Below are 72089 nucleotides of genomic sequence, written 5' to 3' on the forward strand. Positions count from 1 at the left end.
CTCACATCATTACCTAATCTATTTGACCTTTTGGATAAATTCTCTAAGGTCTCTGGGTTTAAGATAAACCAATCCAAATCTGAGGCTCTGAATATCAATCTCCCCGGACATATAGAGAAACTACTGAAATTGAATTTTAATTGGCAAAAGAATTCACTCAAATATTTAGGGATTCATATCACCAAAGATGCAAAAAACATCTATAAAGCAAATTATCCCAAACTAATTCGGACTCTAAAACAAGACCTAATCAGATGGTCCTCCAAGAAGATTTCTTGGATAGGAAGGATACACAGCGTGAAGATGAATTTACTTCCACGTATCCTATACCTCTTCCAGACATTGCCTGTGCCACTCAAACTGAAGGATATACTCTCACTTCAGTCTGAAATATCTAACTTTATCTGGGGAGGTAAAAAACCGAGAGTAAATAAATTAAACATGAAGAGACCTACTTTAGCAGGGGGCTTAGCGGTACCCTGCCTGTTGTCATATTTTAAAGCAGCTCAATTAAGCCAGATCATTCAATGGCATTCCGACCCTAAATTAAAAAGATGGGTAGAGCTAGAAACTGCTGCTTGCTCCCCATTAGAGCTTAATAATTTGATTTGGCTACCTAAATCGTCAAGAAAAAACACTTTGTTCCCACTCACCTCTACGACTAACTCTTTATCTGTCTGGGAAATATCAAAACTGAAAAACTCACTCACATCAGCAAACTCGCTGATGACACCTATTTGGAACAACCCTAAATTTGCGCCGGGTGTTATTGGTCATAATCACTCAATCTGGAGACACAAAGGATATAATAGACTCAAAGATCTGGGGGGCTTCGATCTAAAAATTAAATCATTTGACCAACTCAGATCAGAAAATGATATTCCCCATGCTGAATTCTACAAATTCCTTCAGATCAGAGCATTTTATAATAAATTCGCCCCATACCCCCCATTGACGAATTTCGAAAAGCTCTGTCGGGCAGAAACCGACACAAAGGGACTCATATCTACAATATACGGAGAGGTAGTCGAGCCTGCAACTTCAAAACAACAAATACCCTCATTTCGTACCCAATGGGAGAGAGACCTTGGGGAGCCCTTAGAGGACGAGGAATGGAACACTATATTTATAGGAGCTGCAAAAAGCTCGATGTGCACCACACTGAAGGAGAACGCATATAAAGTCCTCATGAGATGGTACCTCACCCCACTCAAATTATCTAAGTTCATACCAGGGTCCTCTCCATTGTGCCCTAAACAATGTGGAGGAACAGCTGACCTGTTACATATGCTGTGGTCCTGCCCGCGGATATCCCCGATATGGAAAAAGATCAGAAATTGGATCCAGAGAATATTTGATCTCACAATCCCCCCAGACCCGTGGTTGTTTCTCCTAAACAGACCTCTAAAGGGCCTATAAAAATCCAACAACAAACTAATTGCACACTTTGCAATCGCCACGCGGTGCGAGATCGCAGCATTATGGAAACGCCCCGAAATTCCAATTATCCCAAAGATTCGGAACCGTATTTGGTATATTTGCCAGATGGAAAAACTAACAAGCCTAGTTAATGATACTGGTGATAACTACTTAAAAGTTTGGGCCCCATGGCTAGCTCAGACAGACATCCCAGGGGTAGAGCGTGACACAATTTGGCTATAATAGTAATAGATGCGTTCTCCTTGGGTGGAGTGGAAATTAAGTTTACAGCTGGATCACCATTCCCACTCATTATTGACCTCTTATACTGTCACACGATCTTCTACAAGGTTCTATAGTTCATGATCCGTCTTAGTAAACTCCTGAAACCACTACATCCTCACCCTATACGCTCCCTTTCCTCCTTCCACCCCCCTCTTACCTACCTCCTCCCCTTTTTTTTTTTTTATATATATATTATTTATTTATTTTTCCTTGTTTGTAACAAATATTATTTTACCATGGATACACATCACCTAAAATAAGATCTTTACCTACGCGGCGGAGTAGGGCTCGAAAAACCGCGTGGGCTCATTAAATATGTTATACCTACATCATTATGTAATATATGCTACCCTGTTCACCATGTATTGGATATGTTTTTCATGTATATCATGTATTTACACACCAATAAAATACAAGTTATAAAAAAAAAAAATCCTCCACAGGTCTGAGGTGACAAATTCCAGCAGGAGACAGATCTGAGTGATTACAAAGTGTCTTTATTAAATGCAGCCGCATCTACAGACAGAATAATATGCGCAGAACAGATACCAATCCCCAAGCAATGACCCCACAGGCTGAGAAACAAACCAAAATAATATCCAGGAAGTAATGTAACACAAGGATACTCCCATTTCCTGCACGAGGGGCCTGCAATGCGCTGCGTTACACTGTGTCACAGGCCTCTCTGACAGGGAAAGGGGGTTACTTGTATTCCCTGCTGGGGTTTCCCACCGCCGCTATCAGATTCCATCAGGGACTCCGACCTTCGGAGGCTTCCGCTAATTACGTCACTTCCATGGGAACGGGCTGCGTTGTGTAGGATGTTCCTCACTTCCCTCTGACAGCGGCTTCGGCAGGTTTTATACCTAGAAATGTAGAAAATATTGTGTTATTTTGCGTAATGAAATTCAGGCTTAACTTGCATTGCAGATAACACAGGATCGTACCCCGATACCCCTTATCAGAGCTTAGTGAATCTCCCCCATATTGGGGTATTTCCCTTTATATTATTTGCATCTTGCAAATCTTCCCTAACGACTCCCTCTGAAAAACTACAATATTTGGCACATAGAGACACAATTGGACTAAAGACCATGAACCATTTTGGCACAAAGTGATGCAGGATACAAAATAATGTTATTTGCCCTGAAACTGCCCTATATCTCACTCATATTAATTTCTAACCACAATCTGACTAGAATTGGCACATTTTCTTCATATACACTTTATTTTCTTATATAGCATTGTCAGTGTACTCTATGCAAAGATTTAGCTTGAATACGTTGAGGTCCCAATATTAAACCGACAGTTTTCTATATATTTTCTATCATCTTTAAATAATGATATGAGGTCCAAAGTGTAGATTTGCTAGAACACATGACCACTAATTGATCACTGACTTACAGCTTCTTTTAGTAACATATACTAGAAATGCAATAAAACACAATACATGTTCATGTTTGGCCTCTTTGTATTAGAGCATAAGACGTGATAGTACCCAACGTTTCAGAAACGTGTTCTTTATGACTTATAATTGCTTTGTCCTTGCAGTGTCCGTGTGTTATTAATGCATTGACCGCTCCAGCCTTAACGTACTTCCGCTGACAGCCATAGGGGCCTATTCACTAAACTTCCACAAGTGACTCATCGAGCATTTTGAGCACTTCTCCAACGAGTTTGCATATGTAGCTCTTCACAAAGCTCCGATATCGTGCCAAACTCGCTCGGGAAGTGCCCGTCCCCGATCGGCATCTCCCCCGCTTAGACAAACCGTGCGGGAGCTCAACAAATGCTCAAACTCGCATTTTTGGATATATCAAGCAATTCAGGTATCTCCGATAACCACATTGCGGCTGTAACTCGCGGGTTCTCATCTCGCCACCGCAAGAGAGACAGGGAAGAGTGGGCAAGAGAGAAGTGTGTGATGTGGGAGAGAAAAGACCAAGGGGCCTATGCAGAGAGCAGCGAATTTTAAAATTGGCGAGTTTATTAAAAAGTAGCTTTTTTGGATAGTTTTATTCTCCATATGCAGAAATGTGCGAATTCTGCTATGTTTAACATGAATGCGTGTGGCGAGTTTAAATTGGCGAGATGCGCGCTTCAGAAATGTGTAAAAAAAAAATCGCGCCTTTTTTTTCCCTTTGCAATGGCCGCGAGCGGCAGCTTCTTGCCAATTTTTTCTGGCGAGGCAAAAAGGAGACAATCGCGCCATTTTATTGGCGCGAACAGCCGCTAGATGCCGTTCGCGCCTCTCTGCATTAGGATATTTTTAAAACTGGCGAGATGGAGGTTCTCGCCAGCCGCGAGGCGAGTTTTAGAAATAGAAAAGAAAAATTGGCGCGTTTTTCGTAACTCGCCATTTTCTGCTGTTTTCTGCGCGATTTTCTCCAAAAAATGGCGAATTTCGAAATAGCGCTGCTCTCTGCATAGGCCCCCTTGTCTATAAAGGGACAATGAGGAACAGAGGCAGAAAGAAAGAGGGGGCTTTGGAGAAGTAGCCCCAGATTCAATACGCTTCATTAAATCAGGGCAAATAACATAGGGCTGCCTAACATAGTAACAGGCGTTATATTCTGTGATTTCAATGCATTTCCACAGAGCTAATTATACGCAGAAATAACGACCATTGTTTATCTCATTTGCATAGGCTGAACGTCAGGATAATTTAGCACTTTCATTGCGTTCGCTTCAAATAACCCAATGTTAATCCATGTCTTACCTAAAGCTGGCGTTACTCCCGCACCCTGAAATATAGGGTCTGCAGGAAGGAATCCTATTTTACTAAAGTACCAAGTGACATATATACTGCTAAAACACATGTATACAATACATGGAGAGATGGCAAACTCAACGCATCAGAGATATCCGGGAGATATGCTCATTTGGATATGATAAGTATATTTAAATGACTAAAATTAGCATTAGACTCTCATACACTCCCACCAAGCACACCTAGTACACCTAGTACACCTAGCACACCTAGTACACCTAGCACACCTAGCACACCTAGTACACCTAGCACACCTAGTACACCTAGCACACCTAGTACACCTAGTACACCTAGCACACCTAGTAAACCTAGCACACCTAGCACACCTAGCACACCTAGTACACCTAGAACACCTAGTACACCTAGTACACCTAGCACACCTAGCACACCTAGCACACCTAGTACACTTAGCACACCTAGTACACCTAGCACACCTAGCAAACCTAGTACACCTAGTACACCTAGCACACCTAGTACACCTAGTAAACCTAGTACACCTAGCAAACCTAGTACACCTAGCACACCTAGCACACCTAGCGCACCTAGCGCACCTAGCACACCTAGCACACCTAGTACACCTAGTAAACCTAGCACACCTAGCACACCTAGTACACCTAGCACACCTAGCACACCTAGCACACCTAGTACACCTAGCACACCTAGCACACCTAGTACACCTAGCACACCTAGCACACATAGTACACCTAGCACACCTAGCACACCTAGTACACCTAGCACACCTAGCACACCTAGTACACCTAGTACACCACCAGTTGACTACAACTGGCACATGTTCTTCATATACACTTTTTGTTCTTATTTAGCAGTCAGTGTAGGCAAAGATATCTCTTGAAAGCAAGTTGAGGTCCAAATATTAAACCTGTCCATGAATATCCTATCCCCTTGTTATTCCTTTCCTGAGGTCCGAAGTTTAGAACATAGCACCACCACTTTTTAAGGCACTTTGATCCCTGACTTGCAACTTTTCTTATTAACACGTGCGGTGCGTACGAGGCATGTTCATATTTTGCCTCTTTGTATGACAGCATAAGACAGGTTAGTGCACAAAGTCCCAGAAACGTGTTCCTGGTGAGTTATAATTACTTTGTTGCTGTGTTATCCGTGTGTCACGGGGTCAACGCACATCCATATACAGCCATAGTCGCAGCATTTCTGTTGGTGAGGACATTGGCTGTCATGGTGGCACTGCGCAGGAGGATATGGTTGAGCACATGGTGCAAAGGTATTCACCACCGGGCACATGCCAGGTTTCTCTGCAACACAAAATGTTGAAAAATTGAGATATTTATCAGCACTAAAGTATGTCAGAATAAGGCCCCTTCTATCTCACCCCGCCATAAGCTCTTTCACACCAGGTAATAAGCGGCGCTAGCAGTTATATAAGAAAACTAATAGGCTAATTGTGACCTTTCACATATTTATCCGATATTCCTATGTAAGTGAGTGCTGTGGGTACTGTTAAAGAATAATACATATCACTAATGTGAATCTAACGATAGGTAAAGCAGCAGACGGATTCTCAGGTAACTTGAGAGTGTTTTTCATACAGTAGGTTATTATTATCTCACATAAATACTACAAAGAAACGATCACCTGGAAACCGTATCTTATTGCATTGTTACTCTGAGAATACAGGTGTAGCGGGGTACCCCCTGGCTACTAATTTTACCTGATGGGCTGGCAGTAAACCCTGGTATTCACAGGTCTGCCAGTAGTTATTTGGGGATTTTACCCTTCACCTAGGTAAGGCGTTTGAGTGACAGCTGTAGGTGGTACATGCGTTGTAGCTGCCCGCCCCCTGGCTGTACTTAAGGGCAGGACCGCCCTAAAGTTCGTGCGTTCGTCCTTCCCTCTGAGGAAGGCAGGTCACGACTGGGAGCCTGAGATTGGGGCCTTCCCATGTGCTCTTCCCTCCGGGGGGAGTAGAGTGACTATACCTCTGCCTCCGCAAGGGAGGTGGGGAAGAGCTAGGACGGCTGCGGGGGCCCAAAGCCTATAGTGACTGTCCAGGGACTATCTCCGGTGATACCGGGAAAGATAAGACTGTGATCCGGCAGACGACTGTCGAGTACCTGTAACTACCGAGAGAAGAGTGATAATAAACCCGTTCCTGTTTTGCAATATACCTCCGGCCTGATGTGTGAGCTTATCAGGGGGGGTGTTATAGTTCTACGTGGGAGATCGCCTCCATATCCCTGGGGCCCAAGGCAGACGAAGGCGCTGCACTGCTAAGTATAATGTGGGGTATGAACCCCAGAAGCCTGTTCCAGCAAGTCCCAGCGTTACCGCGGACGCTCGGCCCTCCTGTTGCCAGCAGGTATGCACCACATACACCCAGTAATGGCCCCAATATGCGATTGGGGGGGAAACACCTTTACACATAGAACACAGTGTTGTGAATGTGGAGATAATTGAGGGACAATAATGTCTGTTACCATTTTTCACAATGTATTGGGCGTGACCAAATGTTTACAACAAAATAGAAAAATACGCAATGCTAAAAAATACAGAGTTAAATACTTAAATGTCTGTATTCTCATGAGAAAGGGTCATTTAGTTAAACCCTTTGGCCAAAGCGTTATCAGCCACGACATGACCACTATGCAGCCACGCCACGACATGACCACTATGCAGCCACGCCACGACATGACCACTATGCAGCCACGCCACGACATGACCACTATGCATCCACGCCACGACATGACCACTATGCAGCCACGCCATGACCACTATGCAGCCACGCCATGACATGACCACTATGCAGCCACGCCACGACATGACCACTATGCAGCCACGCCACGACATGACCACTATGCAGGTCCTGTAGCATGGGGTATTTCTGTATTGTGTTGTACACTATGGGGACTCCTGTTTTTAACTGCCCCACTTCTGATTTATTGTTCCGTCTCTGTGAGCATAGGCCATGGGGGTGTTAGAGAGGGTGGGGAGTGGTGGGGGTGTAAGAGAGAGAGGGGAGAGGTGGGGGTAAGAGAGGGAGGTGGAGAGGTGGGGGTAAGAGAAGAAGTGGGAGAGGTAGGGGTAAGAGAGGAAGGGGGAGAGGTAGGGGAAAGAGAGGAAGGTCGCTGATGGGGTGTATGTCACTGAGAGGGAGGACGAGAGGAGGGGTAAGAGAGGGAGGGGAAAGGTGGGATTGGGAGAGGGAGGAAAAGTGGTGGAGTGTTAAAAGAGGGAGGGGGAGAGGTGGGGGTAAGAAAAAGAGGGGGTGAATGGGAGGGAGAAGGAGAGGTGGAGGTAAGAGAAGGAGGGGGAGAGGTGGGGGTAAGAGAGGGAGGGGGAGAGGTGGGGGTAAGAGGGGGAGAGGTGGGGGTAAGAGAGGGAGGGGGAGAGGTGGGGGTAAGAATGGGAGGAGGATAGGTGGGACAAGAGAGGGAGGGGGAGAGATGAGGGTACGAGAGGGAGGGGAAGAGGTGGGGGTAAGAGAGGGAGGACGAGAGGTGGGGGTAAGAATGGGAGAAGGATAGGTGGGACAAGAGAGGGAGGGGGAGAGGTGGGACAAGAGAGGGAGGGGGAGAGGTGGGGTTTAAGAGAGGGACAAGAGGTGGGGTGAAAGAGGGAGAGGTGGAGTGTAAGAGAGGAAGGTCACTGAAAGAGTGCGACAATGAAGTGAGTGGGTGTCACTATAATTTGGGATGAGAGTCTCAGTGACTGGGGGTTTGAGTGGGAGTTATTAGTGTCTGGGTGTTGGAGTGGGAGTGTCAGTGACTAGTGGTTGGAGTGGGAGTGTCAGTGACTGGGGGTGGGAGTGTCAGTGACTGGGGGTTGAAGTGGGAGTGTCAGTGACTGGGGGTTGGTGTGGGAGTGTCAGTGACTGAGGGTTGGAGTTGGAGTGTAAGTGACTGGGGGTTGAAGTGTGAGTCTCAGTAACTCGGGGTTGGAGTGGGATGTTTCATTGACTGGGGTTGCAGTGGGAGTCTCAGTTACTGGGGGATGGGGAGAAGTATCAGTAACTAGGAGTTGAGGTGGGAGTCTCAGTAACTGGAGGTTAGAGTGGGGGTCTCAGTGACTGGGGGTTACAGTGGGAGTGTCAGTGACTGGAGGTTAGAGTGGGAGTGTCAGTGACTGGAGGTTAGAGTGGGAGTGTCAGTGACTGGGGGTTAGAGTGGGAGTCTCAGTGACTGGGGGTTAGAGTGGGAGTTTCAGTGACTGGGGGTTGGGTGAAGTATCAGTTACATAGTTACATAGTAGATGAGGTTGAAAAAAGACGTAGGTCCATCAAGTTCAACCTATGCTAAATTTAGACAACATATACTTTATCCTAAATCTATACTTACTTATTGATCCAGAGGAAGGCAAACAAAAAACCCTCAGAGTCATATCATCCCATGCTATCTCATAAGGGGAAAATAAATTCCTTCCTGACTCCAAGCAGTGACATTCAGATTAATCCCTGGATCAACATTCTTCCCATGTTTACTTATTTGGTATATCCCTGTATACCTTTCCTTTTTAAAAAGATGTCCAACCTTTATTTGAACAAATCTATTGTATCTGCCATCACAGTCTCCATGGTTAATGAATTCCACATTCTAACTGCCCTTACTGTAAAGAACCCTTTTCTTTGTTGCTGGTGAAATCTCCTTTTCTCCAACCTAAAGGGATGCCCGGAGTCCTTTGTACTGCCCGTGGGATGAATAGTTCATTTGAAAGCTCCTTGTATTGTCCCTGAATAAATTTGTATATAGATATCATATCCCCTCTTAGACACTTATTTTCTAATGTAAATAAATCTAATTTAGCTAGCCTCTCCTCATAAGTTAGATTGTCCATCCCCTTTATAAATTTGGTGGCTCTTCTCTGCACTCTCTCTAGTTCCATAATGTATTTTCTAAGAAGTGGTGCCCAAAATTGAACTCCATATTCAAGGTGTAGTCTTACTAATGCTTTGTAAAGGAGCATAATTATGTTTACTTCCCTTCCATCCATTGCCCGTTTGATGCAAGATAAGATCTTGCTTGCGTTTGCAGCTACTGCATGACTTTGGGCACTATTGCTAAGCCTGCTGTCTACAAGCACTTCTAAATTCTTCTCCATCAAGGATTCCCCCAATTTATCCCCATTTAATTTGTAAGTTGCCTTTTTATTCTTGCATCCCAAATGCATAACCTTACATTTATCTGTATTAAACATCATCTGGAAATAGGGACTATTTGAGCTAGGAAAGGTTAGTTTTTAGCCCAGAACCCCAGTACGTGTGTTTTCTCTTGTGTATTGTAACATCGACTGTGTGTACGTCTGTTTCTATGGAATAAATGACAATTTATTTTACCTCCTTGCTTTGCTCAATGTTATGATCCCGGTTAAAAGGTATAAATACCAGGTCTCCCGTGACATTACTCCCCTCCCTCCCATATCTTCCTGAAGTGTTAGTCACCCCCCTCCCTCCTTTATCTTCCTGCTGTGTTACTTACTTGCATTAACTGCTTCCCAGGTGCCCACAGAGCACAGAACGAGCACCAGAAGAAGGGAGCCAGTGGTTGGAGTCATGTTGATCTCTGGAGCTGCGTCTGAGTCACCAGGACTGTCAAATACTGGTATTTATACCTTGAGCTCGGAGACGGGAGGGGACAGGACAAGGAAGAGGGAAGTGAGTGGGACAGGACAAGGGCGAGGGAAGGGAGGGGACCGGACAAGGGCGAGGGAAGGGAGTGGACCGGACAAGGGCGAGGGAAGGGAGGAGACACAGAGGGAACAGAATTGGGGCTATTTAATGCAATATGTCACAATAACCATCCTACTGAGACCTGAGCATCATTTAGAAATGAATTAACCCCATCACTGTCAGGGACCAGAGAGCGACTGAGAAATGTGTTAACCACCATGGCTAGAGACCTGCAGAGCAGCTCTAAGTAATGTATATTACCCCTGCATAATACCAGGATGGTTTAGGGAATGGCCCATTGGTGCACAAGGGCTGAACTCACATGTGATCTTGTGAGGAGGGGACACCAAAGTGCGTCCCTGTCTCACATATATTGGGAACATTCCTTTAGTTTATGGAGAGCTTGTGTGAATGGGGTGTGTCAGCAGCTCTGGGGTCTACATTTGAAGATTTGTTATTGGAGATGATTGGGGGGTGTTGGACATATGATGTTAAAAGGACTGTGATCCTATACATACATTACACATGTCTGTGTGATATTATAGATACCGTACACTACACATGTCTGTGTGATATTATACATACACTACACATGTCTGTGTGATATTATACATACACTACACATGTCTGTGTGATCCTATACTGTACATACATTACACATGTCTGTGTGATATTATAGATACCGTACACTACACATGTCTGTGTGATATTATACATACACTACACATGTCTGTGTCATATTATACATACACTACACATGTCTGTGTGATATTATACATACACTACACATGTCTGTGTGATATTATACATACACTACACATGTCTGTGTGATATTATACATACACTACACATGTCTGTGTGATATTATACATACACTACACATGTCTGTGTGATATTATACATACACTACACATGTCTGTGTAATATTATACATACACTACACAAGTCTGTGTGATATTATACATACACTACACATGTCTGTGTGATATTATACATACACTACACATGTCTGTGTGATATTATACATACACTACACACGAGGAGCTTACAATCTAATTGGTAGGTAGGGAGAACGTACAGAGACAGTAGGAGGGAGTTCTGGTAAGTGCTTCTGCAGGGGGCCAAGCTTTATGTATCATGTGTTCAGAATGTTCACAGTGCTATTCGTATGCTTCTTTAAGCAAATGTGTCTTAAGGTGGGTCTTAAAGGTGGATAGAGAGGGTGCTAGTCGGGTATTGAGGGGAAGGGCATTCCAGAAGTGTGGGGCAGTCAGTGAAAAAGGTTTAAGGCGGGAGAGGGCTTTAGATAAAAAGGGGGTAGAAAGAAGACATCCTTGAGCAGAACGCAAGAGTCGGGGTGGTGCATAGCGAGAAATTAGGGCTGAGATGTAAGGAGGGGCAGAAGAGTGTAAAACTTTAAAATTGAGGAGAAGAATGGAGTGTGAGAAGCGGGATTTGATTGGAATACATACACTACACATGTCTGTGTGATATTATACATACACTACACATGTCTGTGTGATATTATACATACACTACACATGTATGTGTGATACTATACATACATAACACATGATGAAGGAAAAACTAAGGCCCTCTCTGATAAAGTGAAAAAAATGGGTTATATTACGTAAAAGAGGAGCCTTACATGTACCCACATATAAGTGCAGTATGATGGAGTCAATTTCCGCTGCTCAACCCAATAGGATCTTCATGGAAGTGGGTGAAAAGGAAGTAAGGGGAGCGCATAATCAGATAGAAAATAGATAATGATCAATTGAATAAAAACAAAGGTATAAGTATACATACATTCAGTCATACAATCCCAGGGTGTGAGAAATTACACAGATGCTAATGGGCAACGGTGATAATAAAAGGCAATGGTGATAACAATAGTGATATTACTTACACAGCCATATTTCTTTAATTGATTGGCTAGTGGTTTTATTTCTTTAATTTAATTTTATAACAGGAATGGTACCGCAGGCCAGCGGGGACCCACGGGGACCACCCGAGGCCCTCCGGTCGCCAACGGGGACCACAGGAGGACCCACAGATGCCCATTGGGACCACTTGAAGACCCCTGAACACCCACAGGGACCACTTGAGGACCTACGGACACCTGCGGGGACCACCTGGGGACCCCTGTGGGACCCCCGGACACCCACAGGGACCACACGAGGGCCACAGACACACATGGGGCCAACCCATGGACCCCCAGAAACCCACAAGGACCACCCAGGGTCCTCTTGTGGGGCCCCTGGACCCCCATGATGACCACCTGTACTCCTATTCTTTCACCTTGACCACCTGGAGGCCTATGGACACTCGCATGGACAACTCAAGGGCCCACAGACACCCTCGGGGACCACCTGAGGGCCCCCAGAGACCCATGGAGCAAACCCAGACACTCACAGGGACTACCTGAGGACCCCCGGACACCTATGGGGACCACTCACCGGCCGATGTTATTAACTGTGTGTTAAAATAAATAAATAATGTTTTTATGTAGGGGAATGGGGGTTGGGCTGTGTATTGGTGCTTACTACATATTTTAATTGTAATTTGATTACTAGTGTACGTGAGCAAGGGGTGTCCGGAGCAGAAACGCATTGATTTCTGGTCCGGGGACTCTCCTGCTTCCCGAGATACAGGCCACGTTATGGATGCCGGTATCTCCTATGCATGTAAATGTCCCGCATCATGTGACCGGACGTTTAGTGCCACCAGGCGAAGATGGACAGACGGTCAGGTTGGTACCAGACCTGGGACCGTCCCAGAATCGTAACCCGTTTGAAGGATATGGACTACCGACAACGGTCGGGCAAAGACTAAGCTGGAGGAGGATCTCGAGCGACATTCAGCGGGCATAACTTCAACTGCTGATGCAGGGGCAACCCATGTAGGGGCATCGAGAAAATAAGTCTGGCTGTATCTGTATGATCCTTAATAGTAGTATTACTTTCCAACATCACACAGAGGGATTGTGGCTGGTTAAACTACTCCCAGGTTTGTGAATTTAAGACTCATATCTTAACCACTTTCCCACAACAACTTCATAAGAGCTCAACTGCTGGTTCTGCCCTCACCACTCCTGTATAAGGGACTTATGGACTGATTCATGAAGCTCCAAAGTGACTGATTGCCCAGAAATCTACAGAAAAATACCATTGACTTGAATTATACAGATTACATGAATTATGGTGGATACAATGATTCTCTTGGCTGACACCTGTACAAAATTCTGTAGTAAAATATTCTGGAGCTCATGGATCACATGGGATATTCACATTACAAATAAAAAGGGTGGCAAGATTATTATAATATAGTGCAGTTTTATACTGTAGCACCTTTTATTCCCCTGCAATGTTTTACATTTATACATCGGGGATCAGAGGAGTAGTCTAAGGCTTTATAGAAGCTAAACTCAGATTAACCCCTTTGTGGACAGAAGGATCAGCAATGCATTGTTTTACTACAACCATATTGTGCATGTTTGGATGCTCGAGTCTCTGTGATATAAATGTGTTGTTCTTATATTCTGTAAGAACCTGTGAGTTACACAATAAACTCCTTTATTTGTGCTTCACAATCTATAATTATAAACTGTGAAAATTATGGTAATGCTTTCCCAGCACTGTTGTTTAAGACTAATTGATTTCAGCTTTTTGATATAAATTTCTGATAATAACATAATTACTGTAAATGTAAATCTCTCTCTCTCTCTCTCTCTCTCTCTCTCTCTCTCTCTCTCTCTCTCTCTCTATCTCTATCTCTATCTCTCTCTTTCTATGTAAATCTCTCTCTCTTTCTTTCTATGTAAATCTCTCTCTCTCTCTCTTTCTATGTAAATCTCTCTCTCTCTCTCTCTCTCTCTCTCTCTCTTTCTATGTAAATCTCTCTCTCTCTCTCTTTCTATTTAAATCTCTCTCTCTCTCTCTCTTTCTATGTAAATCTCTCTCTCTCTTTCTATGTAAATCTCTCTCTCTTTCTATGTAAATCTCTCTCTCTCTCTTTCTATGTAAATCTCTCTCTCTCTTTCTATTTAAATCTCTCTCTCTCTTTCTATGTAAACCTCTCTCTCTCTTTCTATTTAAATCTCTCTCTCTCTCTTTCTATGTAAATCTCTCTCTCTTTCTATGTAAATCTCTCTCTCTTTCTATGTAAATCTCTCTCTCTCTCTTTCTATGTAAATCTCTCTCTCTCTTTCTATTTAAATCTCTCTCTCTCTTTCTATGTAAATCTCTCTCTCTCTTTCTATGTAAATCTCTCTCTCTCTTTCTATGTAAATCTCTCTCTCTCTTGGTATGTAAATCTCTCTCTCTTTCTATGTAAATCTCTCTCTCTCTTTCTATGTAAATCTCTCTCTCTTTCTATGTAAATCTCTCTCTCTTTCTATGTAAATCTCTCTCTCTCTTTCTATGTAAATCTCTCTCTCTCTTTCTATGTAAATCTCTCTCTCTTTCTATGTAAATCTCTCTTTCTATGTAAATCTCTCTCTCTTTCTATGTAAATCTCTCTCTTTCTATGTAAATCTCTCTCTCTCTTTCTATGTAAATCTCTGTCTCTCTTTCTATATAAATTGATGTCTCTCTATGTAAATCTCTGTCTCTCTTTCTATGTAAATCTCTCTCTCTCTTTCTATTTAAATCTCTCTCTCTCTCTTTCTATGTAAATCTCTCTCTCTCTCTTTCTATGTAAATCTCTCTCTCTCTTTCTATGTAAATCTCTCTCTCTCTTTCTATGTAAATCTCTCTCTCTCTTTCTATGTAAATCTCTCTCTCTCTTTCTATGTAAATCTCTCTCTCTCTTTCTATATAAATTTCTGTCTCTCTATGTAAATCTCTCTCTCTTTCTATGTAAATCTCTCTCTCTTTCTATGTAAATCTCTCTCTCTCTTTCTATGTAAATCTCTCTCTCTTTCTATGTAAATCTCTCTCTCTTTCTATGTAAATCTCTCTCTCTTTCTATGTAAATCTCTCTCTCTCTCTCTCTCTCTCTCTCTCTCTCTCTCTTTCTATGTAAATCTCTCTCTCTCTTTCTGTGTACATCTCTGTCTCTCTTTCTATGTAAATCTCTGTCTCTCTTTCTATGTAAATCTCTCTCTCTCTCTCTCTTTCTATGTAAATCTCTCTCTCTTTCTGTGTACATCTCTGTCTCTCTTTCTATGTAAATCTCTCTCTCTCTCTCTCTCTTTCTATGTAAATCTCTCTCTCTCTTTCTATGTAAATCTCTCTCTCTTTCTATGTAAATCTCTCTCTCTCTCTCTCTCTCTCTCTCTCTCTCTCTCTCTCTCTCTTTCTATGTAAATCTCTGTCTCTCTTTCTATGTAAATCTCTCTCTCTCTCTCTCTCTCTCTCTCTCTCTTTCTATGTAAACCTCTCTCTCTTTCTATGTAAATCTCTCTCTCTCTTTCTATGTAAATCTCTCTCTTTCTATGTAAATCTCTCTCTCTCTTTCTATGTAAATCTCTCTCTCTTTCTATGTAAATCTCTCTCTCTCTCTCTCTCTCTCTCTCTCTCTCTCTCTCTTTCTATGTAAATCTCTGTCTCTCTTTCTATGTAAATCTCTCTCTCTCTTTCTGTGTACATCTCTGTCTCTCTTTCTATGTAAATCTCTCTCTCTCTTTCTATGTAAATCTCTGTCTCTCTTTCTATGTAAATCTCTCTCTCTCTTTCTGTGTACATCTCTGTCTCTCTTTCTATGTAAATCTCTGTCTCTCTTTCTATGTAAATCTCTCTCTCTCTCTCTTTCTATGTAAATCTCTCTCTCTCTTTCTATGTAAATCTCTCTCTCTTTCTATGTAAATCTCTCTCTCTCTCTCTCTCTCTCTCTCTCTCTCTCTCTCTCTCTCTCTCTTCTATGTAAATCTCTCTCTCTCTTTCTATGTAAATCTCTCTCTGTCTTTCTATGTAAATCTCTCTCTCTCTTTCTATGTAAATCTCTCTCTCTCTGTCTTTGTATGTAAATCTCTCTCTCTCTCTTTCTATGTAAATCTCTCTCTCTCTCTTTCTACCTAAATCTCTGTCTAGCGGGTTAGACAGAGTCTGGACAGGTAGAAGATGGCTAGTGGTACCCGGGGAGTGTAGGCAGCAAGTATTGCAGAGAGCCCACTCCATTACACTAGCGGGGCATCGGGGTGTCACTCAGTCGAGAACCAAGCTGTTGCAGCCTTTCTTCTTGCCAGAGGCATCAGGGGCTGGGGCAGATTTCTGCCACCCCGGTGATGCCTGCCAGCCAGAGGGTAAAGCGGATGATTGTGTGAGGATACTTCTGAACTTGTTATCGGTTATGGGGAAAAAGATCGGAGTATCTTCGTCAGAGAAAAAGTGATTGCGAGCGGCGTCACTAGCCAAAGACTATTTCGCGGCTCTGTTTGCGCACCAACCCCGCTCCTGGGAATTGGTGCCAAGAGACTTTATTTCTGGGAATTCTATTCCGGGAACATTTTATTTCGTTTTGCCCCTTCCCAGTAAGTGTTAATTTGTATTATTTCATTAATCAAGCTGTGCATGTTCCTCGTGTAAATAAGTGAAAGGTTTAGTCTTGCACACATTAAATGTTGTAATATCAGCAATATACTTGCGTTTGAGGGACTGGTGCTCCGTGGTTCAGGGAAATAACCTGTCTGGTGTTATTTCTGAGTATATCAAAGTTAATAGAAGATCCAGGGCACCTCGGATTTGCAGAAAATAATTTTATTCTTTTAATGGCACACTACACCTTGTGCAAATAAACCACAATTTATTTTATCTCTCGCTTTGCCCAATCAAATGATCTGAATTTTAAGATGTTAAAAGTTCTGATATCCTATGACACTGGGTACCCCCCTTAGCCTAGGGACCCCTTATTGTTACAGGGACACTTTGCATCCCTTCTCAGCATTTATGTATGGTGGAGTCAAGTGAAGTGTTTCCTCAATCCTTATCCCAACATGTCCTTACAAATAGAGAGATGGGAGGGAGAGAGATAGGAAGTGAGATCAAGACGAGAGGGAAAGAGGTGGGGGTGAAAGAGGAAGAGAGTTGTGGGTGAGGGAGATAGAGGGAGATAGAGAGGGAGGGAAAGAGGTGGGATCAAGAGAGAGATGGGGGCGAGAGAGGGAGAGAGAGGAGGGAGAGAGAGGTTAGGGCGGGAGAGAGGGAGAGAGGTGGGGGTGATGGAGAGGGAGAGATAGGGCAAGAAGTTGGGGCAAAGGAGAGAGAGGAAGAGAGATGGGGATGAGAGAGAGGTAGAGAGGTGGGGGTGAGAAAGGGAGAGAGAAGGCAAGAGGTTGGGGAAAATGAGAGAGAGGAAGATAGGTGGGGGCGAGAGAGAGAGGTAGAGAGGTGGGGGCGAGATATGAGGATGTGAGAGATCGGAGTCATGCATGGCTGCCAACACTGTGGGGTTTGCCCAGTGGAAACTCTAGACCTGGGCTCTGGAAAAGCTGCCTGTGGCCCTGCAGATGCGAACACTGCAGAGCAAACACTGGGACATAACAATGAGATTAAGAAGAGTGTGATGAACTCTGTGACTTCCCCCAGGTGTAGGAGAATTTACAGCAGCAAAGTATCACCCGGCACATCCCACTGTATCTGCTAATGCTGCTTTCCTGTTACCACAATAACAGGATTGTGTCTCTTGGTGGATACAATGTTTCCTGTGGCCGGCGCCTGTACAATGTTCTGTAGTAAAATACTCTGGAACACACGGATCACATGTGATATTGGTATTTATAAGGCAGGTAGGGAGAAATAATAATAATATCTTGCAGGTTTTTTAGCACTTTTTATTCCCCGCAATCTTTTATATTTATACATCAGGGATCAGAGGAGCAGTCTAAGGCGTGTAATATAGTCCTCGCGCATGCGCTACCGTGCGCATGCGCATCAATTATAATTGCGGGGTATGAGTCTGCAGTTGCTATACTTCAGGCGTGCGTACGCACGGCCGACCAGGAAAAATACAATAAAATTGTATGTTCGCGCTGCTGCCACGCAGCGAACCAATTACAGCGCGGCCTAACGCTGTGACGTCAGAGTAACGCCCCTAAACCGTGCGCGTCACCGCTTGACCCTAGCAACTAAACGTGTGCCCGCACAGCAGCGAGGACTATATTACACGCCTAAGGCTTTATAGAAGTTAAACTCAGATTAACCCCTTTGTGGACAGAAGGATCAGCAATGCATTGTTTTGCTACAACCATATTGTGCATGTTATGATGCACGAGTCTCTGCGATATAAATGTGTTGTTCTTATATTCTGGAAGAACCTGTGAGTTACACAATAAACTCTTTTATTGGAACTTTACAAACTATAATTATAAACGGGAACATTATGGTAATGCTTTCCCAGCAATGTTGTTTAATTGATTTCCCGTTTCTGACATAACTTCCTGATACAGTACCAGCATAATTACTTGTAACGGGGTACTCCCTGGTTACTAAATATACCCAATGGGCTGGCAGTAAACCCTGGTATTTACAGGTCTGCCTGTAGTTATCATGGGGTTTTCCTCTTCATCCTTTGGTACTGCACTTGAGGGACAGCAGGGCATGGCATATCCTGTTGTGGCTGGGCCAATGGGATGCCCGCCCCCTGGCTGTACTTAAGGGCAGGACCACCCTAAAGTTAGTGGTTAATGCCCATTCCCTGAGGAAGGCAGGTCACGACTGGGAGCCTGAGATTGGGGCCTACCCATGTGCTCTTCCCTCCGGGGAGGAGTAGAGTGAGAATACCTCTGCTTCTGCTATGGTGGTGGGGAAGAGCTTGGATGGCTGCAGGGCCCTAGGCTTTACTATGACCCATAGTGACTGTCCAGGGACTATCTCTGGTGATAGCGGGAAAGAGAGAGACTGTGATATGGCAGGTGACTCTCGAGTAATAAACCCGTTCCTGCTTTGCAATATACCTCCGGCCTGTGTGTTATCTTATCAGGGGGAGTGTGGCAGGATGGTGAGGTCAGACAATAGTCCACATGTGAGTTTCAGGTTAAAGCAAATTTTAAGTGGTTTTATTTCTCCACAGCAGAACTAAACATTTGGGCACACTGTCCCTTTAAGGCAACACATAACCTAGGAAAATAACATCTACTCCACATTGGGAGAACCTACTAACAATCCAAGCCCTATCTATCAGGCCGGCTGGCTATCTCCAGTTCCCAACCCATTAACATACACAATATCAGTCAGGAAACCATACTAAATTTCTTACGGTGTTTTAGAGAGAGGGTTGGCAATCCATCTGGCTAGCAGCTTGCATAGGACAGTCTGAGACAGCCACCTTCCAAAAGCATTACATTCCTTATCAAGGGTGGCTGTCAGCTGTCTCCACTTACTTCCCGATTGCCCAACCATTCTTCCTGTGTTAACCTGAGTGCTGGATGAAGGACTCAGATGTATGTTTCCCAGGCATAACTATCAGTACCTGACTTCACCCTGTCACATACCTCCCCTGTTTGTGTGTGGCTAGGGCCCCACACGGCTGAAGCCCGACCCTCCACTCCTTCTCCCACTCAAATCGGCATTTCCATGATCCTTCCCAGGCCTAGGCTGTATATCAAAAGAGAAGGGCTGGAGGGCCATATACAACCAGGTCAACCTCTAGATTGTGTACTTCATGGTGTTTAACCATTTCAAGGGTGCATGGTCAGTGACTAGGGTGAAGTGTACCCCAGTGACATAATGCCTCAAGGCCTCAATTGCCCATTCTACAGCGAGACACTCCTTCTCAATAACAGAATACCTCACTTCCCTTGGGAACAGTTTACGGCTGATGAACAATAGTGTTCAACACCATCAAATTGTTGGGACAGAACTGCTCCCATTCCTACCTTAGAGGCATCCGTCTGAATTATGAAGGGCTCATAAAACACTTGGTCTCCAAAAAGCGGGGCCCTCTGACAGGCACTTCTTTAACATATCAAATGCATTTTGGCACTCTCAAGAACATCTAGCATGGTTCGGGGCACTCATTTTTGTTAGATCTGTTAGGGGTGCAGTAATCTCTGTGAGATTTGTTATAAACCACCTGTAATACCCTTCTAACCCCAAAAGGGAGCGGACCTGCGTCTTTGTCTGTGGGGTTGGGACTTCCTTTATGGCGGCCACCTTGCTGGCAAGTGGCTTTACTATCCCTCCCTCAACAGCATAGCTCAAATACTTTGGAGTGGCTATTCCCAGGGCAAATATTTTTGGATTGGCAGTGAGCCCTGCTTCTCTTAAGGACGTTAGGACTGCCCTTATACTTTTTATATGGGACTGCCAGTGCCTACTATAGATGACAATGTCATCTATGTAGGCAGCGGCATATGAACTATGGGGTCATAGCACTTTGTCCATTAATCTTTGGATCCCGGTCCCAGCACCCCAGGAAAGGCAAAACACAGAAAAATTTTAATGTCGCATTATTTGCACACATTCATGGTAATGCATTTCTGACATCTAGGTCCAAGAGCTGACACTCTAGGACCTCAACACATGGTTCAGGGGTAACCAAGTGGGCTTAACCTTTAATAGTGAGTCTGGTTAACCCCTTTACCGTCACACCCTCTGAAAAGCACAAGTTGATACACATGTGAGAAACAGCCATAAGTAGCATAATATTGTGATGCAAACATACTGGGTATGTTATTATAATATTTAATAATATTTATGCTTTAGCACATTATTTTCTTCTTTATTCTGCATTAAAAAACCTCCACAGGTCTGAGGTGACAAATTCCAGCAGGAGACAGGTCTGAGTGATTACAAAGTGTCTTTATTAAATGCAGCCGCATCTACAGACAGAATAATATGCGCAGAACAGATACCAATCCCCAAGCAATGACCCCACAGGCTGAGAAACAAACCAAAATAAAATCCAGGAAGAAATGTAACACAAGGATACTCCCATTTCCTGCACGAGGGGCCTGCAATGCGCTGCGTTACACTGTGTCACAGGCCTCTCTGACAGGGAAAGGGGGTTACTTGTATTCCCTGCTGTGGTTTCCCACCGCCGCTATCAGATCCCATCAGGGACTCCGACCTTCAGAGGCTTCCGCTAATTACGTCACTTCCATGGGAACGGGCTGCGTTGTGTAGCATGTTCCTCACTTCCCTCTGGCACCTCTGGCATCAGAAAACCCACCAAAGATGGCGCAGCTGAGATGTCACCTAGACCTGATAGATAAAGAATAACCAGCCCTGCTTGCACTATCATATCAGATCCCGCACTCCCATATCCTCGTCCTGCACCGGAGGAGACGTAGTACCACAAGGATGACGCCCCGACAAAGACCAGCCTTACCTGGATGTCTCCTGGTTGAAAGAAATCATTTCCCGCTCAGAGCAGACACACACCCAACTTTAACAACGCAGCCATCTTGCCAGGCTCCTTCCTGGTCTCACGCGGGAAGCAGAATAGCTTTTGCGCGATTTGGAAGAAGACGTCATCGCCGGGCGCTCTCTTTTCGCGAGAGCTCGGATGCCCCCAGATGACGTAGGCTTGGAACACATCAGGACCTAAGATGGAGGTCGTGAGTTGTCCGGGGCGGTCGCGAGGGGGCCGGAGAGGTGCTGAAACCATGGAACACCCCTCCGACCGCCCTAGTCAACCCTGAAGTTCAACGCAAAACCCACAGTAGTCTAATTTGCCCTGCTTAGGACACATAGTTATATGTATAATTATTTACAAGATGCCACATCGAATAAAGAGTTCCTCCTGCCCGCCCCTTATTTCCCAAACACCTATCAAACTGTGCCTCATGCTTAATAATTCTCCCCCCCCCAATGTATATGATTGACATGGTATATGTAATTAATTGTTTTATGTAATATACTATATTTATAGATTGTATATTGCTTATATTATATATTATATTATATGGATTTTATATGATTATATATAATCAATTAATATGGTTAATGGTATAATTAAATGTAATATACTATCTATAATATATACATTCCTGGGATGAGATACAGGTATTAAGCACGGTTGTTATATTATAAATATGATGTATAAGGGATTTATAGTATAGTTGTTGTAGATATATAATACAATATACATAAGTAAGGGCATAATGCTGACGTATAAGCTATATATGTTATCATATATGATATATAGGCAGTTATATGTATTTTTAGGACTATGGTTATAGGTATATGTATGTATGTATGTATGTATGTAGGTAGGTACGGATGTGTATATGTGTGTATATAAGGGTGCATGTCTATGTGCGTGTATATATGCATATGTATACGGGTGTATGTAGATATGTATACGTGTATAGATATATATGTATGTGTGTATATGTAGTGACAGTTATTCAAATGACAAGTTATATAAAGTATATATTAAGAGACAGTGGACGGTCTAAACAAATCTGAAAGCTGACGGGTGGAACAAACAATAAAGTTGACAAGTTGGACGAGTATGGAACATTGACGGGTCTGACAAGGTTGTTGTTAAGTTAGTTCGTTAAATTAGACAAGATATATAAGTTACATATGAGTTGTATATATGTGACACCAGTTTTACAAGTTTTACAAGTTGTACAATATTAATATTAATATAGTGCCGGGGGAGCTTCTCCCCTTCGTGCATGTACCCCTTTTCTCGGTCCTCAGTTTGGAAGGACCGTTACCAGGGTGGTTGATCTCCACTTTAGGAGACTGTCCCATCATGAAATTGGAGCCAGACAATCCACCCTCGGGGCGCAGGAGCTACTCTCGGGGGCTCCCGAGATACGCTCTTGTATTCTATGTTTTTCTTTATTATTATTTATTTTTCTCCCACCTTTTATTTTCCCTCCCCACCCTTCCCTGCCGCAATCCCATCGTTGTTTTCCATGTATGGTCTACCTATCCCCACCTTTTCCCTCACCCCTCCCTTCCCAGGATGTACAATATCCAGCCACCACATCAAACCGACATAGCAGGTATGAATATTACTATAAGAAACCCCAGGAAAAACATCAAGAATAAGTACAATGCTCACTTTACATATTTTCTCTTACACATGAAAAATGGCGCTTACATGTATTTCACATAATGTAAAGGGCTTTAATAGCCCGACCAAAAGAAAGCTGGCTTTCACAGATTATAAGAGAAAAAAGACGGAAGTGTTATTCTTGCAGGAGACACACTTCAGCAAGAATAACTCACCTGGGTTTTTAGACAAAGGCTTCACTCAATTTTACATGGCTTCAGCATCTGTCAAGAAAAGAGGAGTGGCCATTTTATTCCATAATACCATACCCTTTGTACTCCAGACAATTAAGAAAGACGCAGAAGGTCGCTATCTCATTCTCACTGGAACAATCCATGAACAACCCATCACATTGGCCTCCATATATGCTCCTTGTGTACAAGAGGCATCTTTCTTTGACAGATTCTTTCGCCTATTGAGTTCAGTAGCTAAAGGATATATCATAATCGGAGGAGATTTCAACATTACGATGCAATTTTCCCTGGACAGGTCAGGAGGAGGCGACTCTGATAATAAAAGAGCTCAAGACACCCTACGCAGTGCATTGAAAGACATCCAATTAGTAGATATATGGAGGGAGTTGCATCCAACATCTAGGGACTACACCTTCTACTCTCATCCACATACCTCGTACAGTAGAATCGATTATCTCTTCGTTTCGTGTCACATGGTTCCGAAGGTCACTAATGCAATGATCCATGATATTTCATGGTCTGACCATGCGCCAATCGAGCTTAGGTGCAACAATATTGTGACCAGTCGACCAGGCGCAAATTGGAAACTCAACGAATCTATCCTTAAAATACCCGAAATTTGTACTACAATAGCTCAGGAGATAACTCAATTTTTTGAAGTTAACACAGGCTCTGTGGAATCCCATACGGTCTTATGGGAGGCTCATAAAGCAACTTTAAGGGGCATAATAATCAGTATTACCGCCAAAAGAAAACGAGTCAGAGACTCCAAAATTCGGACGCTCCAATCCAAATTACATTCCCTGCTACCAAATCATAAAACCAACTCAGATCCAATTACAGCAAAGGAACTGAAAGACACAAAAATCGAACTAAATATGCTACTGACTTCCTGAGCAGATAACTCCTTATGTTGGTCTAAGAGAAAGTTTTATGAAAAAGCTAACAGGCCGGATACGATGGCAAGTGGATCATCAGGAAGCGCATACCATGTGGGAACATATAAAAAGAAAAATGCTTTTGGTGCAATATTGTGCAGACAGTGGTGGAGTAAAGTTGCTAGCACAGAATGTGTACACAGAATACTCACAAACGTGAGGTAGGATGAAGGCACATAAAGGTATCTTTAAGAGCTGGTGTCAGTCTGTGGAGTATGGTGTTGCCAGAATAGTGTGGTTCTCAGCTGACATGTTGCAAGATAAAAAACAGCATTTTAGATCTCAATGATCTCTGCAAGTATCGCTCGATGCTGCCACCGGATGGGGCCTCTCTCTCTGGTCTCCCTCCTTCTCTGCTATGCGGGTCACGAGTGCGTGTCAGCAACCGGAGGTGACGTCACGGCATCCAAGGGTTCCAGTGGGTAGAGACAGCGTCACTCTATGCATTTCACCTTTCTTGGCGTCCTCAGGAGTGACGTTGTAAGAGGTATAACTGATATATATACACCCTCCAATTGGTAGTTAATTGATTAACTGAAAGATGCTGGTAGACAATTATCTCTAGGATTACAATAGCCTAGATAGCTGCTCTGGTGTATAGCAGGGGTAATTGGGCACAGAATCTTGCAGGGCAGTCAGTAAGACTTAACCACTGAATGCCTGTCCAATGATGTATTTGACATATGTATTCTGCAGACAGTGATTGCCCAACGGCACCCGCCATATCTGACATGTAGATGTGTTACTTGCATAATAAATAGAGCCATATTATTAAACACCAGAGTGTGTAAGGGATAGCCAGATCACTTATAAATGCATAGACATTTACATACATCTGATCTCCAAATACATCCTAACCAAATAGTCTGATTTATCCTACTGATACAAAATCCATTTTTAATATTAGTAGTAAAGTTCTTACAGCAAGCCAAAATAAAGTTATTAGCAAGGGACTAACATTTGCTCCCACCATTGGACCAAATAAATTTGGTCTTTATGTAGACGCACACACATTTCTTAGATCTCTCACCCTAAAGAGATTTTTCTTAAGCAAGGATGCAGAAACCAGAAATTGGACTGAAACACAAAACAATAGAATAGACAGTCCCAACACCTCAGATTCCAGAAGCTCTGAATATGTTCATTCAAAACTTAAACCAAAATCCCAATTTTTTCCCAAATTTGCAAAGGGAAATCATTTGGATGTCTTCTTCCAATTAGTGACCAAAGATCTGGAAGCTCTCCCATATAGGAAAAGTGGCCAACATACGAACCTAACAAAAGAGGAAAAAATAGCGTTAGAAGAGCTCTCATTGGATAAAACAATTATAATAAAGCCAGCAGACAAAGGAGGGGGTGTGGTCATCATGGATCATAATTATTACATTAGGGAGGCCAACAGGATCCTAGGGGACAATAGCACATACCGCAAACTCAGCAGCAATCCTACAGCTGAATTTAAAAAAGAATTGCAGTCCCTCCTGGAGGATGGTAGAGGACGGGGAATATTGGAGGAACACGAATTCCTGTTTCTTAATGTACAGGATCCGATGTTCCCCGTCTTCTATTTCCTACCAAAGATCCATAAGAACCTTATGCAACCCCCAGGGAGACCAATAATCTCCGGTATAGGATCCCTAACAGCAAACCTATCGGAGTACATAGATCACTATTTACAAGAGATTGTAAAAAAACAAAAATCTTATTTGAAAGATACTACCGATGTGATCCTACTCCTGAGGGATATCCAATGGGAAAAGAACTTCATATTGGTCACAACAGACGTGACGGCTCTGTACACATCCATTAGACACAGGGATGGGTGCAGAGCCGCTAAGCTGTTTTTGGAAAAAGAGGGAAATTTTCCCACTACTCAAATAGAATTTCTAATCAAATGCATTGAATTTGTCCTCAGTAGGAACTTTTTCTGGTTCTGCGATGAATTTTTCCTCCAATTATGTGGAACCGCCATGGGGACCAAATTTGCGCCCAGCTACGCGAACCTCCTCATGGCCATGTGGGAAGATCAACACATATGGTCATGGGCAGGTCTGGGCGCGAATTTGGTCACATGGCGCAGATATATAGATGACATTCTCTTCGTGTGGAAGGGTCCACAGGGAGATCTAGACACATTCCTTAAAAATCTGGATAATAATGATTTTAATTTAAAATTTACCTCCATTTCAAGTGTCTCCTCGGTGAACTTCCTCGACCTCACCATTTATTTAGAAAACAACACCATTAAAACAAAAAATTATTTTAAGGATGTTGACGCAAACAACTATATCTTACGGTCAAGCTGCCATCTAAATAGATGGATTACCAACATCCCATATGGACAATATAGACGTTTGAAGCGCAATTGTTCTGATAACAATGTATTTCAGGAACAATCAGTGGTCCTGTCGAGGAAGTTCAGAGAAAGGAAATATAGAGAGGATGTCATCCATAATGCTTTAGAAAGAACTGCCAATACACCAAGAGAATCCATGTTAGTACCCAAACCAAAAGATCATCCCTGTACGAGCATTCACGTGCCATTTATCACACAATATAACAAGGACGCATTTAAAGTTAACAATATTATCAATTCACATTGGTCCATATTAAAAAATGATCCAATCATAGGGAAACATCTACCGGACAAAGTGAAAATGATTTATAGGAAAGCCCCGAACATTAAAAACATTGTGGCCCCTAGCGCCCTCAGGGAAAAAAACATTGCTAAATATTCTGGCTGGCTGAATCCGACACAAGGTTTTTACGGCTGCAAAATGTGTACAGCTTGCAATTTTAGTTCTAAAGTTACCAACAGTTTCACGTCCTATGCTACCAAGAAAGTGTATAATATAAAACAGCATCTCAATTGTAGATCACATTTTGTAATATATCTCATTGAGTGCAGTTGCGGTCTTCAATACATTGGAAAAACGATTCGTCCTCTGAAGACACGCATACTAGAACATATCGGAAACATTAGGAAAAAACTCACTACTCATAGTGTTTCCAATCATTTCTTGTTAATGCATAACTCGGACCCAATAGGGTTAACTTTTAAGGCCATAGAACAAGTGATGCCACATTGGAGGGGTGGCAACAGACATTCAGCTCTTCTAAAGAGAGAATCTTTCTGGATGTTTGAACTCAGTACTATGTCCCCCTCGGGCCTTAACTTAGAATTTGACATTAAACCTTTTTTATAAGTTTTTATAAGATTTTGATATGACTTTTATAAGAATTTTTATAAGTTTTTCTTATGTTTCCTGTAATAACTTTTCGTTTCTCTTCCCCCCAGGACATTTTATATTATAGGTTATTTTATTAATTTCTATTTAGTTAGATCATGAGATCACTATAGATTAGTTTTAACATTTTTTGAACTCTGCATATGTATGATACAGAGGAACAGTTAATTGTATGTATTTTGCCTATAAGACTGCCCATTGCATGTGGCAACTTATTATCCTCATTCTGTTACCAGCAAAGGCTAACAATATATATCATCCTGCTATTTTGCACATTGGATTTTGTATCAGTAGGATAAATCAGACTATTTGGTTAGGATGTATTTGGAGATCAGATGTATGTAAATGTCTATGCATTTATAAGTGATCTGGCTATCCCTTACACACTCTGGTGTTTAATAATATGGCTCTATTTATTATGCAAGTAACACATCTACATGTCAGATATGGCGGGTGCCGTTGGGCAATCACTGTCTGCAGAATACATATGTCAAATACATCATTGGACAGGCATTCAGTGGTTAAGTCTTATTGACTGCCCTGCAAGATTGCGTGCCCAATTACCCCTGCTATACACCAGAGCAGCTATCTAGGCTATTGTAATCCTAGAGATAATTGTCTACCAGCATCTTTCAGTTAATCAATTAACTACCAATTGGAGGGTGTATATATATCAGTTATACCTCTCACAACGTCACTCCTGAGGACGCCAAGAAAGGTGAAATGCATAGAGTGACGCTGTCTCTACCCACTGGAACCCTTGGATGCCGTGACGTCACCTCCGGTTGCTGACACGCACTCGTGACACGCATAGCAGAGAAGGAGGGAGACCAGAGAGAGAGGCCCCATCCGGTGGCAGCATCGAGCGATACTTGCAGAGATCATTGAGATCTAAAATGCTGTTTTTTATCTTGCAACATGTCAGCTGAGAACCACACTATTCTGGCAACACCATACTCCACAGACTGACACCAGCTCTTAAAGATACCTTTATGTGCCTTCATCCTACCTCACGTTTGTGAGTATTCTGTGTACACATTCTGTGCTAGCAACTTTACTCCACCACTGTCTGCACAATATTGCACCAAAAGCATTTTTCTTTTTATATGTTCCCACATGGTATGCGCTTCCTGATGATCCACTTGCCATTTTCTATGAGGATTGAGAAAGAAATCCTACACCAGGTCACAGCTGCAATCAACCATTGTGTTTGTCTAAGTATCACTATTATCACTATTGTATTGATTATATCACTGTTACTGTAAATGTATATGAGCGCCAAATTTGGTTAAACACTTCACACACAGGCCGGATACGATGCTAGCTCGAGCACTAAAAGTTAGGCAATCTAAGTTTAACATCCAAGCTATACGCTTAAAATCAGGTATTCCCACGGCCAACCCTAAAAAAATAGTAGAAGAATTTGGTTCATTCTATGGTTCCCTATACGACGGAAAGAAAGTAGCACACAATAAAAACACGAGCAGTGCACTGAGAGATTTCTTAGCCAGCTCAAAACTGGAGAGATTGACAGAGCGTGACAGAGAAGCTTTGGGCGCTGACTTCACATTAGAAGAAGTGTCGCAGGCCATCAAGGAACTGAAACCATCAAAAGCACCAGGTCCTGATGGCTTTTCGGGGCTGTATTACAAGAAGTTTTCTGAATCACTCGCCCCACAGCTGCTCCATATGTTTAACGCTATTTTAGCAGGAGCCCCTATTCCCGGGGACATGCTACGAGCGTCTATATCACTAATACATAAACCTGGCAAGGATCCGCTCAATTGTAAAAGCTACAGACCAATTTCTCTAATCAATACCGATATAAAAATATATGCCAAACTTCTGGCCAATAGATTGAGTCTAATCCTACCCAGACTAATACATCCAGATCAAGTTGGGTTTGTTAAGGGGAGGCAGGCAGCGGATAACACCCGACGATTCATTGATCTGTTAGAATTGGCAAACAAAAATAACACAAAAAGCATGTTATTAAGTCTGGATGCAGAAGAAGCTTTTGATAGGATAGACTGGCCATATCTACGAGAGACGCTCGCGGCATTTGGCTTCGGAAATGGGGTGAGTGGAGCGATTATGTCGCTGTACTCAGGCCCATCTGCCAGAGTCATACATCAGAGCTTCCCCTCAGACCCTTTCCCTATCCAAAGTGGCACGAGACAGGGGTGCCCATTATCTCCCCTCCTGTTTGCCCTATGTATTGAACCTCTGGCGGCACATATTCGTGAAAATCCGGATATCTCAGGGTTAAACGCATACTCCCAATCACACAAAGCGGCCCTGTATGCAGATGATATCCTATTAATCATCTCAAAACCCCTCACATTATTACATAATCTATTTGACCTTTTGGATAAATTCTCTAAGGTCTCTGGGTTTAAGATAAACCAATCCAAATCTGAGGCTCTGAATATCAATCTCCCCGGACATATAGAGAAACTACTGAAATTGAATTTTAATTGGCAAAAGAATTCACTCAAATATTTAGGGATTCATATCACCAAAGATGCAAAAAACATCTATAAAGCAAATTATCCCAAACTAATTCGGACTCTAAAACAAGACCTAATCAGATGGTCCTCCAAGAAGATTTCTTGGATAGGAAGGATACACAGCGTGAAGATGAATTTACTTCCACGTATCCTATACCTCTTCCAGACATTGCCTGTGCCACTCAAACTGAAGGATATACTCTCACTTCAGTCTGAAATATCTAACTTTATCTGGGGAGGTAAAAAACCGAGAGTAATTAAATTAAACATGAAGAGACCTACTTTAGCAGGGGGCTTAGCGGTACCCTGCCTGTTGTCATATTTTAAAGCAGCTCAATTAAGCCAGATCATTCAATGGCATTCCGACCCTAAATTAAAAAGATGGGTAGAGCTAGAAACTGCTGCTTGCTCCCCATTAGAGCTTAATAATTTGATTTGGCTACCTAAATCGTCAAGAAAAAACACTTTGTTCCCACTCACCTCTACGACTAACTCTTTATCTGTCTGGGAAATATCAAAACTGAAAAACTCACTCACATCAGCAAACTCGCTGATGACACCTATTTGGAACAACCCTAAATTTGCGCCGGGTGTTATTGGTCATAATCACTCAATCTGGAGACACAAAGGATATAATAGACTCAAAGATCTGGGGGGCTTCGATCTAAAAATTAAATCATTTGACCAACTCAGATCAGAAAATGATATTCCTCATGCTGAATTCTACAAATTCCTTCAGATCAGAGCATTTTATAATAAATTCGCCCCATACCCCCCATTGACGAATTTCGAAAAGCTCTGTCGGGCAGAAACCGACACAAAGGGACTCATATCTACAATATACGGAGAGGTAGTCGAGCCTGCAACTTCAAAACAACAAATACCCTCATTTCGTACCCAATGGGAGAGAGACCTTGGGGAGCCCTTAGAGGACGAGGAATGGAACACTATATTTATAGGAGCTGCAAAAAGCTCGATGTGCACCACACTGAAGGAGAACGCATATAAAGTCCTCATGAGATGGTACCTCACCCCACTCAAATTATCTAAGTTCATACCAGGGTCCTCTCCATTGTGCCCTAAACAATGTGGAGGAACAGCTGACCTGTTACATATGCTGTGGTCCTGCCCGCGGATATCCCCGATATGGGAAAAGATCAGAAATTGGATCCAGAGAATATTTGATCTCACAATCCCCCCAGACCCGTGGTTGTTTCTCCTAAACAGACCTCTAAAGGGCCTATCAAAATCCAACAACAAACTAATTGCACACTTTGCAATCGCCACGCGGTGCGAGATTGCAGCATTATGGAAACGCCCCGAAATTCCAATTATCCCAAAGATTCGGAACCGTATTTGGTATATTTGCCAGATGGAAAAACTAACAAGCTGTAAGGATTATGGAGACACGCCGTTCACGGCGTGCCTCCCACTTACCTGCTGCCTCGCCTGACATCATCCTGACTCGCAGGGACGCCGGAGAGAGGCGCGCGAGCCCCTGCACTGTGCGCGCGCGCACACGTTCTTCTCTCTCTTCTGCCCTCGGATCAGGGTGTGTGGGTGCGCACGCAGCCGCAGGCGCTGCTACACAGAGGCGCGGCCACACGGAGGCGCAACCGCCTCTTAAAGGTACAGGTCCCAAGACTGTTGCTGCTATTGAATGCAGCCAGATTGCTGCCCTTTATGCCTCATCTCCTGGGACTCATAAGGGACCTATCCCTGCTACAGCTGGCTCCTTCTACACACCCCTTTATGGCTACAATCCTATTGGATCCTCACTCCTTTATATACCTGCCAAAATCACTGGTTCTTTGGTTGAGCATAGTATCAGTTGTCCTTACCATTCTCTGCCTCCCTAGTTCTTTTGTTACAGATCTCCTCGTGTATCAAACCGGCTTCCGCTACGTCTTCCTGTACCTCTGGCATCCCGAACTCGGCACACGGCAATTCGACTCTCCGCATCTCTGGCATCCCGACCCTGGCTTACGGTAAACGACAACGTCTCTCTCTCTAACCCTGGATTTGGCAAACGGCACTCTCTACCAACCGTACCTCTCCTGCCCCGATCCGGAATCCCCGACCAATCTACTTTCAAGACGTGTCCTCGTGGCTGTGGGTGGTGTTCCTACCTTCCCACCTCAGCACCGTGGTCCCGTCCCGTTTGTGGTGAGCACATCCTAACATTATGCTTAACCCAACAAACATGGACCAAGCTGAGGTGGAGCGGACTTTAAATGCCCATTCTGCTCTGTTTACCAGATTAGAGACTTATTTGGAGCAATCCGATAGACGCTTGGATACCATGCAGCAAAGCCTCCACTCTCTTACTCCTCAGGTCCGAACCCTCACTCGGCAATCTCCTCTCGTGGCACCTACTGCACAGCCTAACCCTTTTTCGTTATCTCCGTTCACTCCGGAACCACGTATTCCGCCACCAAGACATTATGCGGGGGATCCTCAAGGATGTCGGGGATTCATTAACCAATGTCTTGTACAATTTAGGCTCTCTCCCTCTCGCTTTGTGTCTTCTGTCTCCAGGGTCGGCTACATCTACTCCCTTCTCACCGACCAGGCACTGGCGTGGGCCTCTCCCATCTGGGAGCAACAGGGGGCGCTCACACAGGACATCGATCTCTTCGTTGAGGAATTCCGAAGAGTTTTTGACACACCAGCACGAAAGTTAACAGCAGCTTCTGCTCTTCACCACATTAACCAGGGAGACCGTTCGGTTGCTGTATATGCGGTGGAATTTCGCACTCTTGCTGCTGAAACAGGATGGAACGATGACGCCCTATCTTCCGCGTTCTGGCAAGGATTATCGGAGACCCTAAAGGACGAGCTAGCCGCACGAGATCGTCCTACCAACCTAGAGGACTTAATCGCTCTGGCTATTCGGGTGGATCAACGCCTGCTGGAACGTAAATATGAACGTACTCATTATCGTTTAAGGGTTCCAAGAACTCTTGCACCCTCCTTCGTGGCCCCGTCACCTTCTTCCGGGGACATTCCTGAACCCATGCAGTTGGGGGGCAACCGACTATCTCCGGCTGAGAAGTTACGTAGGCGCACGGCCGGTCTTTGCATGTACTGTGGCAATTCCACTCACGCCGTGGCCCAGTGTCCCCTTAAACCGGGAAAACGCCAGCTCCCACTGAGATCCGGGAGAGTTTCATTGGGAATACTGACCCCTTCTTCCATCATCCAAAACATCCTTCCCACCAGGATAGTCTTGCCTATAATACTGTCTGGAGAGGGGTTCCACACCCGGGCACGGGCGTTCATTGATTCCGGTTCGGCAGGTAATTTCATTGATGAAACTTTTGCTAGACAGAACAATATCCCTTTTGTCAACAAGGAGACGCCTGTAGGTCTGGAGGCCATCGATGGTCGACCTCTTAAGCCAGCATTTATCACGCTTCAGACAGTACCTCTCCTACTGCAGTTCGTGGACGTTCATACAGAGATCATTACTCTCGATGTCATCCACACGCCCTCTGCTGAGTTGATTTTGGGTCTTCCCTGGCTTCAACTTCATAATCCTCGCATCGACTGGACGGATCGGGAACCGGTTCAGTGGGCTCCTTCTTGTGCCAAGACATGTACCAGGGTTTTCCAGAGGATTGGAGGAGTGTCTACCATATCCGAGAAGATCAACTCCTTACCTTCTGTGTACTGGGATTTCCGTGACGTATTTGACAAAGCACGGTCTGAGGTACTACCGCCGCACCGCCCGTTTGATTGTCCCATTGACTTACTTCCTGGCGCACCTCTTCCCAGGGGAAGATCTTATCCTCTCTCTCTCCCAGAGACAAAGGCTATGAACACCTACATTGCCGAGAACTTGGAGAGGGGTTTCATCAGGAAGTCTTCCTCCCCGGTCGGAGCAGGTTTTTTCTTTGTCAAGAAGAAGGACGGATCTCTCCGTCCATGCATAGACTATCGGGGTTTGAATAATATCACTCGCAAAAATCGCTACCCTCTGCCTTTGATTCCAGAATTATTCGACCGCCTCCAGGGAGCAACCATCTTTTCTAAATTGGATTTGAGAGGTGCCTACAATTTAGTAAGGATACGAGAGGGGGACGAGTGGAAGACTGCTTTCAACACCCATGACGGCCACTACGAGTATCTTGTTATGCCTTTCGGGTTGTGCAATGCACCAGCAGTTTTCCAGGATTTTGTCAATGAGATCTTTCGGGACATTCTCAACACTTTTCTTATTGTTTATTTAGATGACATCCTCATCTTTTCTAAGACCGCTCAAGATCATATTAAACACGTTCAACAAGTACTATTACGTTTACGGGAGAACCATCTTTTTGCGAAATTGGAGAAGTGCCAGTTCCACCTTAAATCCGTGGCATTCTTGGGTTACGTTATCTCGGATTCCGGTTTCAAAATGGATCCGGAGAAACTTAAAGCTATCTTGGAGTGGCCTCTTCCGACTACTCTCAAAGCCGTGTAACGCTTTTTAGGTTTTGCGAATTATTATCGACGGTTCATCCGCAATTTTTCTGATACCGTATCCCCCATAACCGCCCTCACCAAGAAAGGGGCAGATCCGTCATCATGGTCAGTGACCGCTAAAGAAGCGTTTGAGAGTCTCAAGAAGGCTTTTGTGTCTGCTCCCATCCTCACCCACCCAGATCCTGGACTCCCGTTCACCTTGGAGGTAGATGCCTCGGACATTGGGGCCGGGGCTGTTCTGTCCCAGAGAACTTCTCCGTTAGCCAGACTGCATCCCTGTGCTTTTTTTTCTAAGAAATTCTCTTCCGCTGAACAGAATTATGATGTCGGAAATAGGGAGCTTTTGGCGATCAAATTGGCGTTGGAAGAGTGGAGACATTTCTTAGAGGGTACCGAGACACCTATTACCATCCTTACGGACCATAAGAACCTCCTTTACCTGGAGGGGGCACGTCGGTTGAATGCTCGACAAGCCCGCTGGGCTTTGTTTTTTTCACGATTTAATTTTCTTATTTCTTTTATTCCTGGCTCCAAGAACCTTAAGGCGGACGCTTTATCTCGACAATTTCTTGCGGATGACAGGTCCGAGGAACAGCTTGAGTCTATTATCCCCTCTAGTTGTATCCTGTCTGCCAACTCCTTTGAGGTCATGAGCAAAATTCAGTCGGAACAGTCACAGACTCCGAGGGGACTCAAGGTTCCGGAGGGAAGACTCTACACGGCATCTCAACACCGCAAGAAGGTTCTCGAGTGGTGTCATTCGTCTAAATCAGCAGGACACCCAGGGATACGGAAGACCAACGATCTAGTTCAACGTACCTTCTGGTGGCCAGAGAGGGCTAAAGACGTAGAGGAGTTTGTCAAAGCATGTAGCATTTGCGCTCGTAACAAGGTACCTCGTGTCAGACCCGCTGGTCTACTCCTTCCATTACCCATTCCAGATCGCCCCTGGAGTCATATCTCTATGGATTTCATTGTGGAACTTCCAGAATCTAAAGGGAAGAATACTATTTTAGTGGTCATCGATCGATTTTCCAAGCAGACACACCTTGTTCCTTTGAGGGGTCTTCCAAATTCCCCCAGGCTGGCAGATGTGTTTATTCAGGAGATTTTTCGCCTTCACGGAGTTCCTTCTACCATTGTCTCTGACCGGGGCTCGCAATTCGTGTCAAAATTTTGGCGTGCCTTTTCCAAAAGGTTGGGAATCGCTCTTCACTTCTCCTCAGGATACCATCCACAGACCAATGGGCAAACGGAGAGAGTCAATCAAAGCTTAGAACAATATCTCCGATGCTTCATCACGGATACTCAGGAGGACTGGGTGGATCTACTTCCTTGGGCCGAGTTTGTCTTGAACTCTCTCCGCAACGACTCTACCCAAGAATCTCCGTTCTTTATAAATTATGGATTCCATCCTTCCCGGTTACCCTTCTCTTCAATACCATCTGGGGTGCCAGCAGTGGACAAACACGTCTCTCACCTAAAGGTTTTGTGGTCTAAGATACAGGAGAACTTGAGGGTAGCTACAGGGAGACAGAAACTCCAAGCAGATCGCCTTCGACGACAAGTGCCGGAGTTCGTTCCAGGGGACACGTGTGGCTTTCATCTAGGAATATCCGGTTGAAGGTTCCTACCATGAAGCTTGCTCCCAAGTTCCTCGGTCCCTTTCCCGTGGTTAGGAGGATTAACCCTGTGGCTTACGAACTACGCCTTCCACCTTCTATGAAGATTTCACCAGTTTTTCATGTATCTTTACTCAAACCAGTGTTTCGCAGCCCTCGCTTTTCCAAGAAAACTTCTTCTCCACCTCCGATTATGATTTCGGGTCAACAGGAGTACGAGGTCCAGTTTATCCTGGATTCAAGAAATTCCAGAGGAGGAGTACAATACCTGGTTCACTGGAGGGGGTTCGGTCCAGAGGAACGTTCTTGGATTCCTTACCGGGATCTTCACGCACCTCAACTTCTACGGGCTTTTCATCGAAGAAACCCTTCCAAGCCTTATCATGGTCGCCCGGAGGTCGCCCCTAAAGGGGGGGGTACTGTAAGGATTATGGAGACACGCCGTTCACGGCGTGCCTCCCACTTACCTGCTGCCTCGCCTGACATCATCCTGACTCGCAGGGACGCCGGAGAGAGGCGCGCGAGCCCCGGGTGTTATTGGTCATAATCACTCAATCTGGAGACACAAAGGATATAATAGACTCAAAGATCTGGGGGGCTTCGATCTAAAAATTAAATCATTTGACCAACTCAGATCAGAAAATGATATTCCCCATGCTGAATTCTACAAATTCCTTCAGATCAGAGCATTTTATAATAAATTCGCCCCATACCCCCCATTGACGAATTTCGAAAAGCTCTGTCGGGCAGAAACCGACACAAAGGGACTCATATCTACAATATACGGAGAGGTAGTCGAGCCTGCAACTTCAAAACAACAAATACCCTCATTTCGTACCCAATGGGAGAGAGACCTTGGGGAGCCCTTAGAGGACGAGGAATGGAACACTATATTTATAGGAGCTGCAAAAAGCTCGATGTGCACCACACTGAAGGAGAACGCATATAAAGTCCTCATGAGATGGTACCTCACCCCACTCAAATTATCTAAGTTCATACCAGGGTCCTCTCCATTGTGCCCTAAACAATGTGGAGGAACAGCTGACCTGTTACATATGCTGTGGTCCTGCCCGCGGATATCCCCGATATGGGAAAAGATCAGAAATTGGATCCAGAGAATATTTGATCTCACAATCCCCCCAGACCCGTGGTTGTTTCTCCTAAACAGACCTCTAAAGGGCCTATCAAAATCCAACAACAAACTAATTGCACACTTTGCAATCGCCACGCGGTGCGAGATTGCAGCATTATGGAAACGCCCCGAAATTCCAATTATCCCAAAGATTCGGAACCGTATTTGGTATATTTGCCAGATGGAAAAACTAACAAGCTGTAAGGATTATGGAGACACGCCGTTCACGGCGTGCCTCCCACTTACCTGCTGCCTCGCCTGACATCATCCTGACTCGCAGAGACGCCGGAGAGAGGCGCGCGAGCCCCTGCACTGTGCGCGCGCGCACACGTTCTTCTCTCTCTTCTGCCCTCGGATCAGGGCGTGGGGGTGCGCACGCAGCCGCAGGCGCTGCTACACAGAGGCGCGGCCACACGGAGGCGCAACCGCCTCTTAAAGGTACAGGTCCCAAGACTGTTGCTGCTATTGAATGCAGCCAGATTGCTGCCCTTTATGCCTCATCTCCTGGGACTCATAAGGGACCTATCCCTGCTACAGCTGGCTCCTTCTACACACCCCTTTATGGCTACAATCCTATTGGATCCTCACTCCTTTATATACCTGCCAAAATCACTGGTTCTTTGGTTGAGCATAGTATCAGTTGTCCTTACCATTCTCTGCCTCCCTAGTTCTTTTGTTACAGATCTCCTCGTGTATCAAACCGGCTTCCGCTACGTCTTCCTGTACCTCTGGCATCCCGAACTCGGCACACGGCAATTCGACTCTCCGCATCTCTGGCATCCCGACCCTGGCTTACGGTAAACGACAACGTCTCTCTCTCTAACCCTGGATTTGGCAAACGGCACTCTCTACCAACCGTACCTCTCCTGCCCCGATCCGGAATCCCCGACCAATCTACTTTCAAGACGTGTCCTCGTGGCTGTGGGTGGTGTTCCTACCTTCCCACCTCAGCACCGTGGTCCCGTCTCGTTTGTGGTGAGCACATCCTAACACAAGCCTAGTTAATGATACTGGTGATAACTACTTAAAAGTTTGGGCCCCATGGCTAGCTCAGACAGACATCCCAGGGGTAGAGCGTGACACAATTTGGCTATAATAGTAATAGATGCGTTCTCCTTGGGTGGAGTGGAAATTAAGTTTACAGCTGGATCACCATTCCCACTCATTATTGACTACTTATACTGTCACACGATCTTCTACAAGGTTCTATAGTTCATGATCCGTCTTAGTAAACTCCTGAAACCACTACATCCTCACCCTATACGCTCCCTTTCCTCCTTCCACCCCCCTCTTACCTACCTCCTCCCCTTTTTTATTCTTTTTTTTTTTTTTATATATATTATTTATTTATTTTTCCTTGTTTGTAACAAATATTATTTTACCATGGATACACATCACCTAAAATAAGATCTTTACCTACGCGGCTGAGTAGGGCTCGAAAAACTGCGTGGGCTCATTAAATATGTTATACCTACATCATTATGTAATATATGCTACCCTGTTTACCATGTATTGGATATGTTTTTCATGTATATCATGTATTTACACACCAATAAAATACAAGTTATAAAAAAAAAAAAACCTCCACAGTTCTGAGATGACAAATTCCAGCAGGAGACAGATCTGAGTGATTACAAAGTATCTTTATTAAATGCAGCCGCATCTACAGACAGAATAATATGCGCAGAACAGATATCAATCCCCAAGCAATGACCCCACAGGCTGAGAAACAAACCAAAATAATATCCAGGAAGAAATGTAACACAAGGATACTCCCATTTCCTGCACGAGGGGCCTGCAATGCGCTGCGTTACACTGTGTCACAGGCCTCTCTGACAGGGAAAGGGGGTTACTTGTATTCCCTGCTGGGGTTTCCCACCGCCGCTATCAGATCCCATCAGGGACTCCGACCTTCGGAGGCTTCCGCTAATTACGTCACTTCCATGGGAACGGGCTGCGTTGTGTAGCATGTTCCTCACTTCCCTCTGACAGCGGCTTCGGCAGGTTTTATACCTAGAAATGTAGAAAATATTGTGTTATTTTGCGTAATGAAATTCAGGCTTAACTTGCATTGCAGATAACACAGGATCGTACCCCGATACCCCTTATCAGAGCTTAGTGAATCTCCCCCATATTGGGGTATTTCCCTTTATATTATTTGCATCTTGCAAATCTTCCCTAACGCCTCCCTCTGAAAAACTACAATATTTGGCCCATAGAGACACAATTGGACTAAAGACCATGATCCATATTGGCACAAAGTGATGCAGGATACAAAATAATGTTATTTGCCCTGAAACTGCCCTATATCTCACTCATATTAATTTCTAACCACAATTTGACTAAAATTGGCACATTTTCTTCATATACACTTTATTTTCTTATATAGCATTGTCAGTGTACTCTATGCAAAGATTTAGCTTGAATACGTTGAGGTCCCAATATTAAACCGACAGTTTTCTATATATTTTCTATCATCTTTAAAAAATGATATGAGGTCCAAAGTGTAGATTTGCTAGAACACATGACCACTAATTGATCACTGACTTACAGCTTCTTTTAGTAACATATACTAGAAATGCAATAAAACACAATACATGTTCATGTTTGGCATCTTTGTATTAGAGCATAAGACGTGATAGTACCCAACGTTTCAGAAACGTGTTCTTTATGACTTATAATTGCTTTGTCCTTGCAGTGTCCGTGTGTTATTAATGCATTGACAGCTCCAGCCTTAAAGCACTTCCGCTGACAGCCATAGGGGCCTATTCACTAAACTTCCACAAGTAACTCATCGAGCATTTTGAGCACTTCTCCAACGAGTTTGCATATGTAGCTCTTCACAAAGCTCCGATATCGTGCCAAACTCGCTCGGGAAGTGCCCGTCCCCGATCGGTATCTCTCCCGCTCAGACAAACCGTGCGGGAGCTCAACAAATGCTCAAACTCGCATTTTTGGATATATCAAGCAATTCAGGTATCTCCGATAACCACATCGCGGCTACAACTCGCGGGTTCTCATCTCGCCACCGCAGGAGAGACAGGGAAGAGTGGGCAAGAGAGAAGTGTGTGATGTGGGAGAGAAAAGACCAAGTCTATAAAGGGACAATGAGGAACAGAGGCAGAAAGAAAGAGGGGGCTTTGGAGACTTAGCCCCAGATTCAATACGCTTAATTAAATCAGGGCAAATAACATAGGGCTGCCTAACATAGTAACAGGCGTTATATTCTGTGATTTCAATGCATTTCCACAGACTTACATTGCGTTCGCTTCAAATAACCCAATGTTAATTCATGTCTTACCTAAAGCTGGCGTTACTCCCGCACCCTGAAATATAGGGTCTGCAGGAAGGAATCCTATTTTACTAAAGTACCAAGTGACATATATACTGCTAAAACACATTTATACAATACATGGAGAGATGGCAAACTCAACGCATCAGAGATATCCGGGAGATATGCTCATTTGGATATGTTAAGTATATTTAAATGACTAAAATTAGCATTAGACTCTCATACACTCCCACCAAGCACACCTAGTACACCTAGTACACCTAGCACACCTAGTACACCTAATACACCTAGCACACCTAGCACACCTAGCACACCTAGTACACCTAGCACACCTAGTACACCTAGCACACCTAGCACACCTAGTACACCTAGCACACCTAGCACACCTAGTACACCTAGCAAACTTAGCACACCTAGCACACCTAGCACACCTAGTACACCTAGCACACCTAGCAAACCTAGTACACCTAGCACACCTAGTACACCTAGCACACCTAGCACACCTAGTACACCTAGTACACCTAGCTCACCTAGCACACCTAGTACACATAGTACACCTAGTACACCACCAGTTGACTACAACTGGCACATGTTCTTCATATACACTTTTTGTTCTTATTGAGCAGTCAGTGTAGGCAAAGTTATCTCTTGAAAGCAAGTTGAGGTCCAAATATTAAACCTGTCCATGAATATTCTATCCCCTTGTTATTCCTTTCCTGAGGTCCGAAGTTTAGAACATAGTACCACCACTTTTTAAGGCACTTTGACCCCTGACTTGCAACTTTTCTTATTAACACGTGCGGTACGTACGAGGCATGTTCGTGTTTTGCCTCTTTGTATGACAGCATCAGACGGGTTAGTGCACAAAGTCCCAGAAACGTGTTTCTGATGAGTTATAATTACTTTGTTGCTGTGTTATCCGTGTGTCACGGGTTCAACGCACATCCATCTACAGCCATAGTCGCAGCATTTCTGTTGGTGAGGACATTGGCTGTCATGGTGGCACTTCGCAGGAGGATATGGGTGATGACATGGTGCAAAGGTATTCACCACTGGGCACATGCCAGGTTTCTCTGCAACACAAAATGTTGAAAAATTGAGATATTTATTAGCACTAAAGTATGGCAGAATAAGGCCCCCTCTATCTCACCCCGCCATAAGCTCTTTCACACCAGGTAATAAGCGGCACTAGCAGTTTTATATAAGAAAACTAATAGGCTAATTGTGACCTTTCACATATTTATCAGATATTCCCATGTAAGCGAGTGCTGTGGGTACTGTTAAAGAATAATACATATCACTAATGTGAATCTAACGATAGGTAAAGCAGCAGACGGATTCTCAGGTAACTTGAGAGTGTTTTTCATACAGTATGTTATTATTATCTCACATAAACACTACAAAGAAACGGTCACCTGGAAACCGTATCTTATTGCATTGTTACTCTGAGAATACAAGTGTAGCGGGGTACCCCCTGGCTACTAATTTTACCTGATGGGCTGGCAGTAAACCCTGGTATTCACAGGTCTGCCAGTAGTTATTATGGGATTTTACCCTTCACCTAGGTAAGGCATTTGAGTGACCGCTGTAGGTGGTACATGCATTGTAGCTGCCCGCCCTCTGGCTGTACTTAAGGGCAGGAACGCCCTAAAGTTAGTGCGTTCGTCCTTCCCCCTGAGGAAGGCAGGTCACGACTGGGAGCCTGAGATTGGGGCCTTCCCATGTGCTCTTCCCTCCGGGAGGAGTAGAGTGACTATACCTCTGCCTCCGCAAGGGAGGTGGGGAAGAGCTAGGATAGCTGCGGGGGCCCAAAGCCTATAGTGACTGTCCAGGGACTATCTCCGGTGATACCGGGAAAGATAAGACTGTGATCCGGCAGACGACTGTCGAGTACCTGTAACTACCGAGAGAAGAGTGATAATAAACCGTTCCTGTTTTGCAATATACCTCCGACCTGGTGCGTGATCTTATCAGGGGGGGTGTTATAGTTCTACGTGGGAGATCGCCTCCATATCCCTGGGGCCTACGGCAGACGGAGGCGCTGCACTGCTAAGTATAATGTGGGGTATGAACCCCAGAAGCCTGTTCCAGCAAGTCCCAAAGTTACCGTGGAACGCTCGGCCCCCCTGTTGCCAGCAGGTATGCACCACATACACCCAGTAATGGCCCCGATATGCGATTGGGGGGGAAACACCTTTACACATAGAACACAGTGTTGTGAATGTGGAGTTAATTGAGGGACAATAATGTCTGTTACCATTTGTCACAATGTATTGGGCGTGACCAAATGTACACAACAAAATAGAAAAATACGCAATGCTAAAAAATACAGAGTTAAATACTTAAATGTCTGTATTCTCATGAGAAAGGGTCATTTAGTTAAACCCTTTGGCCAAAGCGTTATAAGCCACGACATGACCACTATGCAGCCACGCCACGACATGACCACTATGCAGCCACGACACGACATGACCACTATGCAGCCACGCCATGACATGACCACTATGCAGCCACGCCATGACATGACCACTATGCAGCCACGACACGACATGACCACTATGCAGCCACGCCACAACATGACCACTATGCAGTCACGCCACGACATGACCACTATGCAGCCACGTCACGGCATGACCACTATGCAGCCACGTCACGACACAACCACTATGCAGCCACGACATGACCACTATGCAGCCACGCCACGACATGACCACTATGCAGCCACGCCATGACATGACCACTATGCAGCCACGCCATGACATGACCACTATGCAGCCACGACACGACATGACCACTATGCAGCCATGCCACGACATGACCACTATGCAGTCACGCCACGACATGACCACTATGCAGCCACGTCACTGCATGACCACTATGCCGCCACGTCACGACACGACCACTATGCAGCCACGACATGACCACTATGCAGCCACGCCACGACATGACCACTATGCAGCCACGCCACGACATGACCACTATGCAGGTCCTGTAGCATGGGGTGTTTCTGTATTGTGTTGTACACTAAGGGGACTCCTGTTTTTAACTGCCCCACTTCTGATTTATTGTTCCCTCTCTGTGAGCATAGGCCATGAGGGTGTTAGAGAGGGTGGGGAGTGGTGGCTGTAAGGGAGGAGGGGAGTGGTGGGGGTGTAAGAGAGAGAGGGGAGAGGTGTGGGTAAGAGAGGAAGTGGGAGAGGAGGGGGTAAGAGAGGATGGGGAGAGGTGGGGGTAAGAGAGGAAGGTCGCTGATGAAGTGTATGTCACTGAGAGGGAGGACGAGAGGAGGGGTAAGAGAGGGAGGGGAAAGGTGGGTTTGGGAGAGGGAGGAAAAGTGGTGGAGTGTTAAAAGAGGGAGGGGGAGAGGCAGGGGTAAGAAAAAGAGGGGGTGAATGGGAGGGAGAAGGAGAGGTGGAGGTAAGAGAGGGAGGGGGAGAGGTGGGGGTAAGAGAGGGAGGGGGAGAGGTGGGGGTAAGAGGGGGAGAGGTGGGGGTAAGAGAGGAAGGGGGAGAGTTGGGGGTAAGTGAGGGAGGGGGATAGGTGGGGGTAAGAGAGGGAGGGGGAGAGGTGGGGGTAAGAGGGGGAGGGTGAGAGGTGGGGGTAAGAGAGGAAGGGGGAGAGGTGGGGGTAAGAATGGGAGGAGGATAGGTGGGACAAGAGAGGGAGGGGGAGAGATGGGGGTACGAGAGGGAGGGGAAGAGGTGGGGGTAAGAGAGGGAGGACGAGAGGTGGGGGTAAGAATGGGATAAGGATAGGTGGGACAAGAGAGGGAGGGGGAGAGGTGGGACAAGAGAGGGAGGGGGAGAGGTGGGGTTTAAGAGAGGGACAAGAGGTGGGGTGAAAGAGGGAGAGGTGGAGTGAAAGAGAGGAAGGTCACTGAAAGAGTGCGACAATGAAGTGAGTGGGTGTCACTATAATTTGGGATGAGAGTCTCAGTGACTGGGGGTTTGAGTGGGAGTTATTAGTGTCTGGGTGTTGGAGTGGGAGTGTCAGTGACTAGTGGTTGGAGTGGGAGTGTCAGTGACTGGGAGTGGGAGTGTCAGTGACTGGGGTTGAAATGTGAGTCTCAGTAACTCGGGGTTGGAGTGGGATGTTTCATTGACTGGGGTTGCAGTGGGAGTCTCAGTGACTGGGGGATGGGGAGAAGTATCAGTAACTAGGAGTTGAGGTGGGAGTCTCAGTAACTGGAGGTTAGAGTGGGGGTCTCAGTGACTGGGGGTTACAGTGGGAGTGTCAGTGACTGGAGGTTAGAGTGGGAGTGTCAGTGACTGGAGGTTAGAGTGGGAGTGTCAGTGACTGGGGGTTAGAGTGGGAGTCTCAGTGACTGGGGGTTAGAGTGGGAGTTTCAGTGACTGGGGGTTGGGTGAAGTATCAGTTACATAGTTACATAGTAGATGAGGTTGAAAGAAGACGTAGGCCCATCAAGTTCAACCTATGCTAAATTTAGACAACATATACTTTATCCTAAATCTATACTTACTTATTGATCCAGAGGAAGGCAAACAAAAAACCCTCAGAGTCATATCATCCCATGCTATTTCATAAGGGGAAAATAAATTCCTTCCTGACTCCAAGCAGTGACATTCAGATTAATCCCTGGATCAACATTCTTCCCATGTTTACTTATTTGGTATATCCCTGTATACCTTTCCTTTTTAAAAAGATGTCCAACCTTTATTTGAACAAATCTATTGTATCTGCCATCACAGTCTCCATGGTTAATGAATTCCACATTCTAACTGCCCTTACTGTAAAGAACCCTTTTCTTTGTTGCTGGTGAAATCTCCTTTTCTCCAACCTAAAGGGATGCCCGGAGTCCTTTGTACTGCCCGTGGGATGAATAGTTCATTTGAAAGCTCCTTGTATTGTCCCTGAATAAATTTGTATATAGATATCATATCCCCTCTTAGACACTTATTTTCTAATGTAAATAAATCTAATTTAGCTAGCCTCTCCTCATAAGTTAGATTGTCCATCCCCTTTATAAATTTGGTGGCTCTTCTCTGCACTCTCTCTAGTTCCATAATGTATTTTCTAGGAAGTGGTGCCCAAAATTGAACTCCATATTCAAGGTGTAGTCTTACTAATGCTTTGTAAAGGAGCATAATTATGTTTACTTCCCTTCCATCCATTGCCCGTTTGATGCAAGATAAGATCTTGCTTGCTTTTGCAGCTACTGCATGACTTTGGGCACTATTGCTAAGCCTGCTGTCTACAAGCACTTCTAAATTCTTCTCCATCAAGGATTCCCCCAATTTATCCCCATTTAATTTGTAAGTTGCCTTTTTATTCTTGCATCCCAAATGCATAACCTTACATTTATCTGTATTAAACATCATCTGGAAATAGGGACTATTTGAGCTAGGAAAGGTTAGTTTTTAGCCCAGAACCCCAGTACGTGTGTTTTCTCTTGTGTATTGTAACATCGACTGTGTGTACGTCTGTTTCTATGGAATACATGACAATTTATTTTACCTCCTTGCTTTGCTCAATGTTATGATCCCGGTTAAAAGGTATAAATACCAGGTCTCCCGTGACATTACTCCCCTCCCTCCCATATCTTCCTGAAGTGTTAGTCACCCCCCTCCCTCCTATATCTTCCTGCTGTGTTACTTACTTGCATTAACTGCTTCCCAGGTGCCCACAGAGCACAGAACGAGCACCAGAAGAAGGGAGCCAGTGGTTGGAGTCATGTTGATCTCTGGAGCTGCGTCTGAGTCACCAGGACTGTCAAATACTGGTATTTATACCTTGAGCTCGGAGACGGGAGGGGACAGGACAAGGAAGAGGGAAGTGAGTGGGACAGGACAAGGGCGAGGGAAGGGAGGGGACAGGACAAGGGCGAGGGAAGGGAGTGGACCGGACAAGGGCGAGGGAAGGGAGGAGACACAGAGGGAACAGAATTGGGGCTATTTAATGCAATATGTCACAATAACCATCCTACTGAGACCTGAGCATCATTTAGAAATGAATTAACCCCATCACTGTCAGGGACCAGAGAGCGACTGAGAAATGTGTTAACCACCATGGCTAGAGACCTGCAGAGCAGCTCTAAGTAATGTATATTACCCCTGCATAATACCAGGATGGTTTAGGGAATAGCCCATTGGTGCACAAGGGCTGAACTCACATGTGATCTTGTGAGGAGGGGACACCAAAGTGCGTCCCTATCTCACATATATTGGGAACATTCCTTTAGTTTATGGAGAGCTTGTGTGAATGGGGTGTGTCAGCAGCTCTGGGGTCTACATTTGAAGATTTGTTATTGGAGATGATTGGGGGGTGTTGGACATATGATGTTAAAAGGACTGTGATCCTATACATACATTACACATGTCTGTGTGATATTATAGATACCGTACACTACACATGTCTGTGTGATATTATACATACACTACACATGTCTGTGTGATATTATACATACACTACACATGTCTGTGTGATCCTATACATACATTACACATGTCTGTGTGATATTATAGATACCGTACACTACACATGTCTGTGTGATATTATACATACACTACACATGTCTGTGTCATATTATACATACACTACACATGTCTGTGTGATATTATACATACACTACACATGTCTGTGTGATATTATACATACACTACACATGTCTGTGTGATATTATACATACACTACACATGTCTGTGTGATATTATACATTCACTACACATGTCTGTGTAATTTTATACATACACTACACATGTCTGTGTGATATTATACATACACTACACAAGTCTGTGTGATATTATACATACACTACACATGTCTGTGTGATATTATACATACACTACACATGTCTGTGTGATATTATACATACAATACACATGTATGTGTGATACTATACATACACTACACATGTCTGTGGGATATTATACATACACTACACATGTATGTGTGATACTATACATACATTACACATGTCTGTGTGATATTATAGATACAGTACACTACACATGTCTGTGTGCTATTATACATTGTATTGTATGTCTTTATTTTTATATAGCGCCATTAATGTACATAGTGCTTCACAGTAGTAATACATGTGGTAATCGAATAAATAACAGATAATATAAATAACAGAGCATGGGAATAAGTGCTTTAGACAAACATAACATTAAGGAAGAGTCCCTGCCCCGAGGAGCTTACAATCTAATTGGTAGGTAGGGAGAACGTACAGAGACAGTAGGAGGGAGTTCTGGTAAGTGCTTCTGCAGGGGGCCAAGCTTTATGTATCATGTGTTCAGAATATCCACAGTGCTATTCGTATGCTTCTTTAAGCAAATGTGTCTTAAGGTGGGTCTTAAAGGTGGATAGAGAGGGTGCTAGTCGGGTATTGAGGGGAAGGGCATTCCAGAGGTGTGGGGCAGTCAGTGAAAAAGGTTTAAGGCGGGAGAGGGCTTTAGATAAAAAGGGGGTAGAAAGAAGACATCCTTGAGCAGAACGCAAGAGTCGGGGTGGTGCATAGCGAGAAATTAGGGCTGAGATGTAAGGAGGGGCAGAAGAGTGTAAAACTTTAAAATTGAGGAGAAGAATGAGTGTGAGATGCGGGATTTGATTGGAATACATAGACAACACATGTCTGTGTGATATTATACATACACTACACATGTCTGTGTGATATTATACATACACTACACATGTATGTGTGATACTATACATACATAACACATGATGAAGGAAAAACTAAGGCCCTCTCTCTGATAAAGTGAAAAAAATGGGTTATATTACGTAAAAGAGGAGCCTTACATGCACCCACATATAAGTGCAGTATGATGGAGTCAATTTCCGCTGCTCAACCCAATAGGATCTTCATGGAAGTGGGTGAAAAGGAAGTAAGGGGAGCGCATAATCAGATAGAAAATAGATAATGATCAATTGAATAAAAACAAAGGTATAAGTATACATACATTCAGTCATACAATCCCAGGGTGTGAGAAATTACACAGATGCTAATGGGCAACGGTGATAATAAAAGGCAATGGTGATAACAATAGTGATATTACTTACACAGCCATATTTCTTTAATTGATTGGCTAGTGGTTTTATTTCTTTAATTTAATTTTATAAAAGGAATGGTACCGCAGGCCAGCGGGGACCCACGGGGACCACCCGAGGCCCTCCGGTCGCCAACGGGGACCACAGGAGGACCCACAGATGCCCATTGGGACCACTTGAAGACCCCTGAACACCCACAGGGACCACTTGAGGACCTACGGACACCTGCGGGGACCACCTGGGGACCCCTGTGGGACCCCCGGACACCCACAGGGACCACACGAGGGCCACAGACACACATGGGGCCAACCCATGGACCCCCAGAAACCCACAAGGACCACCCAGGGTCCTCTTGTGGGGCCCCTGGACCCCCATGATGACCACCTGTACTCCTATTCTTTCACCTTGACCACCTGGAGGCCTATGGACACTCGCATGGACAACTCAAGGGCCCACAGACACCCGCGGGGACCACCTGAGGGCCCCCAGACACCCATGGAGCAAACCCAGACACTCACAGGGACCACCTGAGGACCCCCGGACACCTATGGGGACCACTCACCGGCCGATGTTATTAACTGTGTGTTAAAATAAATAAATAATGTTTTTATGTAGGGGAATGGGGGTTGGGCTGTGTATTGGTGCTTACTACATATTTTAATTGTAATTTGATTACTAGTGTACGTGAGCAAGGGGTGTCCGGAGCAGAAACGCATTGATTTCTGGTCCGGGGACTCTCCTGCTTCCCGAGATACAGGCCACGTTATGGATGCCGGTATCTCCTATGCATGTAAATGTCCCGCATCACGTGACCGGACGTTTAGTGCCACCAGGCGAAGATGGACAGACGGTCAGGTTGGTACCAGACCTGGGACCGTCCCAGAATCGTAACCCGTTTGAAGGATATGGACTACCGACAACGGTCGGGCAAAGACTAAGCTGGAGGAGGATCTCGAGCGACATTCAGCGGGCATAACTTCAACTGCTGATGCAGGGGCAACCCATGTAGGGGCATCGAGAAAATAAATCTGGCTGTATCTGTATGATCCATAATAGTAGTATTACTTTCCAACATCACACAGAGGGATTGTGGCTGGTTAAACTACTCCCAGGTTTGTGAATTTAAGACTCATATCTTAACCACTTTCCCACAACAACTTCATAAGAGCTCAACTGCTGGTTCTGCCCTCACCACTCCTGTATAAGGGACTTATGGACTGATTCATGAAGCTCCAAAGTGACTGATTGCCCAGAAATCTACAGAAAAATACCATTGACTTGAATTATACAGATTACATGAATTATGGTGGATACAATGATTCTCTTGGCTGACACCTGTACAAAATTCTGTAGTAAAATATTCTGGAGCTCATGGATCACATTGGATATTCACATTACAAATAAAAAGGGTGGCGAGATTATTATAATTACTGTAGCACCTTTTATTCCCCTGCAATGTTTTACATTTATAAATCGGGGATCAGAGGAGCAGTCTAAGGCTTTATAGAAGCTAAACTCAGATTAACCCCTTTGTGGACAGAAGGATCAGCAATGCATTGTTTTACTACAACCATATTGTGCATGTTTGGATGCTCGAGTCTCTGTGATATAAATGTGTTGTTCTTATATTCTGTAAGAACCTGTGAGTTACACAATAAACTCCTTTATTTGTGCTTCACAATCTATAATTATAAACTGTGAAAATTATGGTAATGCTTTCCCAGCACTGTTGTTTAAGACTAATTGATTTCAGCTTTTTGATATAAATTTCTGATAATAACATAATTACTGTAAATGTAAATCTCTCTCTCTCTCTCTCTCTCTCTCTCTCTCTCTCTCTCTCTCTCTCTCTCTCTCTCTCTCTCTCTCTCTCTCTCTCTCTATATATATATATATATATATATATATATATATATATATATCTCTTTCTATGTAAATCTCTCTCTCTCTCTTTCTATGTAAATCTCTCTCTCTTTCTATGTAAATCTCTCTCTCTTTCTATGTATATCTCTCTCTCTCTCTTTCTATGTAAATCTCTCTCTCTCTCTTTCTATGTAAATCTCTCTCTCTCTCTTTCTATGTAAATCTCTCTCTCTTTCTATGTAAATCTCTCTCTCTCTTTCTATGTAAATCTCTCTCTCTCTCTTTCTATGTAAATCTCTCTCTCTTTCTATGTAAATCTCTCTCTCTCTCTTTCTATGTAAATCTCTCTCTCTCTTTCTATGTAAATCTCTCTCTCTCTTTCTATGTAAATCTCTCTCTCTCTTTCTATGTAAATCTCTCTCTCTCCTTCTATGTAAATCTCTCTCTCTCTTTCTATGTAAATCTCTCTCTCTCTCTCTCTCTCTTTCTATGTAAATCTCTCTCTCTTTCTATGTAAATCTCTCTCTCTCTTTCTATGTAAATCTCTCTCTCTCTCTCTTTCTATGTAAATCTCTCTCTCTCTCTTTCTATGTAAATCTCTCTCTCTCTCTTTCTATGTAAATCTCTCTCTCTCTGTCTTTCTATGTAAATCTCTCCCTCTCTCTTTCTATGTAAATCTCTCTCTCTTTCTACCTAAATCTCTGTCTAGCGGGTTAGACAGAGTCTGGACAGGTAGAAGATGGCTAGTGGTACCCGGGGAGTGTAGGCAGCAAGTATTGCAGAGAGCCCACTCCATTACACTAGCGGGGCATCGGGGTGTCACTCAGTCGAGAACCCAGCTGTTGCAGCCTTTCTCCTGGCCAGAGGCATCAGGGGCTGGGGCAGATTTCTGCCACCCCGGTGATGCCTGCCAGCCAGAGGGTAAAGCGGATGATTGTGTGAGGATACTTCTGAACTCATTATCGGTTATGGGGAAAAAGATCGGAGTATCTTCGTCAGAGAAAAAGTGATTGCGAGCGGCGTCACTAGCCAAAGACTATTTCGCGGCTCTGTTTGCGCACCAACCTTTCTCCTGGGAATTGGTGTCAAGAGACTTTAATTCTGGGAATTCTATTCCGGGAACATTTTATTTCGTTTTGCCCCTTCCCAGTAAGTGTTAATTTGTATTATTTCGTAAATCAAGCTGTGCATGTTCCTCGTGTAAATAAGTGAAAGGTTTAGTCTTGCACACATTAAATGTTGTAATATCAGCAATATACTTGCGTTTGAGGGACTGGTGCTCCGTGGTTCAGGGAAATAACCTGTCTGGTGTTATTTCTGAGTATATCAAAGTTAGTAGAAGATCCAGGGCACCTCGGATTTGCAGAAAATAATTTTATTCTTTTAATGGCACACTACACCTTGTGCAAATAAACCACAATTTATTTTATCTCTCGCTTTGCCCAATCAAATTATCTGAATTTTAAGATGTTAAAAGTTCTGATATCCTATGACACTGGGTACCCCCCTTAGCCTAGGGACCCCTTATTGTTACAGGGACACTTTGCATCCCTTCTCAGCATTTATGTATGGTGGAGTCAAGTGAAGTGTTTCCTCAATCCTTATCCCAACATGTCCTTACAAATAGAGAGATGGAAGGGAGAGAGATAGGGAGTGAGATCAAGACGAGAGGGAAAGAGGTGGGGGTGAAAGAGGAAGAGAGTTGTGCGTGAGGGAGATAGAGGGAGATAGAGGGGAGGGAAAGAGGTGGGATCAAGAGAGAGATGGGGGCGAGAGAGGGAGAGAGAGGTTAGGGCGGGAGAGAGGGAGAGAGGTGGGGGTGATGGAGAGGGAGAGATAGGGCAAGAAGTTGGGGCAAAGGAGAGAGAGGAAGAGAGATGGGGATGAGAGAGAGGTAGAGAGGTGGGGGTGAGAAAAGGAGAGAGAAGGCAAGAGGTTGGGGAAAATGAGAGAGAGGAAGATAGGTGGGGGCGAGAGAGAGAGGTAGAGAGGTGGGGGCGAGATATGAGGATGTGAGAGATCGGGAGTCATGCATGGCTGCCAACACTGTGGGGTTTGCCCAGTGGAAACTCTAGACCTGGGCTCTGGAAAAGCTGCCTGTGGCCCTGCAGATGCGAACACTGCAGAGCAAACACTGGGACATAACAATGATATTAAGAAGAATGTGATGAACTCTGTGACTTCCCCCAGGTGTAGGAGAATTTACACGAACAAAGTATCACCCGGCACATCCCACTGTATCTGCTAACGCTGCTTTCCTGTTACCACAATAACAGGATTGTGTCTCTTGGTGGATACAATGTTTCCTGTGGCCGGCGCCTGGACAATGTTCTGTAGTAAAATACTCTGGAACACATGGATCACATGTTATATTGGTATTTATAAGGCAGGTAGGGAGAAATAATAATAATATCTTGCAGGTTTTTTAGCACTTTTTATTCCCCGCAATCTTGTACATTTATACATCAGGGATCAGAGGAGCAGTCTAAGGCGTGTAATATAGTCCTCGCGCATGCGCTACCGTGCGCATGCGCATCAATTATAATTGTGGGGTATGAGTCTGCAGTTGCTATACTTCAGGCGTGCGTGCGCACGGCCGACCAGGGAAAATACAATAAAATTGTATGTACGAGCTGCTGCCACGCAGCGAACCAATCACAGCGCGGCCTAACGCTGTGACGTCAGAGTAACGCCCCCTAAACCATGCGCGTCACCGCTTGACCCTAGCAACTAAATGTGTGCCCGCACAGCAGCGAGGACTATATTACACGCCTAAGGCTTTATAGAAGTTAAACTCAGATTAACCCCTTTGTGGACAGAAGGATCAGCAATGCATTGTTTTGCTACAACAATATTGTGCATGTTATGATGCACGAGTCTCTGCGATATAAATGTGTTGTTCTTATATTCCGGAAGAACCTGTGAGTTACACAATAAACTCTTTTATGGAACTTTACAAACTATAATTATAAACGGGAACTTTATGGTAATGCTTTCCCAGCAATGTTGTTTAATTGATTTCCCGTTTCTGACATAACTTCCTGATACAGTACCAGCATAATTACTTGTAACGGGGTACTCCCTGGTTACTAAATATACCCAATGGGCTGGCAGTAAACCCTGGTATTTACAGGTCTGCCTGTAGTTATCATGGGGTTTTCCTCTTCATCCTTTGGTACTGCACTTGAGTGACAGCAGGGGATGGCATATCCTGTTGTGGCTGGGCCAATGGGATGCCCGCCCCCTGGCTGTACTTAAGGGCAGGACCACCCTAAAGTTAGTGGTTAATGCCCATCCTCTAAGGAATGCAGGTCACGACTGGGAGCCTGAGATTGGGGCCTACCCATGTGCTCTTCCCTCCTGGGAGGAGTAGAGTGAGAAAACCTCTGCTTCTGCTAGGGAGGTGGGGAAGAGCTTGGATGGCTGCAGGGCCCTAGGCATTACTATGACCCATAGTGACTGTCCAGGGACTATCTCTGGTGATAGCGGGAAAGAGAGAGACTGTGATAAGGCAGGTGACTGTCGAGTAATAAACCCGTTCCTGTTTTGCAATATACCTCCGGCCTGTGTGTTATCTTATCAGGGGGAGTGTGGCAGGATGGTGAGGTCAGACAATAGTCCACATGTGAGTTTCAGGTTAAAGCAAATTTTAAGTGGTTTTATTTCTCCACAGCAGAACTAAACATTTGGGCACACTGTTCCTTTAAGGCAACACATAACCTAAGAAAATAACATCTACTCCACATTGGGAGAACCTACTAACAATCCAAGCCCTATCTATCAGGCTGGCTGGCTATCTCCAGTTCCCAACCCTTTAACATACACCATATCAGTCAGGAAACCATATTAAATTTCTTACGGTGTTTTAGAGAGATGGTTGGCAATCCATCTGGCTAGCAGCTTGCATAGGACAGTCTGAGACAGCCACCTTCCAAAAGCATTACATTCCTTATCAAGGATGGTTGTCAGCTGTCTCCACTTACTTCCTGATTGCCCAACCATTCTTCCTGTGTTAACCTGAGTGCTGGATGAAGGACTCAGATGTATGTTTCCCAGGCATAACTATCAGTACCTGACTTCACCCTGTCACATACCTCCCCTGTTTGTGTGTGGCTAGGGCCCCACACGGCTGAAGCCCGATCCTCCACTCCTTCTCCCACTCAAATCGGCATTTCCATGATCCTTCCCAGGCCTAGGCTGTATATCAAAAGAGACGGGCTGGAGGGCTATATACAACCAGGTCAACCTCTAGATTGTGTACTTCATGGTGTTTAACCATTTCAAGGGTGCATGGTCAGTGACTAGGGTGAAGTGTACCCCAGTGACATAATGCCTCAAGGCCTCAATTGCCCATTCTACAGCGAGGCACTCCTTCTCAATAACAGAATACCTCACTTCCCTTGGGAACAGTTTACGGCTGATGAACAATAGTGTTCAACACCATCAAATTGTTGGGACAGAACTGCTACCATTCCTACCTCAGAGGCATCCGTCTGAATTATGAAGGGCACATAAAACATTTGGTCTCCGAAAAGCGGGGCCCTCTGACAGGCACTTCTTTAACATATCAAATGCATTTTGGCACTCTCAAGAACATCCAGCATGGGTCGGGGCACTCATTTTTGTTAGATCTGTTAGGGGAGCAGTAATCTCTGTGAGATTTGTTATATACCACCTGTAATACCCTTCTAAGCCCAAAAGGGTGTGGACCTGCGTCTTTGTCTGTGGGGTTGGGACTTCTTTTATGGCGGCCACCTTGCTGGCAAGTGGCCTTACTATCCCTCCCCCAACAGCATAGCTCAAATACTTTGGAGTGGCTATTCCAAGGGCAATTTTTTTTGGATTGGCAGTGAGCCCTGCTTCTCTTAAGGACGTTAGGACTGCCCTTATACTTTTTATATGGGACTGCCAGTGCATACTATAGATGACAATGTCATCCATGTAGGCCGCGGCATATGAACTATGGGGTCATAGCACTTTGTCCATTAATCTTTGGATCATGGCTGGAGCCCCATGTAACCAAAATGGCATAGTGACAAATTGGTATAAACCGAGAGGGGTGGCAAAAGCAGTTTTATATTTGGATACTTATGCTAAAAATATTTGTGAGGTCTAGGGTGGAGATATACTCTGCTTTACCAAGGGAGTCAAGCAATTCATCAACCCTTGGCATTGGGTATGCATCGAATCTGGATACAGTATTTACCTTTCAGAGGTCCACACAAAACCTCACCTTCCCATCTGGTTTAGGGACCAACACTATAGGGCTACACCATTTGCTGTGGGACTCCTCGATCACGCCCAATTCCAACATGTCTATTATCTCCCTCTCTACAAGGTATTTTTGGCCCTCTGGTAATCTATTGGGACGGGACCGTACTTTTACGCCAGGTTCCGTCTCAATCATATGGTACACAAAATCAGTCTGCCCTGGCAGCTCAGAAAAAACATCTGGAAACTGGTATTGTATTGTATTGTATGTCTTTATTTATATAGCGCCATTAATGTACATAGCGCTTCAGCAATACGTGGTAATCAAATAAATAACAGATAATATAAATAACAGATCATGGGAATAAGTGCTTTAGACATAAAGGAAGAGGAGTCCCTGCTCCAAGGAGCTTACAGTCTAATTGGTAGGTAGGGAGAACGTACAGAGACAGTAGGAGGGAGTTCTGGTAAGTGCATCTGCAGGGGGCCAAGCTTTATGTATCATGTGTTCAGAATAGCCACAGTGCTATTCATATGCTTCTCTAAGCAAGTGTGTCTTAAGGTGGGTCTTAAAGGTGGATAGAGAGGGTGCTAGTCGGGTACTGAGGGGAAGGGCATTCCAGAGGTGTGGGGCAGTCAGTGAAAAAGGTTTAAGGCGGGAGAGGGCTTTAGATACAAAGGGGGTAGAAAGAAGACATCCTTGAGAAGAACGCAAGAGTCTGGATGGTGCATAATGAGAAATTAGGGCTGAGATGTAAGGAGGGGCAGAAGAGTGTAAAGCTTTAAAAGTGAGGAGAAAAATGGAGTGTGAGATGCGGGATTTGATCTGAAGCCTGGAGAGGGATTTCATCAGGGGAGACGCTGAGACAGATCTCGGAAATAGTAGAGTGATTCTGGCAGCAGCGTTTAGGATAGATTGTAGGGGAGACAGGTGAGAGGCAGGAAGGCCGGACAGCAGGAGGTTACAACTGGTCACATAATTCCAGTAGGTCAGACCTTTGTTCTATTGTTAACTGCTCTCCCATAGGGACCTGATGGTCATTGTAAGTACAGTAGCGACATACTTTATTAAAGTAAATGCCGGCGGCATGCCGGGATCTACCCCAGCTGCCGCCAGTCAGAAACGCGCGCCGCCGCGTTTCCCCCACGCACCCCCCCTCCACATCGCGCGCAATTACCCCCCCAAAGACACCCCGAACCCGGCTTCTACTCTGCCCCTCTGCTTCCCCGCACCCCCGCTTACCTAGATTTGAACTCCAGGGGTGTCGGGGAAGCCTGGGGAAGCCGGGGAAGACGGGGAAGCCGGGCGCGCTTGTGACCGTGACGTCACAGTGCGCCGCCACGCGCCGCGGCTACCCGCTTCCCAGCCTCATTCAGCCAGCGGCATTTGCTCGAATAAGAGCTGCCGCTGCTGTACTATACTTTGGAGGCTGTGGACCTGTCATGGTAGACCAGGTCCTATCTACACATTAATACCGGGATTATGCACTGAGCACACAAGTTGAGTAAAATAAATTGTAATTTATTTCTTTTCAGACAGACACACAAAATTTCACAATATACACTTAATAAAACACTTACTGGGATGGGGAAACGAACTCAAATGTCCTTGGAACGAAACAAAGTCTCTGGGCACCCCTGCACGCATGCAAGTGGGTGCGCACAATGATCCGTGTAGCAGTTCCTGGCTAGGGCGCAACTTGCCAGCCCTATAGCTTAGCCAACAGAAAAATGTGTGTTCAGTCCTTACATGGTTCGTTCGGGAACCCTCAGCTCTAACGAATTCTAGAAGAGGGGGATGATCCTTGGATACAATATTATTAACCCCTCACACTCCAGAATCCCTGACGCTGGAACTTGGTCAAATCGTTGTCAAATCAGGTGAATCTGAGTGGGACTGGAGGGACTATATTAGAGTGCTTAACACACAGTCCCAACCATACTCCTTGTGAAAGGGCTTTTAGAGCCTGAAACGCGTAGGAGGTTTTTTTCTGTTGTATTTTGTTTGTTTTTTGTTTTTTATGTAGTCCAATAAACTTTTTTATTCCCCCATCCCCTTGTGAGCTGATGGTGCTTAATATTGGGGCGCTGCTTTTTCATGCCAATCCTTTTGTCTGAATCTGACTGGGACTGGCCAGCAGACACGTTTAAAGGGTTGAAGGTCCTATTCCCAACAGGCACACCCAATCCCGCCCCTGGGGGCATATTTTCCCCACCAATCCCAACTTGCCAGTAGTCTGTAATAAGGGCAGAAGCTGCGTCCCGGTTTGCACGGAGCAGGCACTAACTTCACACCTAAGCTCCTTAGCATACCAGGACCCTCCCCTTACCTGGCGACACTGAGTCTGGGGTTTGGCCACTAAGTGGGAAGTACCCATTCTTTACACCGATATCTGGCACTTACAAAATCCCGGCCATCCTAACACCTAGGATTGCTGAGGCTTTTCAACTCCGGACTTCTCATAGACATTGAGGCGCCCACTTTGCATGGTGCCTTTGAAGTACGGAGTTGACAAATCCCTCAGTTCATTCACCCTTAGCATATTTGCATGATACAGGATTTTTCCCAGGCTCACAGAAAAAGTTTTCCTGTCTTCACATTTAAAACAAACAGTATAACACAGTTTATTAATAATGTATGTTCTGCTTATGCCACTACTATTAACTTTATGTGTGTGTATGGTTTCTTTATTCCTAGCTGCACTCCAAAAATTAGAGTGCTAGCTCACTCCTATCGCGAGTTAGCTTCATTAATTGAATGGGCTATGATGTGGTTTGCTGTTTAACCTACTTCTCACATCAATTGACTTTCCTCCTTTCAAGTTATGAAGCTAACAAGTTAACGGATACATTTTGACAGAAAGCACTTATTCAGTTGACCTTTGCAGGTTGAGAGGTCTAGCGCTTAGAAATTGATACCTATGTTTCAGAGCGGCCACAATACACAGCCACGCTTTCTCAATCAGCGCTTGGCTAAGCGCTAGCGGCTCCGCCTTGTGTCGCAAAACCAATTGGCACAGTTCACATACACTTCTTTTACTGCAGCTAGGGATTGAGTGTCAATATGGGGACAATAATGATGGTGTAGGGGAAAACATATCAGTGTGGTGCACATAGAGTTAACTCCTTCAGTCACAATGCGATTTAGGGTTAATCAGCCGGGTATAATGCCTTTATTAATGGCCTCATTAACACCCTCATCACCACAGGACCCAAATCCATCTCTCCTTCCCGAGCGTGGATGAATAGTGATCTCATAGTTTTCCAGGGTTTCAGGAGGTTTACGTGGTCGATTTGTTTACCCTTCCTGGACCCTGGTTGAGTGATCTCATAGTTCACCACCCCGGTGTGGTGGAGAACTTGGAAAGGCCCCTGCCACTTCTCAAGAAGTTTTCTCTCTTAAGTCGGTAATAGCAGCAACACTTGGTCCCCAGGTTGGAAGACCCTTATGCGGGAATTCTGGTTATAGTGCCCCTCTTGACGTTCTTGAGCAGATTTAAGATTTTCCTTAGCAAACCGACCTATCATGTCTATGTGGTTTCTAAGGTCTATGACATACTGAAGGGTATTCTTTGAGGGGGAGGGCTCCTCCTCTCAGTATTCCTTCAGTAGGTCCAGAATACACCGGGCTGGCGTCCATATAGGCGCTCAAACGGGGAGAAGCCTGTGGATGCTTGGGGAACTTCTCGTACTGCAAACAATAGGAAAGGGAAAGTTCATCCCAAGCTCGCTTTTCAGTGTCCACAAACTTCCTAAGCATGGTTTTTAAAGTGTGGTTAAACCTCTCTACCAATCCATTAGTCTGAGGATGGTAGACTGAGGTCCGGACGGATTTAACCTCAAATAAATTCAGGACATCATGCATTAACTTTGCCATGAAATTTGTTCTCTGGTCGGTTAACATTACCTGGGGAAGTCCTACCCGAGTGAACAGTTCTAACAGCCTGTGAGCAACCTGTTTAGCAGTGGCTGATCTCAGAGGGAAGGCCTCAGGATATCTGGTGGCATAATCTACGACAACTAGTATGCATTTATGTCCCTTCGCAGAGGGTTCTAAAGGTCCAACCAGATCTAAACCAATCCTCTCGAATGGGACCGAGACCAAGGGCAGAGGGACAAAGGGAGCCGGCGTCTGTCCCTTCTGGCTAGTTAACTGGCATTCAGGACATGTCTCAAATAGTTTCATGATGTTACCATGTACTGTATGCCTGGCCAGTAAAACTGGGACGAAATGCGGTCCATGGTATTGTCTCTGCCCAGATGACCACCTCATGGGAGAGTATGTGCTAGGGTAAACACTGTTTTAATAAAAACTTTAAGGACTAATATTTGTCGAATGGCCTCCCCTGTTTGTTTAACCTTATTTACATGATATAGGATGTAATTCAATAGTTCGAAAAGTGGAAACACTCTTACACCTTGTTTATTTACTATATTATCATTGACATGTACCACCTGCTCATATTGTCTAGCCAGAGCTGGGTCTTCCCTCTGCCTCTGACTGAAGTCATGAAGAGCCAGGTCTGGCAAAATTCCCATATCTGTCTGTTCCCCATCCTGGTCATTTCCCTCCATGATTTGCAGTCTGTTGGGCTGACTAACGTTACCAAGAGTCCCAGCCTTTCTTAACCAGTCCTCTTTTTACGCATGTCTCTGTTTACTTGTCTTTAGGACACGATGTCTATGGGGAAAAATATCTGGGGAAAAATATCTGGGGAAAAAGGGAACAAATCCCCAGGCTTCTCAGGTACCGGAAGAGTAGGCTCCACCAGAGGGAGCGGTGGTACCTTAAAAATAAAACAAAATCTACATAGTGCAAATTTGTCAACACAATGAAGTGGTTTCTAAGCGAACTTAGAAAGCTGTAGCAAGGCTATAGCAAGTATAGCCAGCAAACAGGTATGGTAAAAACCAAGGAGGAGCTTCGATCTCAAACGGAGACAGACATAGACAGAGCCAAGGATATAAACAAACAGTTTATCCACACACGAATAAAATGGAGGCTTACAAGATCCAAATGGATATACAGCATAAGGAGTAGGTGATCTTGCGATCACTTCACGTCACTGCTGCTGCACGCCACCCGACTGTGTCTCGATCAGCCGTCACGTCACTTCCGGAATTCCGGCCGCTTGGAGATGACGTCACAGGCTCAGTATTCTCTCTCCCTCTCAGTCGTAGGGTCACGCTCTACGCGTTTCGACGTTCTAAATGACGTCTTCATCAGGAGTAGCTGTGACCTGCTACTTATCAAGGATATCAAGAAATTCTGGGACTATACTTTCTTAGAACAATATGTTTTGAGTAATAGAGTCCCAAGAGGTTTAAGATTAAATAAAGATTCGTCTTTGGACCTTGAAGATGAGACTTTCCTTGATAAGTGGTATAACCTCTTGGAAAAATGTTCACATGACTTAATGAATTTAATTATAGAACAACAAAAAAACCATGTGTTACAAATTGACATAGAGGTAAAAGAGGTAGAAGAGAGGATTGGCAGACTGGACCAAACAATCCTCTTTAAAGAGAAAGATTCCAAATTACAAAATAAATTAGACAAAATTTGGAAAGAGACGATTACAAAAAAAGTAAAAAAATACTTGAGAGATGAGGAGGACTATAAAAATGGTCCCCCAAGAAAAATTGAACCTATTGCCAAAATAGAAAATGATAATGTGAAACCCCCCAAGAAAACCCCGGTAAAGGTCTTACCTAAATTAGATAAACCAAAGGGAGGGAAAACACCTAGAAAATATCCCCCCAAAAAATCTAGGAAAAGCCCTGAAAGAGATAATTGGAGAACAAAACAGCCAAAGAAACAAGCTAAGGTACAGATAAGTACAGAGACAACTCCAAAAAGACATATAAGTACAGATTGTGACTCAGAAGGGGAAAATATTATCAGCAATAGGAGAGATCAGAGAGAAGCCCAAAGGGATAAAATGTTCCGAAAGGGTTGCCTCAAATTAGGAAACAATAAGGATTTTTTAGGGGAGAGCGGGTCCACTTCTTTTCAGGGAGCGAATCGCTATGCTCCGATGAAGGAAAGGGACCACTCCTCAGAAAGGAAGAAAAGAGGAAGAAACGACGAAAACGGGGAAGAGGGACAAAAGAAACACCTCAAAAAAAGCAAAAGCTGAATAACATTTTTAACTTAAGTTCTAAAGTACTATCGCAATCTGAACAATCAGTTATCTCAAGGGGCTTGAAGTTTGCCCCTACTGCAGGCCCAAGCAGTTTTGGTCTCTTCATAGACGCTCAGAGATTTTTAAGAAAACTAACGATTAAAAGATTTTTTAGACAAAAAGATGTGGAACTAAGAACTATGGAAAATTCTAAAACAGATAAAAAAATGAATGAAAAATCATCTGAAGAAATACCTATACTGGTACATTCAGGCTAAAATTGCCATCTACTTTTTACCCTAAACGTATGAAAGGGAAGAATTTGGACGTATTCACCCAACTTGTACAGAGAGATTTTGAGAAATTAGTATTATCAGAAGACAAATTTGTCAATAATCTAAACAAGAGTGAGAGAGAAGCACTCAAAAATCTCCAGGATGACACAAGTGTGGTAATAAAGCAGGCTGATAAAGGGGGTGGTGTTGCCATCATTAATAGAGAGGATTACATCATTGAATCAAATAGAATTCTGGGTGATGAAAACACCTATACACCTTTAAAAAAAGACCCCACAGTGGAATTTCAAAAAGAAATAAAAGTGTTGCTGGATAAAGGTAAAGCTGAGGAAATAATCAATGAGAGTGAATACAAGTTTCTATACAAAGAACACCCCATTAGACCAATTTTCTACTACCTCCCCAAACTCCATAAAAGCTTGTTAAACCCCCCTGGGAGACCAATTATAGCAGGGATTGACTCATTGACTTAAAATCTATCTGCATACATAGATACCTACCTGCAGACATATGTAAAGAAACTTCCGTCATATCTCAAAGATACGACGGATATCCTGCGTATCTTGGCAGGTCAAGTATGGGAAGAAGGGTGGTTTTTAGCTAGGTGTGATGTAACCTCTCTATACACGTGCATTAGTCATAGAGATGGGCACGAAGCTATAGATAGAGCTTTGTCGAGAGATCTTGCCATGCCCCATGAACAGGCCAACTTTATCCTGGATGGTATCAAGTTTATTCTTGAACATAATTATTTCTCATTCGAAGGTACATATTATCTCCAGAAGTGTGGCACCGCCATGGGCACAAAATTTGCTCCCAGCTACGCAAATCTTCTCATGGGTGCATGGGAGGAGGACTAAATTTAGTCCATTGCGGAGCTGGGTGCTGATTTGTGCCTATGCCGAAGATATATCGACGATATATTCTTTATATGGAGAGGAGATGAAGAAAGTCTGTTGAGATTTATCTACTATCTAAATGATAATCCCTTGAACCTGAAGTTTTCCTGTGAATATAGTCAGGAAAGGGTTCATTTTCTGGATATAACTATAATCATTGATGGTGGATCAATCAGCACTCAGACTTTCTTCAAAGAGGTGGATATAAATAACTTTATATCACCCCTTAGCTGCCATCACCCTAAATGGCTAAAAAATGTACCATATGGACAATTGAGGCGTATCAGAAGAAACTGCTCTGATAACAATACCTTCCAGAAACAATCTCTTTTCTTGCAGGATAGATTTAAAGAAAAAAACTATAATAATAAGATCATCAAAGATGCGGTAGAAAGAGTAGAAGGTTTAGAAAGAAAGAACCTTCTGACTGATAATGTTAAAATAAAGTATAAAAAAAAATTTGACTTTACTTTCATAACAAACTATAATAGACAGTCAGAAAGGATAACTAAAATAGTCCGCAAATATTGGCACATTATAAAGAATGACCCAATATTGGGTGATATAGTACCTGACCAACCAATGGTAATTTTTAAAAAAGCAAATACTCTAAAAAACAAGCTAGCACCAAGCGCCTTACCTAAGATTAATTACAATAATAATAGGTGGTTGCCACAAATTAAGGGCTTTTTTGGATGCACAACATGCACTGCATGTAAATACAGAGCAGAGGACAAATTTGGGTTTATGTCAAACATTACCAAACAAAAATTCCAGATTAAACAACACACTACATGTAAATCTGATCATGTGATTTACCTTATACAATGTCCTTGTGGGCTACAATATGTGGGTCAAACCACTCGGCCCATAAGGACACGTGTTCTTGAACACGTTGGTAATATTAGAAGAGGGGTTACAACCCACTTACTATCACATCATTTCATTTTAAAACATAATGGTGACCCATCAGGCCTGAGGTTCACTGTCCTTGAGCATGTGCTGCCCCATTGGAGGGGTGGTGACAGAAATACTGCACTTAAAAAAGAGAAAGCTTTTGGATTATTTCATTAAAAACTTTAGTTCCTCAGGGCCTAAATGTAGATTTCGAATTGGGTGCCTTTTTATAAAACTTTTATAAAACTTTTTTAGAAACTTTTTTAGGAATTTTCTATGAAATTTTAATAATATTTGTGCCATCTGCTTTGTATGTGTCCATTTTATTGGGTATATTGATATATGAATAATGTGACATTTGTCTCTAAAAGTTGTTTCTTCACCTAATTCCTTTTTTGTTTCATATCTTTAAGACACACCAATCGTCAAGTATAGGGATTCACATATGTTTTAATATTTTAATATTTTAACTTTTAATATTTGTGTTTAATAATAAAATTGTATGTAATATTAAAAGTATGATTCTTTCCTTATGAAGTTCAAAGGAGAATCTTTTTAGTGTGGTTATTTTAAGAATTGTATACATTTCTGTTTAAATTGTAACACCTAGATATATGGGGGATGTATTATAGCTGCCCATAAGCAATGGTGTTTTTTAGAGTTAACCTTCTGGAGGAGGGGTTAATGTAAGTTCGAGAGGGTATAAAAAGACCCCTAGAGCAGGTCACAGCTATTCCTGATGAAGACGTCATTTAGAACGTCGAAACGCGTAGAGCGTGACCCTACGACTGAGAGGGAGAGAGAATACTGAGCCTGTGACGTCATCTCCAAGCGGCCGGAATTCCGGAAGTGATGTGACGGCTGATCGAGACACAGTCGGGTGGCGTGCAGCAGCAGCAGTGACGTGAAGTGATCGCAAGATCACCTACTCCTTATGCTGTATATCCATTTGGATCTTGTAAGCCTCCATTTTATTCGTGTGTGGATAAACTGTTTGTTTATATCCTTGGCTCTGTCTATGTCTGTCTCCGTTTGAGATCGAAGCTCCTCCTTGGTTTTTACCATACCTGTTTGCTGGCTATACTTGCTATAGCCTTGCTTCAGCTTTCTAAGTTTGCTTAGAAACCACTTCATTGTGTTGACAAATTTGCACTATGTAGATTTTGTTTTATTTTTAAGGTACCACCGCTCCCCTGGTTCTCCTGTGCATACTGTTTCCCTGGACCTTGAAACAGTCCATCTAAGGGTTTGAGTGATTTTTCTTTGTACCTAATGCACTTTGTTTAATTTCACTTTATTATCCACTTTGCACTGTATATTTATACATTTATATTGAGACCTCACTCCTCAATAAAGGTTTAAAATATGCGCCCACTATGGACGTCGATCTCTTTGGTGTAGTGATCGATGTCCATAAGTTTGTGCGTAAGTTGACTTTAAAAAAAATCTTCGATCATTCCAATAGTTGTGGTGGGTCTCAGACGGTGACAACACCAGATGAAGTAACCATGTGTAATACAACTAACCCTTCCTCTCTTTTATTATCCCCCTCCACTAACATAGGAACCCTTGACTCATTTAGAGAGGATTGTTTACTCAGAGATATGGAAGAACTTTTTCTGGAAGGTAACACCTTAGAAGACACACAAACATATACTTTAGGAAATTGGGAATCTAAACTCAGGGAGAAATCTGTTTTTTTACCCCACTTTTGCCAAAGGTCCCTATCTGAATATGTTTGAGAACCTTGTGGTCCGTGACCTCAGATTGCTGGCTCAGGGTTTTTCCTTTTCCCCTTCAAGGTACGACAACCTCAATAAGGAGGAGAGAATTGCCATTAAGTCACTTCAAGAGAATTCTGGGTTGGTAATAAAAAATGCAGATAAGGGGGGTGCAGTGGTGGTACAGAGTAGGAGTGACTACTTCAAGGAAGCATTCCGCCAATTGGGGGATGTGTCCTCCTATTCTGTGCTTCCACAGGACCCCACGGACTGTTTTCTGAGGGAACTGCTTGAGCTTGTAGATCTGGGGACAGCTACACATGTTTTGACTAAAAATGAACCGGACTTTATTATCAATCGCCACCCTATCATTCCCATCTACCACCATCTCCCAAAGATCCACAAGACTTTGGTCGACCCACCTGGTCGGCCAATAGTCTCTAGCATTGGATCTTTGGGAGATGGTTTGTCTTAATATGTGAATGCATATTTGCAACCCTTTGTTAGGAAACTGCCCTCTTTCATTCTGGACTCAGGTGACCTGCTGACTAAATTACAACATATTAGTTGGAATCAAGATTACCTGTGGGTTACCATGGATGTGGTCTCCCTGTACTCTATCATCCAACATGATCTGGGTATGACGGCTGTCCGCCATTTCATAGAATGTCCAGGCAGCTCATTACCTACTACCACTTTTATTATGGAATCAATACTTTTTTTACTCACGCACAATTATTTTCTTTTTGATCACAAATTTTATTTGCAACTTCGGGGGACGGCAATGGGGACAAGCTTTGCCCCCTCCTATGCCAACCTTTTTATGGGGTGGTGGGAGAATAAATTTATCTTTGGAAGCACAAATCTTTATAGACACAATATTATTTTCTACAAGCGGTTTATTGATGACCTTATCTTTATTTGGCACGGGAACACTGACACCTTATCACAATTTATAGATTATTTAAACAATAACACTTTTGATATTAAACTTACTATCAATTATCATACTCATCACATCAGCTACCTGGACATTCTATTCTATATTGACATCAATCAAAAAATACAATCGGACATTTATAAGAAGCCAAATTCTCGGAATTCGTTTCTTAGAGCGGACAGCTGCCACCCCAGATCTGTGATTAAAGGAATACCCAAAGGCCAGTATCTCAGACTGAAACGGAACTGTTCAACTCTTGACAGTTTCAACATTCAGTCTGAGGAGCTGACAAACAAATTTATTGAGAGAGGATATGACAGGGAGACCCTCCAAACTACACTACAGGAGGTCAAGGGAATTGAACGAGCAACAGTAATGCCGTCTGTGTCCAGAGTGAAGAGGGGAGGCGTATACACTGAAACAAAAAGGGACAAAAAAGAGGACGTGGCTTGTCCACTGTTTATTTCACAATATAGCAAATCAAGCAGCCAAATAAATAAGATTGTGAATAAGCACTGGGAATTGTTACGGATGGACCCAATCCTAAAGAAATATACAGATAAGAGTCCTAAATTTGTCTACAGAAGAGCTAAGACATTAGCTTCCTTTTTATCACCAAGTGTGGTATCAACACCAGTGAAGAGCTCAGAAAACTTTGTGACAAGGGGATCTTTTAGATGTAATCAGTGCAACATGTGTCAGTTCATGAAACCAGCTCGACATGTCTTCTCCCACAGTCCACATAAACGCTACACCATACATAATTTTATTAATTGTAACACCACATTTGTAGTGTATTTGATCACGTGTGGCTGTGGGAAGAGATATGTCGGCAGGACCACAAGGGCATTAAAAATAAGGATGCAAGAACACTGTAGGTTGATACGTAAAAATGATAGGGAACACCCTGTTTCCAAACATTTTTCGGAATGTGGGCAGGGAGGCATCAGTAATTTCTCATTTGTAGGTATTGAGAAAATAATCAGAAAAGAAAGAGGGGGTAACACTGTGAAAACATTAGATTGCAGAGAATCCTATTGGATATTTACATTAAGAACAAGGTTCCCCGATGGAATAAATATAGAATGGAATATTAACCATTTTCTCAAATGAGTATCATTTACTTTGGAACGATCCATAGAAATACACCAAAAGGTTTTCATACATTGTGAATATGTTTACGTGATAATTAAAATAATAAGTTTAATGTTTACGAGATAATCAAAACAAGAAGTTTAACTTTCAGTATGACCTCCACCTCTTGACTTATCATTAATTATCTTGATTTGATAACCCATATTGACAATTGGAAGTTTCCATAAGTCAGGGCAAGGTAATCAGTAAAAATGTAAAAATTAATGTATATATGCTCGTAACTCCACATTAGATCGATGTCAACAACTTACATGATTATTACTCTCATCCAGCGGGATATGCAATTTGCTGTAATTAAGGCACGAGACATATTTGTTGCTTTTTTTTAAAAAAAATTATTATTATTTTGTGTTTAGCATTTAATCATTTTTGATAAATGCATATTTTAAAACAATAAACTGTCTTTTTTATATGTGTTTTTTTCTGTTTAAAATATGTATTTTATTGTATTTGTTTACCATAAGCATTTGTGTTATTGTTTATCCATATACATATATTGCCTATAGGTATTTTATGTATACAGCCTACTGCCATTATACAAATTCATTCCTTTTATTTATCTCATAGTGGCTCTTTATAGCCCCTCTATAGCCCAATTGTAGCAGGGATGTGATTTGTTAACTTATTACCTCATCGCTCGCGCGGTACTTGGAGTAAGGAGGCTTCATTCTGTATAGTCAGGGGCATGCATTGCGCTCATGTGCTGCAGTACATGACTGACATTAGGAGTGGGCCACCTGACACCTTGGCGCCGCGCGCATGCGCGGAGGTCTTATAATATCCAGAGATCACTAAGAGTGCTGGCGCATGGAAGAAGGGGGAGTTATCCTGTGTGAGTCTGAGGCGTGGATTGCGCTTAGAACCGCCCCAGGGGCGTGTACAAGCTGGAATGCACGGCGGACATCAGCAGCATACCCCCTGATACCTTGGCGCCGCGCGCATGCGCGGAGGACTCAAAATACCATAGAGATTATGATAGAGTTGCTGGCGCCGCGCGCATGCGCGAGAATAACGATTCTTAGTGGCTTAGACATAAATCATGACGTCACGATTTGGCGCGAAAATAAGGCAGTCAGCTGTATATAAATTGTAGCTTTTAACCTAAACAGCACTTCTTGATAAAGTTCCTTGAACGAAACGCGTTGAAGGTTTGCTGTTGTCCCACACCATGAATTGAATAAAGGACTATATTTTTTCTGCAAGACCTGCTCCTCCTTATTGCTGTGCGCTGCACACCCTGGCTTTGGATCTACATTTATATTCACACTTTAAGTTTAAGTATTAGAGCGCCATCTACTGTTTGTTTCCACCAGGGGGAGGGTGGGTACAAGTGAAATAGACAAACTTATCAATAATGGCGCTCTAGGAATATCATATAGAATACAACCTGCCTAGAGCACAATCTTACTGTGATAAACTTAATAATAAAAATGTGATCACAGTAAGATTGTGTCTAGGCAGGTTGTATTCAATATGATATTCCTAGAGCGCCATTATTGATAAGTTTGTCTATTTCACTTGTACCCATTCTCCCCACTATCTAGGCTGCACTAATTATATCACTTATACACCAGCGTGCTTTAAATGGCTAGCCCTAATGTATTCCAAAATAGATCCAATAGAAATATAAACTTGGATACTTATTTTAAGGATGCTAATCTTTCCTTAAAAGATGACCAAGAACAAATCAACGCCACTCGCATTAAATTAGAGCGTACTCTAATAAGAGATACCAAAAAATGGCTAGACCTATTGTTTTTAAGGAAATATGTGGAATATAAAATTATCCCTAGAGGACTAAGAGTCCAAAAAAATCCATCTATGGATTTAAGTGACGATGACTTTATAATGAAATGGAATAGTGCACAAGATGACTGTTCTTTTAACCTAATAAAATTGATTATGTTGCAACAAGAGAAACACCTCACCATACTAGATAAAGAAATAGAAGATTTAAGACTTGAATTGGGGTCATTAGAGAACATTAAAGACTACAATGAGAGAGATGCTAAAATGCAAAAAAACATCGACACTTTCAAAAAAGAAGTGATAGAAATAAAACTGCAAAAATTCAGGAGAGATCAAGATGACTATGCCAAAGGCATAGAAAGAACTTGGAATAAAAATTCCAAAAAGGGCCAAAAAGCACAGTCTATCTCTGATCCCCCTGAAAAAAAGCCTGGTATCCACTAACAATATGGATACTTCATATAGAGGGAAATTTGCAGATAAACACCATGCAGGATTTTTGCCCCAAGTTTTAATTAAAAAATCAGAATGTAAAAAAACAGAGGCAAAAACCCAAAGCATAGGAGGTAAAGCAAAAGAAAAAACAAAGCATATAGAAATCAGTGATATAATAGGTACATCAACCAAGGGAAAGCAGAATTTAAATAATGAGGCAGTACCAAAGGAATTACCAAAAGAATCACTTCCTTTTTTGGAACACAGGGGGTGTATGAGTTCATGGGAAACCAGGAACCCATTTCACCCCTTGGAAACTCCAACCACCTCTTCAAAACCAAAAAACAAAAGACGCATGTCAGAGGGAGACGAGGGGGCAGAGTCCGTAAAAACAAGAAAACTACATTAGACTCAAAAAACATTTTTAATATAAGTCAAAAAAACCTTACTAAATGCCAAACAGGAGTGATTAGTAAAGGCCTTACCTTCGCCCCCACTATTGGACCAAATAAATTTGGTCTTTATGTAGATGCTCATAAGTTTCTAAGGTCACTGACCCTCAAGAGGTTCATTCTAAATAAAGATGTAGAAACTAAAAATTGGACAGATGCTAGAATTAACAACAATGACAAGCAAATAATACCAGAGTCAACTACCAGGGAATGTGTTCATTCTAAATTTAAGCCTAAATCAAATTTCTTCCCAAAGTTTGGCAAAGGTAACCATCTAGATGTTTTCTTTCAATAAATCACTAAAGACCTAGAAACTCTAGCTGTTAACAAAAATAGTTATCATACTAACTTAACAAAAGAGGTGAAACTAGCATCGGACGAACTCTCAGCAGATAAAAATATTGTGATTAAGCCAGCAGACAAGGGAGGGGGGTAGTAATCATGGATCATGACTATTACATGTCTGAAGCCAAACGAATTTTGGGTGATGTAAACACCTATCAAAAATTATCATCCAACCCCTCCACCCTTTATAAAAAGGAATTACAAACTCTACTGGAGGATGGAAGAAAGCGGGGAATATTGGAAGAACATGAATATCAATTCTTAAATGTGGAAGTTCCAATATTCCCCATTTTATATTTCTTAGAAAGATACACAAGGATCTTACACATCCCCCAGGACGGCCAATAATTTCTGGCATTGGGTCATTAACGGCCAATTTATCAGAGTTTGTGGACAGTTATTTACAAGATATGGTCAAAAAACAAAAATCATATCTGAAAGATACAAGTGACGTTATTTTGATGCTGAGAGAGATCCAGTGGCAGGATAATTATGTGCTGGTTACCACAGATGTAACGGCTCTGTACACATCAATAAGACATGAAGATGGGTGCAGGGCCGTTAGGCTATTTTTGGAAAAGGAAGACAAATTCCCGAAAATACAAGTTGACTTTCTTGTTGATTGTATAAAGTTCATCCTAAGTAAAAATTTATTTTGGTTTAGCGATGTATATTATTTACAACTTTGTGGGACCGCCATGGGGCCAAATTCGTGCCCAGTTACGCAAATCTATTAATGGCCATGTGAGAGGACCAATATATATGGTCTTGGCCCGGACTGGACGTCGTATTTGGTCACATGGCGGAGATACATAGATGATATTATCTTTGTCTGGAAGGGTACCTTGGGAGATCTTGACATGTTCCTTGAATATTTGGATATGAATGAACTTAATCTAAAGTTCACATCCACTATTAGCAGTTCCACTGTAAACTTCCTAGATCTTACTATATATTCAGAAGGTGGTTCCATTAAAACGAAAAATTATTTTAAAAATGTAGATGTTAACAACTACATATTACAATCATGTTGTCATTTCAACAAGTGGATCACCAACATCCCATATGGACAGTACCGTACATTTAAAACGAAATTGTACTGATAACCACATATTTGAGGAACAATCCACCGTACTGTCTAGGAAGTTTTCAGAGAGACATTACAAAGACGATGTTGTCAGAAAAGCATTGACCAAAACCAAGGATACCCCCAAAGAAATCCATTGAGAACGACACTCTTCAAGTACCCTTTATTACGCAGTATAATAAAGATGCTGGTAAAATTAATAAAATTCTTAACACACATTGGTCAATTTTAAAAAATGACCCTATTCTAGGGAAACATCTACCGGATAGAGTTAAGATGGTTTATAAGATAGCTAGAAATATTAAACGCTATCAATCCCCAAGTGCTTTGAAAAATACTGCAGTGAGATGTTCCACTTGGCTAGATCCCCCTAAAGGGTTTTATGAATGTAAAATGTGTACTGCCTGTCAGCATAGCTCTAAATTGGTCCAAAGT

At 43.5% G+C, this 72089-nt stretch overlaps 1 protein-coding gene across 1 annotated transcript; it reads right to left on the reverse strand.

The window, feature by feature from the left end:
- Nucleotides 1-2184: 2184 nt before the first annotated feature.
- Nucleotides 2185-46173, reverse strand: LOC142491876 (uncharacterized). Its single transcript, XM_075594696.1, has 6 exons — nt 46087-46173; nt 41392-41542; nt 39057-39190; nt 9925-10020; nt 5579-5748; nt 2185-2570 (listed from the first exon to the last, which is right to left on the reverse strand). The coding sequence occupies exons 1-5, from the start codon at nt 46160-46162 to the stop codon at nt 5591-5593; spliced, it is 615 nt and encodes a 204-aa protein (XP_075450811.1). The 5' UTR covers nt 46163-46173; the 3' UTR covers nt 2185-2570; nt 5579-5590.
- Between the last annotated feature and the right edge of the window lie 25916 nt (nt 46174-72089).

This window comes from Ascaphus truei, chromosome 4 (assembly GCF_040206685.1).
Source record: "Ascaphus truei isolate aAscTru1 chromosome 4, aAscTru1.hap1, whole genome shotgun sequence".
NCBI classification, from domain to species: Eukaryota; Metazoa; Chordata; class Amphibia; order Anura; family Ascaphidae; genus Ascaphus; species Ascaphus truei.

What these genes read in the sequence shown, in the direction of transcription:
- LOC142491876 (XM_075594696.1), bottom strand. Translation starts at nt 46,162, where the DNA reads ATGACTCCAACCACTGGCTCCCTTCTTCTGGTGCTCGTTCTGTGCTCT. An exon ending in TGCGTTGAACCCGTGACACA is followed by an intron (nt 39,191 to 41,391) that starts CGGATAACACAG and finishes CTACATTTCTAG; the next exon opens with GTATAAAACCTGCCGAAGCC. An exon ending in CTGGGAAGCAGTTAATGCAA is followed by an intron (nt 5,749 to 9,924) that starts GTAAGTAACACA and finishes TTTGTGTTGCAG; the next exon opens with AGAAACCTGGCATGTGCCCG.